General features: G+C 41.0%; 2 protein-coding genes and 4 long non-coding RNA genes across 15 annotated transcripts in view; 3 read left to right on the top strand and 3 right to left on the bottom strand.

Annotated features, from left to right (window-relative positions):
* Positions 1–9,811: 9,811 nt before the first annotated feature.
* Positions 9,812–14,847, top strand: LOC102153130. 4 transcript variants are annotated; one of them, XR_005364537.1, is made up of 5 exons: positions 9,812–10,005; positions 11,905–12,020; positions 12,432–12,519; positions 13,826–13,904; positions 14,358–14,847. It is a non-coding gene; the product is annotated as an uncharacterized LOC102153130 (long non-coding RNA). The 4 variants fall into 4 exon arrangements; XR_005364535.1 differs by having other exon boundaries at positions 12,432–12,514; positions 13,826–14,847; XR_005364536.1 differs by lacking the exon at positions 13,826–13,904 and having other exon boundaries at positions 14,500–14,847.
* Positions 14,848–19,243: 4,396 nt separating this feature from the next.
* LOC119873297 lies at positions 19,244–28,005 on the top strand. 6 transcript variants are annotated; one of them, XR_005364540.1, is made up of 6 exons: positions 19,244–19,550; positions 20,612–20,736; positions 20,925–21,024; positions 21,480–21,525; positions 21,634–22,342; positions 24,373–25,683. It is a non-coding gene; the product is annotated as an uncharacterized LOC119873297 (long non-coding RNA). The 6 variants fall into 6 exon arrangements; XR_005364542.1 differs by having other exon boundaries at positions 19,245–19,550; positions 20,623–20,736; XR_005364539.1 differs by lacking the exon at positions 20,612–20,736 and adding an exon at positions 27,513–28,005 and having other exon boundaries at positions 19,247–19,550; positions 24,373–24,580.
* On the bottom strand, positions 21,026–45,730 carry LOC119873296 (phosphatidylcholine transfer protein-like). The gene is made up of 6 exons (XM_038547802.1): positions 45,537–45,730; positions 29,853–29,970; positions 26,889–26,968; positions 24,336–24,507; positions 23,387–23,454; positions 21,026–22,268 (listed from the first exon to the last, which is right to left on the bottom strand). Exons 1-6 carry the CDS (start codon positions 45,675–45,677, stop codon positions 22,203–22,205), a joined length of 645 nt encoding a protein of 214 aa, XP_038403730.1. The 5' UTR covers positions 45,678–45,730; the 3' UTR covers positions 21,026–22,202.
* On the bottom strand, positions 41,867–45,453 carry LOC119873300. The gene is made up of 3 exons (XR_005364549.1): positions 45,276–45,453; positions 42,078–42,159; positions 41,867–41,916 (listed from the first exon to the last, which is right to left on the bottom strand). It is a non-coding gene; the product is annotated as an uncharacterized LOC119873300 (long non-coding RNA).
* A 3,520-nt stretch (positions 45,731–49,250) lies between the features above and the next one.
* On the bottom strand, positions 49,251–50,068 carry LOC119876648. Its single transcript, XR_005364546.1, has 3 exons — positions 50,027–50,068; positions 49,734–49,916; positions 49,251–49,372 (listed from the first exon to the last, which is right to left on the bottom strand). It is a non-coding gene; the product is annotated as an uncharacterized LOC119876648 (long non-coding RNA).
* A 19,177-nt stretch (positions 50,069–69,245) lies between these two features.
* The window catches only part of TMEM100 (transmembrane protein 100), a 5,706-nt gene continuing 5,294 nt past the window's right edge, over positions 69,246–69,657 (top strand). Inside the window, exon 1 of one of the 2 annotated variants that reach the window (XM_038547799.1) lies at positions 69,246–69,362. The gene's annotated coding sequence lies outside the window, so the exon portion shown is untranslated. Of the gene's footprint in view, positions 69,363–69,582; positions 69,601–69,657 lie in introns of those variants that run through there. The other variant, XM_038547801.1, reaches the window with a different exon arrangement.

The following is a 69,657-nucleotide window of genomic DNA, read 5'->3' as shown; positions in this document are numbered from 1 at the left end:
ACATCTATCATGCTAATGGACATCTAAAGAAAGCTGGAATAGCCATACTTATATCAGACAAACTAGATTTTAAAACAAAGACTGTAACAAGAGATGAAGAAAGGCATTATATCATAATTAAGGGGTCTATCCATCAAGAAGATCTAACAATTGTAAATATTTATGCACCCAATTTGGGAGCACTCAAATATGTAAATCAACTAATAAACATAAGGAAACTCACTGATAATAATACAGTAGTAGTAGAGGACTTTATCACACCACTTTGACAATGGACAGATCAGCTAAGCAGAAAATCAATAAGGAATGGCTTTGAATGACACATTGGATCAGATGAACTTAATAGACATATTCAGAGCATTTCATCCTAAAGCAGCAGAATACACATTCTTTTCAAGCACACATGGAATACTATCCAGAATAGATCACATACTGGGTACAATTCAGGCCTCACCCAGTACAAAAAGATTGAGATCCTACCATTCATATTTTCAGATCACAATGCTATGAAACTTTAAGTCAAGCACTAGAAAAAATTTGGAAAAACCACAAATACATGGAGGTTAAAGAATATCCCACTAAATAATGAATGGATTAACCAGGAAATTAAAAAAGAAATTTTAAAAATACATGGAAGCAAATGGAAATGAAAATTTGACTGTCTAAAACCTTTGTAATGCAGTAAAGGCAGTCATAAGAGCAATACAGGCCTACCTCAAAAGCAAGAAAAGTCTCAAATACACAACCTAACCTTATACCTAAAGGGACTAGAAAAGGAACACCAAATAAAACCTAAAGCCAGCAAAAGGGAAACAATAAAGATTAAGGTAGAAATAAATGATACAGAAACAAAAAACCCCACTAGAATGGATTAATCAAACTAAGAGCTGATTCTTTGAAAAAATTAATAAAACCAATAAACTCCTAGCCAGACTTATCAAAAACAAAAGAAAAATGCCCTAAATAGATAAAACCATAAAGAGCATAGATCACAACCAACACAACAGAAATACAACTATAAGAAAATACTATGAAAAATTATGTGCCAACAAATTTGGCAATCTGGAAGAAATGGATGCATTCCTAGAGACATATAAACTACCAAAACTAAAAGAGGAAGAAAGAGAAAATTGGAACAGATCTATAACCACCAAAGAAATTGAATCAGTAATCAAAAATCTCCTAACAAACCAAAGTCCAGGATTGGATGGATTCCCAGGAGAACTCTACCAGACATTCAAAGAGTTAATTATTCTATTCGCCTCAAACTGTTCCAAAAAATAGAAATGCAAGGAAAACTTCTGAACTTATTCTACAAAGCCAGCATTAACTTGATTCCAAAACCAAAGACCCCTCTAAAAAGAAGAATTACAGGCCAATATCCCTGATGAACATGGACACAAAACTTCTCAATAAAATGCTAGCCAATTGAATTAAACAGTACAATAAAATAATTATTCACCACAGTCAAGTGTAATTTATTCCTGGGCTGCAGCAGTGGTTCAACATTCACAAATCAATCAACATGATATACCACATTAATAAAAGGAGGGATAAGAACCATAATGACAGGAGGGGGAAGGGCCAAGATGGCAGAAAAGTAGGATACCTCTTGCTATCTGATCCCTTGAATTTAGCTAGATAACTATCAAATCATTTGAATGCTCTTTAATTCAACCTGAGGTGTAAGAAAAGAATTGCTGGAACTCTTCAAGTTAGAAAAGCAACCACGCACATTCTGCAAGGTAGGAGGTGCGGTGAAGTGAATCTAAAGTGATACATTAGAAGATAAACAGTAAAGGGGAGGGAGCCTCCAAAAGCTGGCACCAGAAAGTGATATAGCCCCAGAGTGCAAAATCATAACCCATAGAAATCTGTGCCAGTGAAAGGCATTCTTGCCTGAAAGATGCTCAGGTGGTAAATCGGGGCAATATGAGTTAGGGTAAATATACCTAATATATAGGATTTTATATATTATATTCCTATATGGATAAAATTACCCTATATAATCGGGTAAGTATGAGTTAGGACAGTGTGGTCTCAGGATCCCTGGAGTCACAGAAAGAATGTGGTTGCCTGAGCTGTTAAGAGTTCCCAAGCATTGGAGCAGGGAAACTGGTTAGTTTCAGCAAGCCCAGGAGTGGGTTCTCAGCTTGGTTCACCATAAACCTTAGGCCATGGCCTAATTGGGTGACCGTTCTCCAGGTGGGGACCCTCCACCTTCCCCTGGGAGGGGCAGAGCAGGTGTGTGCACAATCCAGCGACCACTCTCCTGCTGGGGCCCTGCAAAGTGCAGAAACAGGGGACCCTCTGCTTTCCCCCAGGGAAGATCAGTGCAGGCACGCACTGCAAAAGTCTACAGAGTTTGGCACACACAAAAGTGAAGACTGCTTATCCCTGAGGGTTTACTGAAGAGAGGGGATCACAGTACTTCAGCTCTGGGGCTGGAGATCAGGTGCAGCCTTTTTTATTTTGACTCTCTAAAGAGGTGTAAAAAGCCTTCAGGGAATAAAAGCCACACAGAGCAACCAAAAACAGCTTACTCTGAGCCTGGCCCATGGCAAGGGGTGGTGCAACTCTGCCCAGGCAAAAACTCCTGAGAATCTGAGCAGCAGACGCCTCCCCCAGAAGACAAACAGGAAGAACAGTTGAACAGCAAGTTTACAGACCACACAGAACTGTAAAACTCCAGTGCTAGGGGAAAATAGTATATAGTATTTGAGGGTTTTTTTTACTCACATTTTATCTTTCAGTTTAAAATTTTCCATTTTTTTTCTTTTTTCATTTTTCAACTAGTTTCTTACTTTATCAACTCTTTAAGTCTTTTTTAAAAATTTTCATTTTTTACATTTACATTTTATAGATATATTCTACATTTTTGGCTTCCTTTCACTCTATTCAATTTTATTTTTGCATATATATAAATTTGCTTTCTCTACAATTTTGAGATTTAGTGTCTTCTAACACAGAGACCAAAATACACTCAGGATCAAGTGGATCGCACTGTTTTGTCCATCCTATGAGATTATATTCTCTCTTCCTCCCCACTCTTTTTCCTCTTTCCCCATTTTGTTTTCTTCTTTTTCATTCTCTCTCTCTCTCTCTCTCTCTCTCTCTCTCTCTCTTTCCTGGTTTCTGACCTCTTCGGATTTGTCTATTTTGCTTGGGTTGTGGGTGATACTTTTGATAGTGCTTACTGGCTCATTCATTCTTCTCTGGGCAAAATAACTAGAAGGAAGAATTTACAACAAAGAAGAACCAGAAGTAATACTTTCGGTCACAGATACAATCAATATGGATATAAGTAAAATGTTAGAGATGGCATTCAGGATAACAATTATAAAGTTACTAGTTAGGCTTGAAAAAAGCATAAAAGACACCAGAGAATCTCTTTAGTGCAGAAATGAGATCTAATCAGGCCGAAATTAAAAATGCTCTGAGATACAGGCTAAATCGTATGCTCTAACAGTTAGGGTAAATGAGGCAGAAGAGTGAGTAACTGACATAAAAGACAAGTTGATGGAAAGGAAGGAAGCTGAGGAAAAGAGAGAAAACCAACTAATGGACCATGACGGGAAGTTTTGAGAAATCAGTGATGCCATAAAACACAACAATATCAAAATTATTGGAGTACTTGAGGGAAAAGAAAGGGGGGGGGTCAGAAGGTATATTTGAGCAAATCATAACTAAGAATTTCCCTAATCTGGGGAAGGAAACAGGTATTCATGTACAAGAGATAGAACCCCTCCCAAGATCAAAAAATAGATTAACACCCAGACATATAATAGTGAAGTTTGCAAATTTCAGAGAGAAAGAAAAAATCATGAAACAGCTAGAGACAAGAGATTTCTAATATACAGGGGTAGGAACATTAGACTGGCATCAGACCTACCCATAGAGACTTGGCAAGCCAGAAAGGGCTGTCATGATATACACAGGGTACTAAATGAGAATAACAAGCAGGCAAGAATACTTTATCCAGCAGGGGTGTCATTCAGAATGGAAGGAGAGATAAAGAACTTCCAGGACAGAAAGAAACTGAAAGAATATGTGACCACCAAGCCAGCCCTGCAAGAAATATTAAAGGCAATCCTGTAAGCAAAGAGAGAACCCAAGAGCAACATAAACCAGAAAGAAACAGCGACTTTACAGATATACAATGGCACTAAGTTCATATTGTTTAGTACTTACTATGAATGTAAATGAGCTAAAATGCTCTGATCAAAAGACACAGGGTATCAGATTGGATAAAAAAGCAAGACCCATCCATATGTTGTCTACAAGAGACTCATTTTAGACCCAAAGATATCTCTAGACTGAAAGTGAGAGAGTGGAAAACCATTTATCATGCTAATTGACCTCAAAAGAAAGCTAGCATAGTAATATTCATATCAGACAAATTGATTTTAGACCATAGACTGTAGTAAGAGATGAAGAGGAAAAAAAAAAAAGAGAGAGAGAGATGAAGAGGGATATCTTATTTAAAGGGGCTATCCGGGATCCCTGGGTGGTGCAGCGGTTTGGCGCCTGCCTTTGGCCCAGGGTGCGATCCTGGAGACCCGGGATCGAATCCCACGTCGGGCTCCCGGTGCATGGAGCCTGCTTCTCCCTCTGCCTGTGTCTCTGCCTCTCTCTCTCTCACTGAGTGCCTATCATAAATAAATTTAAAAAAATTTAAAAAAATAAAAATAAAATAAAATAAATAAAGGGGCTATCCAACAAGAAGATATAACAACTATAAATATTTATTCCCCTATCTTTGGAGCAGGCAATTATATCAATCAAGTACTAACCAAATTAAGGAAACACATTGATAATAATATAATAATAAGGGACTTTAACACCCCCACTCACTGCAATGGACAAATCATCTAAGCAGAAGATCAACAAGGAAACAGGGCTTTGAATGATATATTGGACCAGATGGACTTCACAGATATATACAGAGCATTCCATCTTAAAGCAACAGAATATGCATTCTTCTCAAGCACACATGGAACATTCTTCAGAATAAATCACATGCTGGGTCACAAATCAGGTCTCAACCAGTACCATAAGGTTGGGATCACTCCCTGCATATTTTCTACCACAGTGCTTTGAAACAGGACCTCAATCACAAGAGGAAATTTAGAAAGAACTCAAATACCTGGAGGTTAAAGAAAATCCTACTAAAGAATGAATGGGTCAACCACGAAATCAAAGAATAAATTTGAATATTCATGGAAATTAATGAAAATGAAAACACAAGTATTCAAAACCTTTGTGAGAAGGCAAAGGTGGTCCTAAGGGGGGAGTGCATTGCATAACAGCCCTCTTTCAAAAACTTAGAAAAATTTCAAATACACAAGCTAACCCTACACCTAAAGGATCTGGAGAAAAAACAGCAGATAAAACCTAAACCAAGCAGGAGAAGAGAAATAATAAAGACTAGAGCAGAAATCAATGTAATAGAAACCAGAAGAACAGTAGAACAGATCAACAAAACTAGAAGCTGCTTCTTCAAAAGAATTAGAAAGATGGATAAATCCCTAGTCAGACTTATCAAAAATAAAAGAGAAAGGCCCGAATTGATAAAATCATGAATAAAAGAGGAGAGACCACAACCAACACCAAGGAAATTTGAACAATTTTAAGAACATATTATGAGCAACTATATGCCAAGAAATTAGGCAATCCGGAAAAAGATGGGTGCATTCCTAGAAACTTATAAACTACCAAACTAAAACAAGAAATAAAAAATCTGAACATACCCACAACTAACAAGGAAATTAAATCAGTAATAAAAAAACTTCCCAAAAAATAAGAGTCCAGGGCCAGATGGCTTCCCAGGGGAATTCTACCAAACATTTAAAGAATGAATACCTATTCTTCCGAAGCTTTTTCAAAAAATGGAAGGAAAACTTCCAAACCCTATGAGGTCAGCATTACCTTGATACTAAAACCAAAGTCCCATCAAAAGGGAAAATTATAGACCAATATCCCTGATGAACATAGATGCAAAAATCAGCACGACACATTACATTAATAAAAGAAAGGACAAGAACCATATGATCCTTTCAATTGAGGTAGAGAAAGCATTTGACAAAATATTGCATCCTTTCTTGATTAAAACTCTTCATGGTGTAGTGATAGAGGGAACATACCTCAATGTCATAAAAGCTATATATGAAAAGCCCACAATGAATATCATTCTCAATGGGGAAAACTGACGGATTTTCTCCTAAGATCAGGAACACGACAGGGATGTCCACTCTCACCACTGCTATTCAACATAGTATTAGAAGTCCTAGACTCAGCAATCAGGCAACAACAACAACAAAAAATAAAATAAAAGGCATTCAAATTGGCAAAGTCAAACTCTCCCTCTTTGCAGATGACATGATACTGTACATAGAAAACCCAAAGCCTCCATCCCAAGATTGCTAGAACTCATACAGCAATTCGGCAGTGTGGCAGGATACAAAATCAATGGACAGAAATCAGTTGCATTTCTTTACACTAACAATGAGCCTGAAGATAGAGAAATTAGGGATCAATCCCATTTACAATTGTACCAAAACCATAAGATACCTAGGAAAAAACTTAATAATCAAAGAGATAAAGGATCTAAATAATAATCCAATCTAAAAACTACAGAATATTTATGAAGGAAATTGAAGACACAAAGAAATGGAAAGCTATTCCATGCTCATGGATTGGAAGAACAAATACTGTTAAAATGTCTATGCTACCTAAAGCAATCTACACATTCAATCCAATCAAAATACCATCAACATTTTTTGCAGAGCCGAAACAAATAATCCTAAAAATTTTATGGAACCAGAAAAGACCTCAAATAGCCAGAGAAATATTGAAAAAGAAAACCAAAGCTGGTAGCATCACAAAGCCAGACTTCAAGCTATATTACAAAGCTGTAATCCTCAAGACAGTATGGTACTGGCACAAAAACAGACACATAGATCAATGGAACAGAATGGAGAACCCAGAAATGGGCCCTCAGCTCTATGGTAAACTCTTTGACAAAAAAGGAAAGGATATCCAATGGAAAAAAGACGATCTCTTCAATAAATGGTGCTGGTAAAATGGGACAGCCATGTGTAGAAGAATGAAACTGGACCATGTTCTTACACCATATACAAAAATAAATTCAAAATGAATGAAAAACCTTGATGTGAGACAGAAATCCATCAAAATCCTAGAAGATAACACCTTGGCCACAGCAATTTCTTGTTAGACATGTCTCCAAAGGCAAGGGAAACAAAAGCAAAAATCTTGGGACTTTATCAAGATAAAAAGCTTCTGAACAGCAAAGGAAACAGTCAACAAAACTAAAAGGCAACCTAAAAATGAGAGAAGATATTTGCAAATAACACATCAGATAAAGGGACAGTATCCAAAATCTATAAAGAACTTATCAAACTCAACACCCAAAGATCAAAGAATCCAGCCAAGAAATAGGCAGTGTCTTCTGACATGAACAGACATTTCTCTAAAAAGGACATACACACGGCCAACAGACACATGAAAAAGTGCTCCACAGCACTTGTCATCAGGAAAATACAAATCAAAACCACAATGAGACACCACCTTACACCAGTCAGAATGGCTAAAATTAACAAAACAGGAAACAACAAATGTTGGCAAGGATGCAGAGAAAGGTGAATCCTCTTACACTGTTGGTGGGAATGCAAACTGGTGCAGCCACTCTGGAAAACAGTTGGAGGTTCCTCAAGATGTTAAAAATAGAACTACCCTATAATCCAGCAATTGCACTACTAGGTATTTACTCCAAAGATATAAATGTATTGATCTAAAGAGGCACCTGCACCCCAATGTTTATAGCAGCAATGTCCACAATAGCCAAAGTGTGGAAAGCGCTGAGATGTCCATTGACAGATGAATGGATAAAGATATGGTACACACACACACACACACACACACACACACACACACGTCTTTGACAAACACTAAGGAATATCCAATGGAAAAAATACAGTCTCTTCAACAAATGGTGTTGGGAAAACTAGACAGCAACATGCAGAAGAATAAAACTAGACCACTCTGTTATACCATACACAAAAATAAATTCAAAATGAATGAAAGACCTAAATGTAAAACAGGAAACCATCAAAATCATAGAGGAGGACAGGCAGAAACCTCTTTGTCCTTGGCCTTAGCAACTTCTTATTAGATACATTCAGAGACAAGGGAAACAAAAGCAAAAATGAACTATTGGGATTTCATCAAGATAAAAAGCTTCTGCACAGTAAAGGAAACAATCAACGAAACTAAAAGGCAGCCTATGGAATGTGCAAAGACATCTGCAAATGACATATTTGAAAAAGGGTTAGTATTCAAAATCTGTAAAGAACTTATCAAACTCAACTGCCCTGCCACCCTCCTCCCCCGCCAAAAAAAGAATACAGTTAAGAAATGGCAGAAAACGTGAGTCGACAGTTTTCCAAAGAAGACATACAAATGACTTACATACACACGAAAAGACGTTCAATATCACTAATCACCCGGGAAATAGAAGCCAAAACCACAATGTGATACCACCTATCACTTGTAACAATGGCTAATATTAACAACACAAGAAACGACAGGTGTTGACAAGGATGTGGATAAAGAGGAACCTTCTTGCACTGTTGGTGGGAATGCAAACTGCTGCAGCCACTCTGGAGAACAGTTTGGAGGTTCCTCAAAAAGCTAAAAATACACCCTAAGATCCAGCAATTGCACTACCAGGTATTCACTCAAAGAATACAAAAATGCAAATTTGAAGGAGTACCTGCACTGCAATGTCTATAGCAGCATTATCAACAATAGCCAAACTATGCTGAAAGCCCAAATTACCACTGACTGATGAATGGATAAAAAAAGATGTTGGATATATACAGAATGGAATATTATCAGCCATCAAAAAGAATGAAATCATGCCATTTGTAATGCCATGGATGGAGATAGAGTGTATTATGCTAAGTGAAACAAGTCAGTCAGAGAAAGATAAATACCATATGGCCTCACTCATATGTGGAACTTAAGAAAACAGATAAACATATGGGAAGGAGGTTAAAGAAAAAAAGGGGAGAGGGAAACAAGTCATAAGGGACTCTTAATGATAGAGAAAAAACTGAGGGTTGAAGGAGGGAGGTGGGTAGAGGATGGGCTAGATGGGTGGTGGGTATTAAAAAGGGCATTTGTGATGAGCACTGATGTTGTATGTAAGTGATGAATGACTGAATTATACTCCAAAAACCAGTACATTAAATAACTAAAATTTAAGTTCAAAAACATGAACAGGGACTACTATGTTCATAACTTACTTCATAGATACAGAATAAAAAATTATTCTACATCAAGTAATGTGATAAGCTCTAGGGATACAACAGTGAACAAGATAGATGGTATTTCCTTCCACATGAAATGTAGTTAAGAAATTACACAAATAATCAGACAATCGCCAAACAGTGTGACAAGTGTTGTAATAGGCGATTCAAGAAACGCTTACTGCGGGAAGTAGTACTGTCCACTGAGATGTGGAGGATGAATAAGCTTAGCAGTCGAGAGCATGGAAAGGATTTGAAGAGTGTGTCCAGTAGAGAGAGCAGAGAAGTAAGAACATGAACTATGTCCAGTGTGCTGCATTTAAAGGGTGAGGAAAGAGGATACATTGGAGTGGTGGTTTCCCGAATACCTAACATGCCTCCTTGTCTTTCCTGAGTGCTACTCAGAATACTCAGGCTTTGTGGGGGCACAAAGGCCAATAGGTGCATTATTACTCTAGAATAATCAGAAGGGGGTCACTATATCTTAGAATTTAGAACTTCTATATCTTCCAAGCAACTAACTCAGCAGCTGCTAGAGGATAAAAGACCTGAGACTTGAAGAAACACTATTATCTTAGTATTTACATTGAAACCCAGCAGACTCCTTGAGGAAATATGAGTCTACTCAACCTTATTCAGAGCTACATCACAGGACTGAAGGAATAGTCTAAACTGGGTAATCTGGGAGATGCAGGGGATAGTAGGGTGAAAGTGATGGGGAGATGCATATTTGTTTATTTGGGGTGGCAGATAATCAGGGACTGGTTAGATATATCAATTCAGCATACCCTTGGTGCAATTAAGGGTAGCGTCATAGAGAGGGGATGTATAAGACTCCAAATCCTAGGTGCTTAAAAATTAAGAAGCTTCTGACTATACAGAAAGCACTGGCATTAAGACAAATACCTGAAATAAAAAAGTATACCGTATGAAGACAAAGAATCATAGGATCTCAGGGCTCAAACAGGCTTCTGAAGTGACCTGGCTATCTCTTTTGTTTCATAGAAATAAACAGAGACCAAGGGATGATGAATTCTAGTCATCATCCATGTAGGCACCCATGAATGATCTCTCATAAGCGCCTAAAGAGTGCACCCAGTCTTACAGGCAGGGAACTGAAAGATGGAAGAGCTGTGTTTCTCTGGCTACATAACCATTAATAGTAAGCTCTTTAAGATAGTTTGAGAAATGACATGATACAGTAGAAACATCAAGAGTAAAGGACACAGTACTGAACTTGTTCTTAAAGGAAGTATAGGGTTTTCACAGGTTTGAATGGGAAGATACTGCAGACAGAGCAATCAGGACACACAGACAGTAACATAAACATACTAAGTCAAGACAGGAATTGACAACAAAGCATTTACAAAATAGCAGCAATTTCAGGCCACCTGGTCAGGATATGAATGGCAGGCACTTCCTTAACATCAATCCCACACCTGAACAAGAAGGAAAGTGAAGGTGATGGATACATTCAAATCTTCTGATCCCATATTTGCTAACCCAAAGCATCCAGTACTGCATTATGGATTTGAGTTATGAGAAATTTTATTTTCCAAAGGGCAAAGGAATAAAAAAGCATAGATGGGTATTAACTACTTAATTCAGATTTGTAAGGAAGGAAATAATGGTATGTGCAAGGTAGATAAGTGAAAGACGTGGTAGAAATGGGGCAGGATGCATCTTAAATATGCTGAGTGTTTATGGACATAATTTTAGTTCGTTTTCACAACAGCAAGGGGTGTGAACATGATTAACTCCATTTTAGGGATGAGAAAAATCAAGGCTCAGAGACATTAAGAGACTTGCTGGGGGCACAAAGCCAATAGGTGCTGCATTCGGTTTGAGTCCTACCTAGTCCGTCACCAATGCAAGTGTTCTTTCTATTACATGATAACTTCTCCCAAGAGCCCTGGGGGGAAAGGCTGTGGTGTCCTGAATTATGTAAAAAGTAAAGCAATGTAAAGAATTTTAACAAGGGCTGTGTACAATCCCATGGCTGAAGATAATAAAAGAAATAGAGCTTGTGAAGGATAGGCAAGTTTTCCTTCAACAATTTATCATGAAAATTTTCGAACATACAGAAAAGTTCTAAGTGAACACTCATCAAACCACCACCTAGATTCCTGCAAATAACACTACGTCATTTTTGCTTTATCAAGATTCAATTTTGTAAAGAAGTCAAAGTCTGAGTATATAATCACTGGCAATTATAATAAGTCTACAAATGATTATAAAACCATGGTCAAGAACCATGTTTCTTCATTTAACTCAGAATAACGAAGCTTGGCTCTTGGCACAGAGTCGGCCCTTGATAAATCTTTACTGAATAAAGGGATATCATAATCCCAGTGAGTAAAAACGGGCTTCAGTTAAAGAAGCTAGTTTATTTTTTTTATTTTTTAAGAAGCTAATTTAGAATGCTCTCAGATAAATGAATAATGGAGGAGAAAATGTTCTATAGATGGAAGGAGTCACTATTCACTGGGCTTCAATATATCAAAGGAGATCATTTGGTAGAGGCAAGAATAAGTTGAAGCTAGTTTTCTGTGTCTCCCAACACACACTGCAACAGGATGTGGAGCTTAAAACTAACATGGTAAAACTCATGAGAGAGAAGTGTGAAGCCTTTCATTTTGGCGGAGGATCAATTACACAAGTAAAGGCTGGGGCAACTGCTGCTTGACACAGGTGATATATTACAATTTGAAAGGAGGGTGGAAAGGGAACTGATTATTATGAGCCAATAGTGTAAATATATGATACAAGAAAAAAAGGTCTCCCAGACTTAGACGGCATGGGAGGAAGCACAGAATATAAAAAGTAATAGTTTCACTTTACTCTGAATATTCTACTCAACACTGGGAGCCACAGGAGTGCATTCAGTCAACAGGTCTATAGGAATAGAGGCGGTGGTTTTGGTGAGAAGGGGGTCAGAAAATTATTATAGAATCATTAAAGGAATCAGGGATATAAAGTACAGCATGATATCCATAGTTAACACCGCTGTATGTCATATAGCGGGTTGTTAAAGGAGTGGATCCTGGGAGTTCCCATCCCAAGGACAAATGCTTTTCTTTTCTCTTTATTGTGCCTACATAGATGATGGATGTTGGCTGAGCCTGTCATGGTGGTCATTTGGAAGCCTATGTAAATCGAGCCATCACACTGTATACCTTAAACTTGTATGGTGATGTATATCCATTGTTTCCCCAAAAGCTGAGGGAAAAAAAAAAAAAACTTGGGATGTTTAGACTAAGGAGGACAGAATAAGGGAGAATGTGATCATGATTTTCAAGCAGAGCCAACAGAAAAGTAGAGCTAATGGTCTCAGATGGCAGCTAAGCTGACTGACTACATATATTCACACATTTATGGATATAAAATATAGTCATAGTTTATATTTTTATTTTATTTTATTTAAGATTTCACCCATTTATTCACGAGAGACACACACAGAGAGAGAGAGAGAGAGAGGCAGAGACACAGACAGAGGGAGAAGCAGGCTCCATGCAGGGAGCCAGATGTGGGACTCGATCTCGGGACTCCAGGATCATACCCTGGACCAAAGGCAGGTGCTAAACCGCTGAGCCACCCAGGGATCCCCTATCTTTTTAAATACATAAAATATACATGCAGAAATACAAACATCAGAATTAAACCATAAGGATTCAAACATAAGGATTATTATGTGTTATGGTCCAGAAACAAAGAGAAAACAGAAGAGATAAAATGCAAAGAAAGCTGGAGATCAGGACTCATAGGAAGAAAGGACTTGTCAAGGATAGGGACACAACAGGATATCCCACATTCAGAGGTAATCCTACCTCTGATATTTCTCAAGACAGCAGGAGAGCAGTCAGGCGGATTAACCACCATCTACCCGCCCACCCTGTATACATACACACCCTAGAAACGGAGGAATCTGCCTCAAGATTCAATGATGGGACCTTGAGACAGACACACAATGTAGCTCCCAGGTACTGCTGCTGCAGGAGACCATGTGATGTCACCACAAGTCTTGCCATTCCCATTGGAAATTGGGTAGAGAGAGGGCCAATAGATATGGATCACACACTGCCTCTCCAGCAAGCCAAAAGCTGAACTTGCAATCTCAACTACAAAGAGGAACATAAAATAAACACTAAATATCCACGAAAAGTTTAGAGCATAAAAGGAGACAATAAATTCATAAAATAAAACTTATACCTGATGGGACGGCTGGGTCGCTCAGTGGTTGAGAGTCAACCTTCGGCTCAAGGCGTGATCCTGGGTCTGGGGATCGACTCCCACATCCAGCTCCCTGAGAGGAGTCTGCCTCTTCCTCTGTCTATGTCTCTGCCTCTCTCTGTGTGTCTCTCATGAATAAATAAATAAAATCTTAAAAAAATAAAAATAAAATGAAAAATAAAACTTACACCTCAAGAAACAGAGTTAATGGGGCAATTAGAACTGGCTTATGGAGAAAGACTAGATAAGCTCCTCATTATTTCCAGGATGAAAGCTAAGGCCAGTAGATGAAACTACCAGGAAGTTGGACTTCAGCAGAGTGTGAAATAAGAACTTCTCAAAAAAGTATGTTAATCCAACAATGAACTTCAATAAAGCACACACTGCTCTCATCTTGACTCCGTCATATATTGCATGTTTTTCACATGCTTAAAAGCATAGAAAAATGCCTTATGAAAACAGAGCAACTTAGCTTAAAAAAAAGGTTAGCCAACAGACTAAAATTAACTGGCCCTGATTCCAGAGAATAGGAATAACCTATAATCACTGGGACTGGCAAATAGTCACCTACAATAAATATTTGTTGAATAAATGTAAGCACTATCAAGACAAATACATGTCCATCTTCTTCAAACAGGAACAAGAGGGGTATTGTCTGAATTTTCATTCTACCAGAAAAGTCAACAAATAAATACATAATATAAATGTTAAGTGGTCATAACTTCCATGAATAAATATACAAATGCATGAGGGGACAAAGAATTAAGTGTGATTAATATTGTTTCACTTGTTTTGCAGCTGAGAGACTACTTTGAGAGGAGACACTTGAGCAGAGGCCTACATAAAGTGAAGCAGTGTATTAGAGTTATCAGTTGCGTGTAACAAATTACCCCAGAACTAACTGCCTTAAAATGAAACCTTTGCTATCTCGATGTTTCAGATGCCTGCACCGGTGCATGGGTTCAGCTGGTTCCAGTGTCCCTGGCTCAGCATCTCCTGCCAGGCTGCAAACAGGATGTCCTCTGGGACTGCAGTCATTGCAAAGCCCAACAGGGAAGGATCGACTTCCAGTCTCACTCAGATGGTTGTTGGCAGGATTCAGTGGCTCCTCGGTTGTTGGAATGACTGTCTCAGTTCAGACTGGCTGTTGGCCAAGAGTCCACCTTCAGGGATCCCTGGGTGGCGCAGCGGTTTGGCGCCTGCCTTTGACCCAGGGCGTGATCCTGGAGACCCGGGATCGAATGCCACGTCGGGATCCCAGTGCATGGAGCCTGCTTCTCCCTCTGCCTGTGTTTCTGCCTCTCTCTCTCTCTCTCTCTCTCTCTCTCTCTGTGACTATCATAAATAAATAAAAATTAAAAAAAATTAAAAAAAAAAAAGAGTCCCCCTTCAGTTCTTTGTCACACCAGTCTCACCATAGGCCAGCTCACACATGGCAACTTGCTTCATTGGAACAAGTACGCCAGGAGAGCCAGAGAGAATTAAGCAAGGATGAGGTCACAGTCTTTTATAACCTAATGTCGATATGACATCCCATCACTGCTGTTACTCTTCAGAGAAAGCCTCTTCTATTCTAGTCCATTCTTTAGAAGCTAGTCATTAGGTCCAGCTCACATATGGGGAGGGGGGAGGACTACATAAAAGTGTTACTATCAGGAGTTGGGGGCCACTGAGAGCCATGTCAGAAAGCTGCCTACCGTTGGCAGAGCACTGTATACAAATCTGGGGCGGGATGTACAGCATTCCAGATGTTGGGAATAGCAAAGACCATAGCAATTTTGAGGTACAGAAACGAGGCTGGGGAGAAATCAGGAAAAGGAAGTGGAGCTTGAAAAGTAGGCAGGGGCCCGATCCTGTGTCACATGGAACTGTTCAGGTCCTGGTAGGTTTCTTTTTTTTTTTTTTTTTTAAGATTTATTCATTTATTTATGATAGACATAGAGAGAGAGAGAGAGAGAGAGAGAGGCAGAGACACAGGAGGAGGGAGAAGCAGGCTCCATGCAGGGAGCCTGACGTGGGACTTGATCCTGGGACTCCAGGATCGCGCCCTGAGCCAAAGGCAGGTGCCAAACCCCTGGGCAACCCAGGGATCCCCAGGTCCTGGTAGTTTGGATTTGATTAGGAGCAGTGAAGACAATTCCTTGGAAGGATTTGAGCAGAAGAGGTTAAACTAACCTTTCTTTTATAAAACTGGAGTGATAGTAAATGGCACAGTCTATTCATTTACTTGGTTTCATCTACTTTTAATGACCTTCCTAAGGGGAAGCTGGCGATTAAATCCATGTCAGTTATTCTCTATATTAAAAAGTTTTATTGGTTCCTACCACCCTGAATCTGACAAGCTAGTGATCTAAGAAGTGATGCAAAATGATAGATTTGTTAGCATGTGGGTCCCCTATGTTGCATTTGTGGAAGAAGGCCCACTAATTTATTATTATCATTATCATTTATTATGATTTTGTCATCATTCACTGCAATCAAATGAGCTTGTCTCATCACAACCTCAAGCAAAAGTCCGGAAACCACAGGGATTTGGACGGAAGTGAAGGTGACCCTGAATGTGTATGTGGAGCCACCAGCGAAGTTCATCCATAGCCCAGGGATGTGCAGGGAATGGAGGGGCTACTTCCTCCCAGAGAACCAACACACTTAAATTGCTAAATCCTTCTCCCTAGGCATCTGGGTCAGTTAATCCCAGCCCAGGGCCACCAGCTGAGCTCTTCCCTGGCCAAGCTGCCCTGCTTTGAAATTCTCCCCCAGGCCACCTCACCCAATGATGTCAGCAGGGGTGAGCGCCCTGCCGGCCCTCCCCTCTCACAAGATGATGTGCAAGGGGAAACGGACTCTGTCTGTGCTCAGGAAACATCTGGTCGATCCGCTAGTCCTCAAGCGGGTCTCTGGCTGTTCTGTAAATTAGGGGAACAGAATAGGATGGGAAGACATGGAGCTTCAGTGATTAGCCAACCTCGACAGCAAGTTACAAGCTGAAAGGAGATGTGAGGAAACGGCCTCCCTGGCAGGCCCTCTCCAGGGACCCGGCACCACTGCCACACGGTCACATTTCCCAGCTTGTAATGGAAAACAAAGGCTGTTTACAAGAGCTTAAAGTAGCTGGAATGGGAACAGGAGCCAAGCGGTATAGTGGAGGCTGAGCTTCTACTTGGAAGCTTTCAGCAGTCCAGTAATTATTCAGTACCAGGCCTGAAGGGCAGGCTCCTGGTGAGGACTATTACTCTCTCTCCCGTGGAAAATGAAACACCACATTCACTGGTAAGCAGAATCCATGACCACGTAAAAACAGATCCAGCCCCTCGTTAAGTGTTTGACATAAAACAAAACTTGCTGTATGTCCTCCCTGAGCTCTAAGTACCCTTTTTGTCCTGCTTGGTATCCACTGGCTTTTTCTCGGTTTATGAACCACTAGAGACAAATCAGGTAAGATAGATAGGAGAAAATGGACTTGGTGTGCTGCCCTCTCCCCCACCCACCTCCCTACCTGTCCCTGGGGGAATACAGGTTTTCTGAACCGTCAGGATTCTGGCCTGCAAATGAAAAGCTCTTCTCTTCTCCTTCTGCTTTGCCTGCTGCCTCTCTCCCCTCCTCCAGTTAAATCAATAAGACCTTTCCCGTCTGGGTTTTCAGATAGTCGGTGTAAGTCTTCAAGAGAGTCGACTCAAAATATATAGCAAAAGAATTTTTTTTTTAATTCTAAGTACAAAGGAAAAAACAAAAAATCCTGAAAGAAAATAATTCTAGCTTTAAAACATTTCTAAAACTTCATTTGTTCTCAAAGTCCACTCTTTGGTGAGAATTAGGTGGAACACAGGATCGAGCGTACCCTTTTTTGGTGCCCATCTTTCTGACATAGCGCTCAAACTGAGGTCATGGGGCTTTAGGATTGTAGCTCTACCATGGAGTCATCCATTCCTTCAGCAGATGGTTTTAATAGTTTTTGTGTTCTATATATGGAGAATATAGTTAGGAGCAAGACAAGGTTCCATGCTCTCTCAGTCTTCATACATGAACAACGAGGAAATGACCTGATGTGTGCAAAGTGCTAAGCTTGTGCCGACATTTCATAAGTGGCCGATAAATGCTGGCTATTCTTGGTTATTACCCCCAATTGCCCCTATCTGTCTGTTTCTCTCTCCAGCATGTGCTTTGCCTCAGAATATCCCATCTGTCTGTGAAGACAATCCTTCTTAATTTCTGTCCAAATTCAAGATTTATCATAAGAAACTGGCTCACAGGATTATATGGGCTGAGATGTCCCAAGAACATTTGAGAGACTACTTTAAAGTAGACCTATCATAAAATACAGTTATTGAGGAAAAGCTCATTTATAAACTTTTGTCTTACATAAATCTACTTAATTTACTTGGCCATAACAATTATATTTAGATTACTCAGAAAACTTCTAGAGACATTAAATAGCTGGCCATCTAAAATTGCCTTCTGACAAATTCTGTCACAGAATTTTATGTGAACGTAACATAAGCTTATTTGACTTTTAGTAAACTGAGGAAGAATAAAAGTATTATACTTAATACTGGGAACTCTCAAGATCTCCCTGTTTCAATTAAACCAATAAACCTAAATTAGCTTTTATTTACTGAGGACTATCCTAGATCATGTGAACTTGCCAAATATTTGGGTTAGTTTCTGTATTTATCAGAGTATATTTATATAATGCTTATTTGTCTTTTAGCCAGTATATAGAACACTTCATCGATTAACTTGACAGGTTAAAAATACAACCTTCCTACAGTCCAGCAATTACACTACTAGGTAATTACCCAAAGGGATACATGCACCCTGATGTTTGTAGCACCGTTATCTACAATCGCCAAATTATGGAAATAGCCCAAGTGTCCCCGACTGATGAATGGATAAAGAAGATGTGATGTATATATTTTAAATGGAATATTACTCAGCCATAAAAAATGAAATTTTCCCATTTGAAATGACATGGATAGGGCTACAGTTTATCATGCTATGCAAAATAAGTCAGAGAAAGATAAATACTGTATTTCACTCATATGTGGAATTTAAGAAACAAATTGAGCAGAGGGGAGAAAAAGAGAGGCAAGCTAAAAAACAGACTCAACTATGGAGAACAAACTAATGGTTATCAGATGAGGAGGGATGTGAGGTGTGGGGGAACTAGGTGATGGGGATGGAAGAGCACACTGGTTGTGATGAGCACTGGGTGTCCTGTGGAAGTGTTGGATCACTGTACTGTATACCTGAAACTAATATTACACTGCATGTTAATAGGAATTTATTAAAAGTTTTAAAAAACTAAATTTGGCAATACCAATCAAAGGTAGGGGAAAAAAAACCCAATGTATCTAGAGCATACATATATTACTATACCTAAATATACGAACAGTTTGAACAGATCTCACAGCTTTCATTTAAAATTTTTAGTCATGAGGGGTGGTGTAAGTGGTTCCGATGGTTATGCTCTCTGCCCAGTTCCTGAACCTGGAGTCCCAGGATCCAATGTGCTTACTGGTAGATGGAATAAATTTACCTACTCAGATACCTTTTAAGGTTTGTGAAAGATACTTTAGAGATTTTTCATAGACCTATTGTGTAAAAAATCCTTTTCTTTTTTCCTTTCGTTGTCAGAATTACCTTGGTTCCTGGGAAAGGCTACCTAAAATACTTACATCACAATAGGCACAGAGACAAATCCAAGTTCCATGGAGAAGAACTCCTGTTCCCTCAGTCCAGATCTTATACACTCTCTGCAAGCCTTCCAGATGAAAGGAGGTTTGGGGACTGGTAAGCCACATAAATAGACTGAATTGTTTTCAGAAGCACATTTCTGTTCTTTTAAACATTCAATTTATAAGATATGCACAACTGCTTCTAATTCCTCAAAGAATTGAGCTGCAACCCCAAAAGATATGGAGACCACTCCTCCCATCCAACTACCTTATCCTCAGCTTGCATCTTCATAGCAGGGAAAGGACCTTCACTAAGGTGAGAGTCAAAAGATTCCTGTGTTCCAGATTCAGAGCTGTGTGTCTTTGGAATGTTTTAGTGAATCCTTATACAAAAGTCCAGAATGTTTGTCTCTCTTTTTTGGGTCCACAGTATCATTTAGCTTAGGAAGAAAGCCTAGGACAAATTTCCTGTCAGGCGCTGAATATCAGCTTCCACTTTGGCCAAGGTCTGACCATAGAACTTCTTAAGAAAGAAGATAAGTAAAAAAGAAATCCTTTTGAGTATCTTGTCAAGTTTCAGCCTCAGGACAGGCAGTAAATATTCCCAGCAGTAATGAGCAACCCCATAGGGACAAGGGGCAAAGATACTACCCCACTCCCCAAGATCCACTCCCAAAAGAAAGACATTTGCAACTTCCCTGACGTTGGAAACAGTCGCTAGGATGCCAGGCAGAAACGGAGAACCACCTACGTTTCTGCACAGCGATATTGTGGGAGCCAACCCGGCCGTTGCCAAGCCATGTTCTCAGGACACAGAATGAGACAACCAAGAAGGCCAAAGATATCCCTGGGAGGGGAAGGGACTGACCACCCAGGAGCACCCAAGAGCACCTTCACCAGTCACAATTCAAAGACCCTATCCTTACAAACATTTTCTTTGCCTACTCATCTGAATCTAGAAAAGTGGGGTAACATGAAATCCTGCCCTTTTCTCTCAACAAGGCACCACACACACAGACGAAAATGGGAGCCCTACCTTTGGTAAGAATGTTAGCTCCAGAGGCTTGTGCTAGTTCTCGCAGGATGCCATCCGCAGGCTCTGGGGTGAGTGGGGTGTCCCAGCGGGTCTCCTGCTGGCTACCAGGAATCTTACATGGAGGAAAAGTCGTTTCCCTCCACCCCTTATGGTGAGTGCTTGGCTCCAGGACTCTATACTTAAATTTTAACTTGATCCTCTATTACACGACACATTTAGATTTCATTTATCTAAAATTAATTGCCAGCTACATTACCATTATAATATAATGCCAGCTACATTATCGTTAAAATATAATATTTTAATGGTAAATTTATGAGGTATTCACTTATTTGCCTAAGTCTATCCATAGGACCACAATGACTGAGGAAGGGACCGATACATCGTTGAGAGAAAAGTCATAGGATGGTGTGGGATCTATTGGAAAGAAATGCTTTCTTCTTTGACTCAGCATGAGTCTGGAAAGGTACAGGTCTACCTTTTGCTGTCAGAAGTAATCCCGTCACCAGACACAGCCCAGCATCAAAGATAACCTGAAAAAGAATATACTCAAATTCTAATGTCAGTTTGAGCACCTGTATCAACCCTAACGTGAGGCCACTCTATACCTGGTCTTGCATATAAATGCACCTAAAATCCTTTTTTACACTCCAGGTCATTAGTCAGGTTGGATGTGCCTTGCAAATGTTGACACCTAACTGATTCAACCTCACAAAAGGAACATGGTAGGAAGAAAGCTGCAAACAAGACAAATGTAAGTCACTCGGTATTTATTGGTATCAATCTATTTTCCCAGAGAGCAAACATACAGTCTGAGATCTCCCATTTTAATAAATCCTCTGCTTCTGTTTTCACATCCTGAATTTCTATGACCTCTAATCAAGGTTCAGTACCATAACACTGTGGTTAAAATGTTTCCCTGAGATCATGAAGGCTGTGCCTTTAGCCACAGATCATCCTGGCTTACCAAAATTCAGGAGAAAACAAGAAATTGGAAGTCTTTTGGTGGTCGAAGAGGCAGGCAACTTAGGTTGTATTCCTGAGGAAAAGGTGGAGAGTCGATCAGTCCACTAATTAATATTTCCTTGGCTGTGAACTATATCTGTTCAATATCTCTAAACATTCTAGAAGGTAATTCATTTTATTGCATAGAAGGACACTTTATCACAGTGCTGTGTGCAGAGCATCTTGCCTTTTGCTAACTTCCAGAGCCATCGTGATGCCTCAGTTTCCAATAAAATGCAGAATAAGCAAGGTATGTGCAGCCTCTCCCCTGGGGCATGTGGGAAACAGAAATCTAGACATGGATGATGAGAAAAAAGTGGTTATCACATTAAGTGCTTAGGACTGTACTGTTTTTCAGAATGGTTTGAAATCAAAACAGGTCATGATCTTCCACAAGTAGGAACGGGAGAGAGACTTACTGCATTATCACCTCACCCTGCAGCCAAATCAATACACCAAAGCATAAGGTAAATGGACTTCAGTCCATATCATCCAGTCTTGTTGCCCTGAGACTCCACTCTGAAGGGGATGGGGCTCGCAGCAGCCCCTCCTGAGCTGCAAGAAGTCACATTCTGGGAAGGAGCCAGCGCGCGGGATCCCCGGAATGCATTGTTGTCGTTCCTCCACCCACCCATCCCGCTGAAATGGCACAATGGAAGGACTGTGTTCTCTACTGAGGACTTCCCTTTTTAAAAATAAACAAGCAAGAGTTTCCCTATTTTGACCTATATTCAACAGTGGAAGAAGGCAGCCAGTCCTGGGGTGGGGAGACTGGGAAAGGAAGCCCGGTGTCAGGCAAACACACTCAGGGATGATGTGCAGGAGAGCATGCAGCTCTCTGAAGATGGCAGAGTGAAAGGAAAGCTGAGCATCGGTGGCCTGTGGCATTCCCAGAGAAACCATTCCATTGACACACAATTGACTTCCTTAGGTTTTCTTGAGGTAGTTTTGACAGGCTTTCCCCATATCTTTCAGGAAGTTAGGAACACCACTCTGCAAAGCAAAGGAGAACTGTCACTTCTGTGTCCTCATTAACATTACTCTTGATTCCTTGGGATAGGACAGAGGTAAGCAAAATGGTTTTTGTGATACCCATGATATCCAGGCCCCTGTCCAATTTCTACAGAAATGGCCACAGACAATGTCAAAAGGTCGAAGGCACAGGTGAGACTAGATAGCAGCGGATCTGTTGTATATCTTGGCTTTGCTAGTAAAAACCAAAGATTCTTCTGAGACACTATTTTTTGAAAAGAAAAAACACAGGAAATGGGATTGGGTTGGGTTGTGGGATTCTAACCCAGGAATCAGAGAAAGGACTTCTTTACACAATTAGGACACAGTGAAGATGTGGAGCAAAGGACAGACTATGTTATTCCTTAGTGCTGAGCACTGTGCAAGGCTTTCCCCAGACACCGCATTATTTACCACTACTCCTCAGGGTCAGTAATACTCATTTTGAGAAGGGAAGAAATCAACAGCTTCCCTTAAAATATACAGACAGAAGCAGGGCCAGGATTCAAAGTCATATGTATTTGACTCCAAACCTGTGTGCTCTGCACTCTCCCAGGGAATGTGCCGAGACCTCCCACCAGTATACAGGACTCCTACAAAGCACTGAATGGTTCTCATAGAGCCATTCAGAGCCATAGAGAGGTTCTTTGGCAGGACAGTCTCTAACGATCAGGCCACCACTGTGGTTCTCTCTCCTTACAGAGAAACAACAGTGACAAAACTGGAGACTTCAGGCTTGGACATGTCTGGTGGTCTCTCGAGCCAGGCTGGCCCGTCCTACTCTATAAGCAGATGCAGGGCTCAAAGGCACCATTTTTCCTACAAGGATCAGGCTATTGTCTGGAGGATCCAGAGACTGATCCTGTCAGGGTCTTACTACCAAGCAGTGTCTGACATTCCAGCTAAGGATTCTTCTTTTGTCCCAGCCCCCACATCCTGGGTGTTGGCAACCTCAGTCCTAACTGTAGTCACTCAACCAAGCTGCTTCATAAAAGAGCCTCATTAGGCCTGAGACATGGCATCTCCTCAGCCTGACAGCCCTGTGGGCTAAGTCAACATTTGTCAAACACACTCCCCCCATCTGCCTCCTGGGATCTCACCTTGGCGACCCAGTTAATGAGCCAGGACGGAATTTGGCCACCCGGGTTATCGAAGTAATACATGAAAACTAGAGGGGAAAGAAAGGACAATTCAAGAGAAGGAAAAATGTTAGAAAGACACTACAAACTCTGCAAACGTCCTCGCCTCCTTCTTTCTTCAGGTCCAGAAAGCAAGGAGGGAGGAAATACAGGATTCTGGAGTACTTCCATCCTCTGCCTTGCCTCCCAGAATATATATGTATGAACACTTATGAAAACATAGTCACAGGCATATTTTGCTGCTACTAACTAAATGCCTGGCAAGTGTTAGATACTTGGATATAGTCTCTCACTTAATTATTTTTCATTAATTATCTTAACAGTCCAAAGGAATTGGTAAAATTAAACGCCCACTTATAAATGACAACATGGAGACTCAGAGCAGTTAGGTGGCATGTCCAAGGTGACAGATCTGAAAAGCATCAGAATTATGGTTCAGATTTTGCCTCACATGCAAGTCAAGGCCACACTGATTCCAGTACAGCAAGTGGCTGTGTGCCACCGCTCTGTTCACAGCTTTTCTCTGTGCGGGCTGGAACTCAAGGCAGGCAGGAGCTTCATCCTCAGAGTCAGTCCTGCCAGCCCTCTTGCCCACCGCTATGCCCAAGGCCCTATGTATGTATCTCAAGTACTAGCCTGTACTGGATTACAAAACCTTCTGGTTTGATTTCCTCTGGACAATGCAAGAGCCAAGAATGGGTTGAGTCAGATTTCAATACCCATCATGCATTCAAGTAAGGTTTGGGGGTTAATTGAGTCTCTCCCCAGGTTTTGCTCTCTTGTTTGTTTTATACCCATGCCCATTATCTGACCTCAGGTAATAAGCATCATGTATTTTACAAGCCACACAATCAGCATGGCCTTCATAGAGTGGCCCTGCCCAGTATGTCATCATGGACCCCGCCTTTACCTTTGCTCCCCTTCTTGCCATCACTCTCGATTGCCAGGCTCTGCTTGTACTGATTCACCCGGACCACACCAGACCTCTCAGCAATCTGAGGTACAGAGGTGCTCTGAGCCAGGATCACGTGGATCTTCCTCCCGTCCAAGTCCAGGTCTCGTCGCTGCCGGATGTAGATGTACTATACTGCCAGTCAAGGCATGATATCAATGCCAGCATTTCAGATGGGTGGAATGAAATCCCGCAAGCCAGAAGTAATGTGAGATAATTCTACTCCTCCCCCCTGGCATTTGCCCCCTTATACTGTTCCTTCACTTCCCTGTCCTGTCTCCCTGGGTGCATACCAAGATTGTGCCCCGTACTACTTGATATGCTCATCTGACAGCACGCATTACCTACATATGAATGATTCCTTGACGTTTTCAATTATACAACGAAAGGACTCTTCCCTTCTCTGAGAAGGCACTATCAGATAGAGGATGGATCGCTCATCAGCGGTGTGATTCTGCATTAGTTACTCAACCTTTCTGAAGCTAGGTTTCCCTCTGTAGGAAAAGGGAATCAAGTTGCCCAGCAGGCAGGTTTGCTCAGAGCACTGGAGAAAGACTGGGGCAGAATAAGTACTCCATAAGCACTGGGGTCATTCCACTCTGTCCTGTCCTCCCCAATGTGCTAGTTAGTGACGCCTATGCATGTAGGATCTTCAAGCAATGTTACTTATACCTAGTGGTCAGAGGAAGAGTAATGAATACCTGAATATTTAGTACCCAGATGTCCTCACTCTGGGTTAACACTAGTTAACCGCCAAGAATAACAAAGCCGTTTCATCTCTGTAAACACTCACAGAACACTCACTATGTCTAAGGTACTATTCTAGGGAAGATAATGTAATCCTAATAAACAGTGAAAGCTACCAATTTTTAAGCCCTTCCCATGAGCCTTACATATAGCATCACGTTTGATCCTGAAAAGGTCCCTGTGAGTTTGGAGCCATTATCCCCATCCTACAGATGACAATTTTGAGACTCAGAAGTAAAGGAACTTGCCAAAGATCCCATAGCTCAACTGGAACCTGACTGCAAACTCAGATCTGTCTCCAAAACCTAATTAGACTTTCACAGCTGCTCAGGCATCAACAGAATTTTAGGTTTCACACTGAAGTAATTCAAAGCCTAAACAAACAAAAAAATCTCTAAGTATAAGGTAATATACTCATTGTAACAGCAACAACCATAGCCCCATGCCACCTCAGAGTTTCTACAGCACCCACAAGGGTCCCAGCCATCATTCAGGCACTCTGCAGGATGGGCTATTGTCCCCATGCTTTATGGACTGACAAGTAAAGTTCTTAAATGTTTTGGTGTGGAGAAATTGTGTTGCTTTGGCTCTGGCTTTCCTCCCCCAAGCCTTTTACTTTTTCCTCACAGCAGAAATTGTCCCACTGTCTCCTAAAGCTTGCTCATCTCATGTGATAGATATCACCTGACATTCCATTGAGGAAAAATCAACCTGATACGTTAATTAAAACTTGGCAGAGGTCTTCAAAGGGTTGGAAGGTCCAGTGTGCCATAGAGCCTATGGTCAGAGAACCACTAGTTCACTGAGGCCCAGAGAAGTGAAGGGACTTTTCCAAAGATACACAATAAATGAGAGTATGAGCTCACATTCAATCTCGGATCTCTGGCTCCAAATGAATGGTCTTTTCCACTACACTATTCTCTGTTCTCAAAAATTTAACCCCTAGTGGAGAGACATATATAGAATCAATCATTATGTGCTTGCGTGGTATTGGAAAACCAATTAAATAGAACTTCAAGTACCTCAAGTGTCTACTCCTAGGACGTACCCCACAATGTCACCATGAGGTCAGAGAGATGGGATCATGCCCTGGTCTAGGTCAACTTCTCTGGAATAGAAGGACCTGGGTCCTGAACCTGCCCCTATCAGCCACTCTTGTGTGAACCAGAACAAAATTCTGGACTCCTCTTTGCCTCAGTTTCCTTGACTGTGAAATAAGGATGATGGTACTTACGTTGCACAGCTGCTGGAAGGGTCAGGAAAAGCCATATAAAATCTAAGCGATTATGTAATCCACAATATGTTGAAGCACATACCATATGTGTACAAACTACCTAGCAGTATGTGAGCAAGAAATAAACCCTTATGGAATTTATAATCTATTTCAGGCCATAGAAAGCACATAGACTTAGACACAAAAACACACACAAACAACATACATAAAACTCAGTGACATGTCCTTCTCTTTCTAGAAAATAATTATTTAGGAACATACAGATTTATATAATATTAAAGATAGAAAGACCCTGGTGAGCATTCAATTCAGTGGGTTCCAAATAGTTTTTGTTTGTTTGTTTTTTTACATTGACAAGACCATTTTTTGACAGGATCTTCTATGGAAATTTAGTGCATAACACACTCAGGTGCTGTGATTGAAGAGGAGAGTGAAGGAGTGGAAGTCTCACCTGTTAGTCATCCTGCCCCCACCCTGCCTGTCCTTCAAATTTCTAACCCCTTCCTAGGAAAGCAAAGTAGAAAGGATACGTCTCGGTTGGACATGGGAAAAGGGTACTTCACTTGCCAGTAGACCACGGTTTCTCCATTGCATTCCTTTTCATAGAGTTCTATGGAGAACAAAAGAAGTTAATGTATCTGGAAGCTTCCTGGCCACCAACTGACAAGAAGTCTCAGTCTGATGACCTCTAAGGACATGATAAACCACTAGCTCATAAGGCACAGTCCAAAAACAAACAAACAAAAATCAGACAGATTTATTAACGTTGAAAGCTTGTTCCCAAGGACACACTCTAGTAGACATAAAAACATGGTGAAATATAAACTAACTCAACAAAACATGTGTATTGTGTAGCACAAGCAAGATTCTCAAGTAGAACACAATGAAACAAAATCAGGTTCCAAAAATAAATGTTCAGGTTTTTAAATCAGGGCAACCACCAGATGTCACTAGAGTACCAAATGTTTTGAGACCTCTCTGCATTTCTTGACCTATTACAGCTTGCCTGGGACTCAACCACCCAGTCTAGTGTGTTCAGCTGGGAAATGAATGTTCCAGTGAGGGCAGTGTCCTGCCTAAACAGCTAGGAAGTGGCATAACTGTGGCTATCCTTAATGGTCTTGCTTATCTCGTTTCCCTACATCCTACCACAGCTACAATGACCAGAATTCCTTAATATTCCATCATTTTATTGTGTGCAAAGAGCAACTGAGTCTGGCTGGATAAAGCAAAGGAATTCAATGACATGCACACCTTGTGACACTGAGCTGCGCAGTACCCTCCGTACTAACCATTTAGAGAAGGAGCTACGCCAAGGCTGCTGATGTAACCACGAGAGCCCCTTGAGGAGATGCTTAATGTATTATTTAATGTATGTAATGTAAGGGAAAATGTATTATTTAATTCAGCTTTAGAAACAAAATCTATTAAAAGCAGACTATGGATTAAAGAGCTTGCCAACACATGGTGCCATGAGAGGCTAAAGATAGCCCTTGAGAGTAAGGGAAGAAGTGGACATGTTACCTTTCCATGCTCAACATCACCTCCCCCTTCCTGGACCAACAATCTCAATTCTCCTTCAGGGTATCATCCTTCCCCTGCTCCTTGACTATGTGGTTTAAGCACGACTGACTCAGCACTGATTTCAGAGCGGGCAAAAATGAGCAAGACGTGGCCTCAGTAATTTGTTCAGGGATGGTGCATCTGGACAAGGTCTCTAACACATTCAGGCCAAAAATGGTGGAGAGTAAAGACTCTCAGGTATATCAGATACATCACAGAATATCTAGAAGGACCAGGGCACCTGTGTAGCTCATTTGGGCGTCTGACTCTTGATTTCATCTTGATCTTGGAGTCGTGGGACTAAGCCCCTTGTTAGGATCCACACTCAGTGCAGAACCTGCTTGAGATTCTCTCCCCTTCCTTTTCCCTCCCTCCCTAATCCTCTCTCAATCATGCACTCTCTCGCTCTCTCCCTAAAATTAAATTAAAATCCTAAAAAAAAAAAAAAAAGAGTATCTAAAAGCACCAGAGTTAGACTTAGAACCTCAGAATTGTTCCAAAGAAGCCAAACTACTGGAAGCTGCCACAGAGAAGCTGCTACTGGACTAGACACTATAGTGTGAATGGCTGATGCCACGTACCAAACATCAGAGGTTCTGCAACTGTCTCTCCCATAGTCAGATACCTTAGCCCTATCATCACCAGAAAACTGATTGTGCATGCTGCCTGCTTGCTCATGGTGTTCTCTCTCAAACTGAAGCTGTACGTTGTCTTACTGGCGACGTCTATATTGCATCACTGAACTATGGCTGCTAAAGAGACTGAGGCAGAGAACCTTCTCCCTTGCATGGGTGAGCATCACAATTCACCCTAGATAGAAAGGGCATTTAGAAACACTGAGAGACCAAACCATGACAAACATCCATAAGGTGCCATGACAGCAAACTGTGGGACTCCTGCTGCCATGACTAGGAAAGTAGAATGCTCATTCCTGTTCCTGTGGGGTTATTTACATGGCTAGACTAGAAGCCTGGATCTTCTGGTGGCCGCCCCCCCCCCCATGACATAAGATTCTGCCTCATAATTAGGTCAACTCAGAAGAAAACTGAGTCAAGATGGAGAAAGTAAGCATTAGATGCAGCTGTCCTGGAAGTCAGAAACCCCTGGACTGTTTCAATGCCATGAACCAATGAACTCTTTTTCCTTTTCTTCACACTGGCGTTTGTTAACTTCTTACTGTATGCAGCCAAGAGTCCTGACTCTAGCAAAAGTCTTTCAGAGTTTACATGCGCCTTGGCTAGCTCTGCAGTTCTAGTGCACTGTGACTGAGTGGCAGAGGCCACTCCCAGTTCTAAGTGACAGGAGGATCACCTATTTCATGCCTTTCATAGCTGTCCACTGTTTTTAGGGTAAAATCTAAGCACTGTAGCCTGGTGGCTAGGCTGGGCTGTAGGGATCTGGACATACCCCCCTCCCTAGCTCTAGAGTCTGCTACACTGACAAGCCAATAAAACGAAATCGCTCAGTTTTTGAACATGCCATGCTATTTCATGCCTTCCTTGCTCTATTCATGCTGTTTTCTGGGCTCAGATGGCCTCAAACAACTCACCCCCTCACCCTCCCACCTTCTCACCCATATGCATTCTTATGTTTTTTTGTGTCTTCCATTCTTAATGTTTGTAAAACTTGATTCAACTTCCAAAACGCAACTTGGACACCATGTGCTCCAGGAAACCCTCTGTGATAGATATATGGGATAATGACAAACTTACCTTGAGAATAAAGTGGCCCCTGGAGCAAATTGGAGAGTGGAATCTAAAAGCATGCAGAGAACCACAAGGGCATGTTTCAGCCCAGCACTTATGACTTCCACACAAAATTAAAAATAAAACATAATATAGTAGAGATTAAACCTGATGCTTTCTATTGGCTAGAATGACAGTAGATTCTACTTTCCTCATGATTTTTAAAAAATAATAGATGTTACTCACCTTTAACATATTGGTCCCACTGTTTTCTGTAGTCTAAGTCCATATAGACATCTGCAAGTACATCCGGCAGACAATTGTCCAGAACACCAAAGACCTTATACTCATAAAGTCCAGTTTGCTATAAAAACAGAACAGGCAGAAACAATGTATTGATTGTCAAAATTGAGGGACAGCTGGATCACACAGCATATGAAAAACAGCTATTCATGTAAAACCATTATAGACTACCTCCTCTGTGGTTTTGGTGATACAATGATGAAAAAGCAGATGAGGCCCTGCGCTCATGGGTCTTATATTCACTTACAGACATTGGTGGTAGTGGCTATAAATGCTATCTACGTAATCTGACTTAGATATATAAGGCAAATTTTGTAATTAGTGATGCCTGGTTCGAAGGCGAAAGGTTCCTATATAATCAGGAAGGCCTGTATGAGGGATAACCTTTATCATAACATCTTATTCTTAATATTAGAAGGAGCCAGCCATGGAAATTAAGGAAAACTCATTCCTGGTAGGAGTAAGGTTCTCAGATTGATGAACTTGCATGCTTGAAGAACAGAAAGTCATGGGGTCCAGAGACTTGTTCATGGGGGGAGAGTAGTAGTTGCTGAGGTCAGAGAAATAGTGGGAGCTAGACTCGAAAGGGCTTTGTAACCCAGGGTAAAGGATAAGGATTTTGTTATAACTACTAAGGAAACCCAATGAGTGACTTTAAAAGAGAGAATAATAAATAAAAAGATGATTCTTGCTCCTTTTAGAAAACAGATCATAAAGGAACAAGGAGATGGACCTGAAGACCAATGCAGTGGTCCAGCTAAGAGATGATGAGGATTTGAACAAGGAAGTGACAGTAGTGATGGAGAGAAGTTCAGTGATTTAGGGATATATTTAGCAGTAATGTCAGCAGGAAATGCTGACTGATTGCCTATGGGTAAAGAGAAAGCAAAGAATTACATCTTAGAACCTCTGCTTGAAGAACTAGGTAATTGGGAGCTCCAAGAGAGTGAAACATTGGAAGAGGTGATGTGGGTGCTGTGGGGATATCAAGAGTTCTACTTTTGATTTGAGATGCTTATTAAACATCTCAGTGGTAGTGTCATATAGGCAGCTAGAATTTGGGGGACAGGTTACTATTTTAGATATCCATGGGGCATAAGGAAAACCAACAGATTGCATCAATTCCAAGACAGAATTTTACAGCAACTTCTTTTTTAAGGACTTTGTGTATAAAGGAAGGAACTGCAGCTTCAAATCACATTAGTCCCCTTTACTCAGAAAAAAGACCATTTCTAGATTCAAAAGTATAAGAGAGTTCCAGTTTTTTCATGTGAGGCCATATCCTCCTCTGTGAGGGTTCTGGGCTGGAGTTGGCCATGCTACACATTTCACTTTCTGTATAATGGTAACTAGCAATTCCTGATTTTCTCCTTGCATAAACTCTCTCTTATTAAGATTTTTTAATTTTCTTCTCTCTTATTAAGATTAAACCAAAGGCTGTTAACTTAATTTCCATGCGAAAGCAAAACAAACAAAAATGATGCTTTTAGAAGGACACATTCATCATGTGCTAAAGCAATGTTACTGGCTAATCGAACATGAAATAAAGTTATCCTTTTAAACCCCATGCCAAGGACTTATGTGAAGTCAAGAAGTAAACATGGTGATACTTTCTAGAGACCTTGAGGCTGCAAGGGATTCCTTGCTCACAGAGCATAACCCAGAGAAAAACACATCTTAGTTTAAGAATCTCATATGTATGTTAAAGCACCTGGTAAGAAATGGAAGATGAAACTGAAACTGAATTCATAAAGTTCTTCCAGGGCTAAAAAGTATGTGACTTTATACCAAGGGTTTCCAACCAGCAAATGACAAACTAGTAGATCTGAACCCGTCTCGAGCTGTGCCGTGGATACCCCAAAGGAAGGGCAGACTGTCAGGAGAAACATCTACCTTGTATCCCCTCCCCTCACACATATGGGAAGATAGTGAGGGTTTATACATACCCATTCATTTACTAATCAACTGTGGAAGAGAGACTCTTAGTTCCTTGTTCAAACATATTGGGGCCCCATTTTCTGTAAACACTGACTGAGCAAGAGGGATAATTATGCATTGAGATAATGATTCAGCTTACATGATGTAACTTTGGTTATCTGGATAAATTAAGACAAACTGTTTCCTTAAACTGGTTCCCTTTCCCTTCTGAATTTAGTTACTGCCCTTAGTGACCTCAGGCCTATACATATCACAGAAAAGAAAAACAGAAAGCCCCCTTAGGAAGAGAAAAATAGAATGATGTGATTTACGTGAATACAGAAGAATGAACTATTGTTACAACTTCCTTCAAACACTCCCTTCATGGCAGAACTGAAAAATGCCAAGACTCCAGAGGAACAAAATGCTTGGTAACACATCCATCGTCTATCAATAAAATGTTCAAGTCATCAACAGCCTGCCCAAATTCTGGGATCAAGGCACTTTTATACCCATTAGTTTTTACTAAAAAGGATCTCCACAAACATACATTTTTGTCTTTTAAAAAAAAAAAAAAGTGAATTTTTATAATTGTAGAAATAATATTCATAAGAATTGGAACGTGCCAAAGAGAGAATAAGGAAAGTAAAAATGGCACATTAACTCCATAATCCATAAGAACTTATTTTAATATTTGACATATTTAAATACATAAATACTTCTACATGTGACTAAATAAGAATAATATGGTTTAAACAACTTGTATTCTTATTTTTAACAAGCTATATAGAGATCACACCTAATTTCATTCTCCTCATAAGTCACACATTTCCATTATTTTTAAAATATAAATATTGCTGGAAAAATCTATTATTTCATATGGACCAAGTTCTATAATTCTCATTTTTCATTAGGAAAGCTTCCTTAGGGCCAGCCCAAGTGGCGCAGCAGTTTGGTGCCGCCAGCAGCCCGGGGTGTGATCCTGGAGACCTGGGATCGAGTTGCACGTCAGGCTTCTGAATGGAGCCTGCTTCTCCCTCTGCCTGTGTCTCTGCCTCTCTCTCTCTCTCTCTCTCTCTGTCTCTGAAAAAAAAAATAAATAAATCTTTATAAAAAAAAAAAAGGAAAGCTTCCTTAAAAGAGATAAATTTTAGGGTAGAGGGTATTACCATTTTAAGGTTCTATATGCTTCTTTATATGAGCCTTTAAGAAGTTGGTACCAATTTATACACTTGCCAGTAACACAGGAGCATCACATCAAGATTGGGTACCATGTTTCTACAAACTATTTGATAGGAAAAAGAACGAAATTTAGCTTGATTTGGGAGAAGTTTTTATTACTGATGTATGAGATCACCTTAAAATCAGAAATATAAACTCTCTGTATATATGTTTCTAAAATTACTAGTACTTCAATAGATGATTCTAAATAGGTGGTGATTGGCTCAAGAGGGGATTGGCTTCCCTAAAGCTCCTCCAGAAAACTATTTCTAACAATGTCTCCATTTCTTTATATGCTGTAAAACATGGTGTGTACTTTTCTAAAGCTCCACTTGAAAATAAAGTAAAAAATTATCAGTAGTAGAGAATGAGTAAATATCTTGTATAGAATACAATGACCAGGAGAAACAAAGATTTGGTATAGCATACAGTACCTTCTTTCTTGCTAAGAGAACCTCTGTAGCAATGTACACAGTGAACTTTGCTGGTCTCCTAGGCAGTTTGAATATGGATGTTTGGAGCTGCAGCAGCTATTTTATGACAAACATGAGGAGAAAGAGTAAAAAGACCCAAGCCTTTTACCGGCATCATTCATTAATCTGCTATACCTCTGCCAGCAACTACTGACCTCTGCCCTACTTGTTAAGTGAGAAAAATAAACTTGTCTTTGAGTCACTGTTAGTACAGTTTCCTATTACTTGTCCCTAAAAGCAATCTTAATTGATACTTAATCATTCCCAAGTTAGTACAGTTTCCTATTACTTGTCCCTAAAAGCAATCTTAATTGATACTTAATCATTCCCAACAGTGATTTTACTTGAGTCCTATGAGCTGGGAAAACAGTGAAAATTCAAAAACTCCCTTCTCCTTTGTGCTCTAGAAAAGAGATTCTTGCAAAGAACCACCATTCCCCATGTGACTTAGAGTTAAGACTCACAAATGCTGCCCTTGTTTACCTGTGACAAAGACACAGACCCTCCGAATTTCCCTTTCAGTGCCTCATAAATGATCAGCTGCATGACTTGTCCCACAGATCAACTGCAACAAAATGCTTGTAAACCAAACTGATTGAGCTTCTCTCCTACTTTCAGGCCCCTAAACGTTGGCCCACCATTGGCCTGAGCCACCATCCAGCCCCTCCTGAAAACACACTGGCCTCAGGGTAAAATATTCTCTGACCTACTATCCAGTCATGCCACCTTTCATCTCAATTGCCCATACTGTCTCTCGCCTTGTTTACTTGTCTCTAAAAAAGAAAAACTCTTTTTTGCCTAATTCCTGAGACACTCACAGATCTTATGGTCCAAGTGTTCCCCTTATCACAATCATCTCCCCCCTCACTCTGCAATATTCCTTTTGAATAAAAGTCTCTCCTTACTAAGTCCAGACTTGTTTTTATTTGGCACTCTTACTCAAAAGTAGAATAGCAGACTGCCAGAAGAGTGCCGGTAAGACTTAGGAGCAAGTAAATGCATTAAACCAGTAGAGAAGTGCAGAAGCATTGCTAAAATGCACTGTCAGGGAAGAGAGGTAAGAGATAATAGCCATTAAATAGAAGTATATTTAATTTTGCATATTTACAACTCCATGTATTCTGTTACAGAAAGTGCTACCTCCTTCCCCAAGTCAGAAAAAATTATAATTACCAAAAATCATCATAAATTGTATTACAAAAACTTATAAACTTGCTAGGACCCACTGTATCCTTGGCCTCCAGAAGAAATCAGATGTAGACCTATTCTTGACTTTTCAGCTTAAAACAGGCTTCCCTTGGTGATCTGGTGGTGGTCACTGCAACAGATGTATATTCGGTACTCGAAATTTTCCAATCACTTTGACCTGCTATAAATTACTTTACTAATACTAGTAATTGTTCAGCTTCCAGTTTTATGTTCAATATCTCACGTAATCTTGTTAACACAGCCCTGTGATAGAGATGGGGATGTTAGTGTTACCTCCATTTTTATGGGAAGAAATGATGCTCACACAGGCTAAATTACTTGCCTGAGTCCCGTAGGCAATGAATCGGATTTGTTTATTCCTACAAATGCTGAGTGTGTGCTGAATTTTCTTAGCCTCTCACAGAAGAGCTCATTCCTATTTCTCAGGGGGGAGAGGAAGCCTCCTGAATCTATGACTAGAGAATCTGACCAACTCCAGCAACTCTGTGGCAAGTGACAGACTCCAATGGTATGAAGTGTAAGCATCTTTCACCCAAGAGCATCAATTGTAATGACAGGAATCAAAGCTACAGCTGCCACTGGGAAGGGTGGTACCAAGATGGTATGAGAAAAGGCAGTTCAAAATCTAATCTAATATTTAGATCACTCACAGAAAACCTGGCAGGTTTAATGCCTAATGATTACAGATAGCTAGATAAAATAATGATGATAGTTAATACTTGCTGAGTGCTTACTGAATACCAGACACTGGGGTGATATTGGCTTACTCCTACACATAATCCACGCAATGGTAATATGATGTATAGAGCACTGGTGAACCCATCTTTCAGACAAGGAAACAGCCTTAAAGTAGTTCTGAGGAATCTCTGGAAAAGGCAAGTCTGCAAAGACAGGAAGCAGATTTGTGGATGTCTGGGACTGGGAATGTGAACAGGGGATGTCTCTAAATGGCCAAGAAGTTTCTTTTGGGTGTATCACCGATGTTTCAAAACTAGACTGCATGAAGTTGCACAGCTCCATAAATTTACTAAAATTCATTTAACAATACACCTATGATGAGCAAATTTTATGCTATGCGAATGCTACGTCAATAAAGCAGTTAAAATAAAAAAATAGGTTGTGAAACTCACCTAAAGTCACCCAGCTCATAATCACAGAACCTGGCCTTGAAGCCAGTAATCTGTGGCCTGCCTCCAAAATGTCGCTGACCTCTCCAAACATATCATTGGATAAATGATAACCTGTTGAAGTGCATATAGTTATGGTGGGGTAAGTATATAATTTATCATTCCAGCCAGAATACTTTTGAGAGTGAAAGGGATGTGATAAGAATTTTCACCAGGACAACAGGTAGAAACCAGGCCCCTCGTGGGTATACTGGATGGGATATATATACTCTACTATGGCTCACAACAAAAACCATTTTCTTTACTGAGTGCTTCAAAATGTATCCTCTCATTGGATCCTCATGCAAATTTGTCAGGACAGGAATTATCTCCAGTTTGTAGATGAGGAAACAGAAAACCCAGCTAGGGTCTCCGGCTCAAAAGTCCTAAAATCACAGAGCAGCTAGGCATCAAAAAGATACTTTAGACTGGGAGTCGCCAAATTTGTCATGCTGGTTATCTTTGAACAGTCCATAGGCTAAGGATTGTTTTTACTTTTCTAAGTGGTTCTATAAGCACCACATAGTATCTTCCATTTTGAAACTTGGCCCACAAAGAGTCAAATATTTACTAGTTGGCCCTTTAGAGAAACAGTCTGGTGATTCCCGCTTGAGACCACTGCCACCACCACTTCCAAAACATACCACTTAGGGCAATTCTGAATTGCTACAGAAAGTTATTGCAATGACACATGAGAGAGGAAGCTTTGTGTCATGGGATTCATATTTATATCCCTTCTTCAGTCACGTAGTGTTTACCATATAGGCTCAGACCACCCTTCATTTTGTTTTTAAAGATTTTATTTATTTATTTATGAAAGACACAGAGAGAGAGAAGCAGAAACATAGGCAAAGGGAGAAGCAGGTTCCCTGCAGGAAGCCTGATACGGGACTTGATCCCAAAGCCCTGGGATCACGACCTGAGCCAAAGACAGACACTCAATCACTAAGCCATCCAGGGGCCCTTCAGACCACCCTTCAAAGTAAGTCTGCCAATCTGAAGCACACCATACCAGATAAATACCAAAAGCCTTAAATGTATCCTATTCAAACTCAGAAAAGAAAAAGAGACAATCGACCTCTAGAGTAACATATGTGGATTACACCAGGCATCTCATTAGAAACAATTCATAAGAAGAGAGAGTGGAGTAAAATATATAATATGTTGGAAAAAAAAGCCACCAACCAGGAATTCCATATCCAGTGAAACTATCCTTCAAAAGGGAAGGAGAAATAATAGTTTTTCAGGCAAATAAAAACTGAAGAAATTCATCAGCAGAGACCTAAGCTCTGGAAGAAATGTTAAAAGATGTTCAAACAGAGAAAAAAATGATATAGGCCAGGAAGATCTACATAACATAAAAAGGGCTGTTTTATTGTCTTAAAGCTTCTCAAAGGTATGAACCCTGTCTTATTCATTAGGTATCACCAGGGCTTACATAGTGACAGGCACACGATAAGTCCTACAGACTGCGTGAATGAGTACATGAACAAATATTTTGCAGTTTTCTTTCCATTAACCCAAAGGTAGCTATAGAAAGGTGTCTTTCCTAAAGTAAATGGCAAGATGAGGTTGTTAGGTCTATCTCTAAGCTTTTCTGGGTCTTAAACGCACATTAAAAGGACCAAGCTAACATTCAAAGATTCATAGTTGCACAGATTCTCCTTTTCTTACAAGAATATATTCATTTGAAGGATGAAACAGCCTCACAAAAATAATGTCAGGGGACAGTGAGTTTGGGAAGTAACACACTATTCCCATTGGAGGGTCCACTAGAATTCTCTTTCCACACAGAGGTGGTAGGCACTGATGCCAACAGCAGGTTGGAAGACCACGCAGGACCCATATTCCATTCAGCATTGTTCCAAGTGCAGCCCCTGGTTCACCCTGGTACTGTTATGGTATTGTATCCAAGAATCTCAAATGCCCAATCCTTGCTGACAAGTCATTTATCCTCTCAAAGGGCCCCCTAGCCCAATGAAAACTGGGGTTTTGCTTTATTAATAGTCACCTCCCATGATCCCCATGTAGGAACTCAGTAGAGACAGAGTGAGGGCATGAAGCATGGCTTATACCTAGAGACAGAAGTGGAGACTCCTACTCACCCCTCTCTCCTCATTCCCCCCAACTTAATTCTTGGAACCAACATTCCATCCAGCCTCACAACACATGCATATCCTGAGAGAGAAGAGAGGAGGAGAAGACCTGAGGCTCTAATGTATCCATCCAGTTGTGTGCTCAGGAAGATGGAAAAGGAGCAACAGAGAGCATGAGCTAGACAGCATAAGAGCTGGCCTCTGTCTGTAGTAGGTAGAAGGGTGCCATACATGGGTGCTCAGGATTCAGATGTAGTGGCCCTGACCACTAGTAAAACATGGCTTGATAAGTGCCCCAGGTTCAATAATTGTTCTATCACTCATGTTGGTAACTACCCCTCCCTCAGCAGAGAGGCAGAAGGATGAGAGAAGGGGGCAGAACAGTCCTGTATCTGGATATGATGGCATTCATGATGAAATTGGATTATGATCTCACCTGTGGGGGTGGTACTGGAAACTTTTCATGCATTGAGGTACATCTATTCTTGTGGGAGTTAAATTTGTGGTTCCCTCCTAAAGGCCAAACTTTCTCTTAGCCCAGCCTGGCTAAAAAGAATTTTCCTAAGAATGCCAGGCTTTTTATAGTTCAGTAGGTGCACAGCACTGAAAAGAACAGTCCCTGGAAAAGAACTGTCTGCTCCTCACCAAACTCTTTGATTGGAAGACCCTATTAAAGGTCAAAAGGCACAAAACAGGCAGTTCCTTCACCCTGTGCCAGACATTCAGATTTAAATATGTTAAGAAGTCTATCCATTAACCAGATCATCTGAGACTACGATTTACTTGGTCTAAATTGAGGATGGGAAGCTCTGCAGGCTGGTTTCATAATGTCTATTGGCATGCCACAGGGTCTATTGGCATAGTAACACAGCCCAGAGCTCCAACAAGACCTGACTGTAGATCACTTGAAATGCTTTTGTAAGGGACCCGTGGCCCTTCTCTACCAGGGGCGTTTTAGTGCAGCTCAGATTATTACTCACTCCCAAGTGGCCACTAAGTTAAAAATCCGTAGGAGTCTTCAAGTGGTCATTTCTTTTGTCTTACAATATTCTTTTTTTCTCACTCTTACCTTCAGTTTCTACTGCTTCTCTAGGGTACTCCTCTCCTCTCAACGTCAAAACCCCTGCCCTTCCTTCATCCCCTAGCACCATGCTGGATGCTCCCCAAACATTGGTGATATTCACAGTCCCTGGACTGGTAACCTCAGTATCACATGGTAACCGGTTAGAAATAAAATGCAAACTAAAGAAGAAAAAAAGAAATATAAGGCAAACTTTCTTGCCCCACACCAATCCACTGAATCAGAAACTGAAAGTGGGGTCTTGATTCTGAATTTTAATAGGCCCTGTGGGTGACTCTGATGCATACTTAAGTTTGAGTACCACACTGCCATATATCATTTCATTTGATGATTGTTGAGAGGTCAATATCATCCTGAAAGGTAATTATCATCCTTCGAAAAAATGAGTGGGAAATACCAGAAAGGGAGACAGAACATGGAAGACTCCTAACTCTGGGAAACAAACTAGGGGTGGTGTAAGGGGAGGTGGGCAGGGGGTGGGGATGACTGGGTGACGGGCACTGAGGTGGGCACTTGACGGGATGAGCATTGGGTGTTTTTCTATATGTTGGCAAATTGAACACCAATAAAAAATAAATGTATAAAAAAATTACTGTCCTTCAAAAGAAGCTGAGATTTCATTAAAAAAAAAAAGTAACTGTACCACCCTGCTAATGAGTGGGGCCTGGCCCCTGGCTACTCTCCAACCCTAGCTTTACCCCAATCCTGTATGCTGGCTCTTCCTGGAAATAAGGCAAGCTCAGCCTGGCTCAGGGACTTAGCAATCAGTCTTCTGTCTACTGCCATGATTTAAAACCCAGCATGTCCCTTTGAATCTCATGGGAAACTTTACCATTAAAAACAAAAAGGCCAACAACAAATCATTTTATTATGAAGCATTTCAAACATACACAAAAGTAGAGAAAACAGATCAACCCCTAAATGAAGGAGGATTTTTCAAAAGGACTACCCAAACACATCTCCAGATTGATTAAAATTGGGATTCTGGGTAGGGCCTGGTCATATCTTGTCCTGTCTTTACAGATCCCCAGGTGATTCTAACGTGCATGAGCTTTGAAAATCCTCTCTGGTACATTCCTCCTCCAGAAACTTGCATGATGCCACCTCGCACTTCATTTCTATCTCCGCTCAAATGTTATCTCTGCAGCTTCCCGTATCTAAAACATACCACATCACCCCTGGCCACCACTGCCATACCCTTTCTCTATCCCTTCATCCCACTTTACTTTCTTCAGAGCATTTTTCACCCAACATCTCATTATATACTATGGATTTATTCTCATCAGGGAATGTCATTCATTCTTCAAGAACTCATTCACTTTTGAAACAGTAGGTGCATCTTCCTGTTCACGGCTTATCCCAAGTGCCTGTGAGGGTGACAGCACATGGGAGGCATTTGATGAATATTCCCTGGATGAAAAAATGAATGACAGTGGACAGAATGGAGATTTTAATCCAGGACTACGTGCCTCCAAAATCCAAGTTCTCGCCATACCAGTGGCAGCTCTGGGCTAGTTTTCCTTACTCTCCAGAAAGAGAAAGTAGTTCTTGCCTTGAAGCAAGCTGTATATTTGGTGCTGAGCTTATCAAAGCTGGTTCATGTCTAGTTACTACTTATGAGGTTTTGTGTGGCTCACTTCACAAGTCTGGGTCATAGTTCCATCTGAAAAATAGGAAAATAATCTTGTCCCTACCCATCTTCCATACTAGTTTTCAGGCATAAAAGAAACTGATATTGGACAGCATTTTGTAAGTTAAATCACCATGTAAAGGTAAGTTATTAACATTACTACCTTCAAAGGAAAAGAGAGAATGGAAACAGAGCAGGCAAAGGGAATAGAAAGAAGAAGTGAACAGAAAAGATAATGGTATTGGCCAGGATGGTTTCAGAAAAACTTTCAAAGTCCAAAAATTCTGTGATTTAATAGGAAAAAGGAAATGAAAAAGTATCAAAATACTGTGGCAATCTGTCCAAGAACATGATTCAGGATTATTTATCTACTAAAAAAAAAGTTGAAAATATTTTTCAAATTTAAAATATAATTTGTTACAGTAGAGAACTCCAATGCCTCTATACTTACTTCAATCTTTTCAAAACATGTAATAATAGATCATCATCAGAGCTCGTGATGGACCAACATAAATCACTGTATACAATCCAGATCTTGGACTGGCTTTATCATGATAGGGATATTCACCTAGAAAATATGCTCCTTACCCAAGTCATGGTAAAGACTCTGATAGAGGATACCTTTCTGGATGCCTGGGTGGCTCAGTGGCTGAGCATCTGCCTTTGGCTCAGGTCATGATCCCAGGGTCCTGAGATTGAGTCCTCATTGGGCTCCCCGCAGGGAGCCTCCTTCTCCTTCTGTCTATGTCTCTACCTCTCTGTGTCATGAATAAATAAATAAAATCTTTCCAAAAAAAAAAAAAAAAAAGAGGGTCCCTTTCATAGGGGCACTACATGTAAACTTACTGCTGCAAAGTTCAAGCAATCCAAGAAGACTTACCAAATAACCTGTCCCAGTTTCCCTTGTGGGTCTTACAGATGCTAAGAAAAATCAGACAGAGGTGGGGACTCATCTCAATAGAGAGGAAATCTTTACATGGTATTAAGAAATAGGATGAATGAAGCAGATGTTGATAGGCTTAAGGCAAAAGCCTTAATGCAGCACCTTTGAAAGTTACGTGGAGGGATCCCTGGGTTGCGCAGCAGTTTAGTGCCTGCCTTTGGCCCAGGGAGTGATCCTGGAGACCCGGGATCAAGTCCCACGTCGGGCTCCCGGTGCATGGAGCCTGCTTCTCCCTCTGCCTGTGTCTCTGCCTCTCTCTCTCTCTGTGTGACTATCATAAAAAAAAAAAAAAAAAAAAAAAAAAGTTACGTGGATCAATGGGACCTCCCAGTGGCCCTTCAACAGGAAAGGGTCCACTCTGATTATACCAGTTGTTGGAGTTTCAAAAGCCAGAAAGCAAAGACTGCAAAAAGACACCTCACCTAGACTCACCTGCAGCAATGGTCAGGTAGATTATCAAGATGAACAATTTCAGAGGGGCCATTGTCTTCTGGTCTGACCCTCAGTTGGGGACCTGGGGACCCAAGGCCATATGCACTCGTGGGTAAAGGGTTTGGGAGCGTGGAAGAAAAGATACATAACGGTCACATGCAGGGTGAATTGAACACCACTGGCCCACAAAACAGATCAAGGGCTTTGGGGCAGATAGGTGTAGGTCTACTCAGAGAGTGGGACAAGGTGAGTTCACTTTTGATAAGGTGTGGTAGTTACATGAAAAGATTTACTAACTAGAAATTCGAGGGACCTCCCTTCCAGGAGGAAGGTAAAACATGGGAGTCAACCTGGAAAGAAAATGAGGCTTCAACAAATAATGCTGGAAATAAAGCTGGAAAAAGCTAGAACCCAATAAGAGTTCTAAGAAAGGGTTCATACCCTGACCCAATAGGGCCTCTTGACATTTTAATACAGATGAACGTCAAAGGGGCTATGGGTGGTCCTGCATCCTAGCTGCTGAGGCTCAAGGGTACACCTACTGGAATCCCATGGCCCTTTAAACTTAGAGAGGTTATCTGGGAGCACCTGTAATTTACATCAGTGTACCAGGACTGCCTTCCTCCCTACGACAGGTTGAAATAAGACAATAGTGTGGTTAGTACGGATGGAAACTCTTCTGAAGACCACTCATGTCCTCCCCAGCAGAGGGAAATGGGCCTGCTACATAACACTACACGATGGAAACAATACTCAGTACAAAGCCAGTCACTGTCTCAGCTCACAGGCACAGAGCACAAAAGCACAGGCCCACTGGAGAGGTACAGGGTAGAGTGGTCCGGCTTGGCTAGAGGACAGGACAGGGGGTACGCAGAGGAGTCGTGGGAGATAAAGCTAGAAATGGAAGTTGGGACCAAACCAGTTCAGCACACAGGGTAAACAACTTATGACAATACAACTTATAATTTTTCAATCTTACAAAGGCACAAAATCAACAGGCATTCAGTAGAAACTGTACTTTGAATTTTGATCTTTCCTGGGCTAGTGATACATGGCACAGTACGTTCCCCTGATGCTGGGCAGGGCAGGGAGCCACAGGGCAAATAACTGATACACTTATTACTATTCTGCACCCAAATGATCATTCTCTTTTTCATTTTTAGTAAACCACCCAATAAATTACATGATGTTCAACATGTTAGTATTAAACGCACTTAGTGTTAGATGATTTTGCCCAACTGTCAGCTGATGAAACCATTCTGAGCGCAGTGAAGATCAGGGAGGCTAAGCTATGACGTTCAGTAGGTGAGGTGTATTAAAGGCATTTGTGACTTATGATATTTTCAACTTATAATGGGGTTATCAGGATATAAACCAACCATAAGTTGGGAAACATCTGTAGCCTGCCCAGCAGCATCTGCCTTCCTTCAGAGAGGGAATGCAGGAGCCTACTGCTGGCACAGGTCTGGAAGAGCACAGGGGAGCTCTGAACCCAATTCAAACCTTCAGCAATCAACTTAACCTTTCCCCATACTCACTTTCGTATAGGTAAAAAGATGATAATTACAGTATCTTATGTTAAGACTGACATGAGACTACTAGATATTTACCCGAAGGATAAAAAAGTGCTGACTGGAAGGGGCACATGCAGCCCCATATTCCTAGCAGCATAATCCACAATAGCCAAAATATGGAAAGAGTCCAAATGTCCACTGACTGATGAATGGACAAAAAAGATGTGGTGTGTGTGTGCACACCACAGACTATTAATCAGGCATCAAAAAGAATGAAATCTTGCCATTTGCAATAATGTGGATGGAACTAGAGGGTATTATGCTAAGCAAAATAAGTCAGAGAAAGACCTATATCATGATTTCACTCATGTAGAATTTAAGACACAAGACAGATGAACAAAGGGGAAGGAAGGAAAAATAAGATAAAAACAGAGGGAGGCAAACCATAAGAGATGCTATAACTGAGAGAACAAACTGAAGTTTGCTAAAGGGGAAGTGGGTGGGGAGATGGGGTTAATGACTGACTGGTATTAAGGAGGGCACTTGGGAAGTGCACTGGGTGCTGTATGAGTGATGAAGCACTACTCCTGAAACCAATACTACACTATGTGTTGCCAACTTGAATTTATTTATTTATTTATTTAGTTCTTTGTTTGTTTATTTTTGAATTTAAATAAAATAAAAATATAAAAAACAAGACTGGCATAAGGGCATAAGGGTTGAGTAAATCACTGCCTGGGAAGCACTTGAACAGTGCCTGGCATATAAGGCATGCAATGTGTGTGCCCTGACACTAGTTATTCTTAGCATTAATCTGCAACCGACAGTGCCACTGAAAGGAGAGGGATAAGACCAAAGCCTCCCGTTCAGGTGTTTGATCAGACTGTAACATGTAGAAAGGAAGGGCTCAGAGAGGTGGAAGGCCAGGAGGCCAGTTAAAGAGGTCACTGCAATTCTAGGTGAGAGGTGGCACCCAAAGTAACAACCAACTGACAAAACTTGGCAAACGCCTGGATGTGGCTGGTAAGGAAAAATGGAACAGTCAGAAGAATAAAGGATTTTGTCTGAAATAATGTCCATTCTTGCACAGAGACAACATTTGAAACCTCACTCAGAAATTATTTCTGCCTCTTCTGGGCTGTGAGCTTCCTGTTCATCTTGTCACACCCAGGGGCCCTGCCACACACAGGTTGTGAGTGCCTCCCTACTCTACAGTGTAATACTCTGGTCCTCTGCCAGGAAACCCTGATTTCACTTACTGTGACCTTTCAACCTGTGTGCCATGCAGCTGCTATCACACAGTATAGATGATGACAGACCTCAGGGGCAACGCAATCCGTCCACTTGGGTAGCTACCTGGTTCCAGAAGCACCTGGAGACTTGCTAATAACTTAGAGGACGGGGGGGGGGGGGGGGGGGGGGGGGGGGTTTGGAATGGAGTTGGTTATCTTTCTGCCTAAAGCTCTGGACTAAATTAGTAAGTGCACCTTACAAAGGGGGCAGCCTGGAAAAGAAGCCCGAGCCTGAGATGATAGTAGCTCCCTTCTCGGGCACACCACTCCACACTCACGCTATCATCCTGCACCCCCAGTCTCTGAAAAGTCCAGTCTCCTTTCCACCTGTATGCAAACCCTGAGGTCCTCCCCACGCCGCCAACACACACACACACTCAAGTGGCACCCACCGGGAGGGGGATGCACGTCCCTTGCAGGCAAGGGCATAGGGCCAAGTTTTAACCCTATCCCTAACTGCCAACAAACCACTGCCACCGGGGGCTCAGAGCTGAAGCTGAATCCCAGGAGCTCCCAACGGCAGGGGGTAAGGTCGGTAGGAGGCTCTGCCCCGCGCTCGCTCCTCCCAGCTCCGCGTGACCCGCTCAGGCCCCGACTTCCGCGGTCGCAGCCCCGCACCTCCCGGGGCCCGGTCCTGGCGGGCCAGCCGCTACCTGGTCCAGCAGCCCGTAGATGCTGATGCCCAGGGCCTCCAGCAGCAGCTCCCAGCTGGCCCCGGGCAGCGCCGGCCGCCGGAGCTCCGCGCAGGCCTCCCGGAACTGGTCCTCGGAGAAGCCGCCGCCCGCAGGCTCCATCCTCGCACAGCCCGGCCGCGCCAGCCCCGCGGGCGCTGGGGGCGGGCCTAGAGGCTGCCCGGCGTGATTGGCAGGGAACCAGGGCGGCGGGGCACCGAGCTAACTGCTGCGGCCCGGGAAGGCTGGGGGCGGGGCCGGGGCGGGGCCGGGGCGGGGCCGGGGCGGGGCCTCGGGCCGGGGCGGGCTCAGAGACCTGGGCGGGGCGGAGCCGGGGCAGGCCGGGATGGAGAAAAGTAAAATCAGAAAAAAATTGGACTTGATCTGGGGGAAGATGGAGCGACTGGGAAAGTGAGGAGGCTTCAATACACAGAAGGAAAATGGAATAAACCAATGTCATCTCAGAAACCTCTCCGTAGCCCATCTCATACTCCTCCCCACCCCCATATCCTCCGATCCTGCTTGGGTGCCCCTCCTTTACCTTCCCTACAGAATGCTGGAGAAAACTCTGAGGCCAGGGGTCCTCTGGGGAGGAGAGATGGACCGCACAGGTATGCTTGATAATCTCAGGGCTCAGATGCTAGACCTTAAAACCATTCCAGTGTCATTTCTATTCCTTCTCTTATGCGTTTAAAAACGTTATCCTAGGGCAGCCCGGGGGGCGCAGCGGTTTGGCGCCTGCCTTTGGCCCAGGGCGCGATCCTGGAGACCCGGGATCGAATCCCACGTCGGGCTCCCGGTGCATGGAGCCTGCTTCTCCCTCTGCCTGTGTCTGCCTCTCTGTCTCTCTCTCATAAATAAATAAGTAAAATATATATTTAAAAATTATCCAAGAAGGGGTCCGTGGCGCAAACAGGATTAAGTAATCCAATCTATACTGGATTAGGTAATTTGCCACCCTGGACGGTGAAAGATCCATCTAAAACGGTTCATGGTTTCCACCCAGGATTTCCGCATTTTGCATAATTTAGATCTCTGAGCAACTCAAAGATCTTCTGTTCCCTCAGGTCCTTTGGGTATTACTTTCTGTCCTATCAGCACACTTTATTTGGCTTTGAATAAAGTAGGTAGTTTAAACGATGCGACACCACATGGAGGCCAATGAACTCTGAAATCCCATATTTCCTAATCTGTAAAATGGGATAAACATTGTGCAACCAGTGAGAATTGAGGAGGTGACTACGTAAAATAAACACAGAACATGTTTGCACATGTTTGGGCAATGCCTATCAAAGTAAATAAATGTTCAATGAAAAATTTCTACTTATTTTACATTACTATATTGAAATGTTTCTCTTTAAAGACTTGAAATGGATGGCAAACTCTAGGTTCATGCCAATTTCCAAGAAGAGAAATAAAATCAAATGTGGCAGCACAGATATGTTACTGTTTAACTCCATTCAGTGCTGGTTCTGTTCTGTTTTATGAGGATGGGAAGAGGGATGTGGTATTCTCCTAGACTAAATGCACAAGAGATCAGAGACATACTTTACTACTGTTTTTATAATGCCCTTTAAGTCCTCTCTTCTTTTTTATTTTTTTTAATTTTTTATTTTTTTAAATAAATTTATTTTTTATTGCTTTTCAATTTGCCAACATATAGAATAACACCCAGTGCTCATCCTGTCATGTACTCACCTCAGTGCCCGTCACCCATTCACCCCCACCCCCTGCCCAGCTCCCCTTCCACCACCCCAGTTCGTCTCCCAGAGTTAGGAGTCTTTCATGTTCTGTCTCCCTTTCTAATATTTTTCCACTCATTTTTTCTCCTTTCCCCTTTATTCCCTTTCATTATTTTTTATATTCCCCAAATGAATGAGAACATATAATGTTTGTCCTTCTCCGATTGACTTACTTCACTCAGCATAATACCCTCCAGTTCCATCCACGTCGAAGCAAATGGTGGGTATTTGTCGTTTCTAATGGCTGAGGAATATTCCATTGTATACATAGACCACATCTTCTTTATCCATTCATCTTTCGATGGACACCGAGGCTCCTTCCACAGTCTGGCTATTGTGGACATTGCTGCTATAAACATCGGGGTGCTGGTGTCCTGGCGTTTCACTGCATCTGAATCTTTGGGGTAAATCCCCAACAGTGTAATTGCTGGGTCGTAGGGCAGGTCTATTTTTAACTCTTTGAGGAACTTCCACACAGTTTTCCAGAGTGGCTGCACCAGTTCACGTTCCCACCAACAGTGCAGGAGGGTTCCCCTTTCTCCGCATCCTCTCCAACATTTGTGGTTTCCTGCCTTGTTAATTTGCCCCATTCTCACTGGTGTGAGGTGGTATCTCATTGTGGTTTTGATTTGTATTTCAATGATGGCAAGTGATGCAGAGCATTTTCTCATGTGCATGTTGGCCATGTCTATGTCTTCCTCTGTGAGATTTCTGTTCATGTCTTTTGCCCATTTCCTGATTGGATTGTTTGTTTCTTTGCTGTTGAGTTTAATAAGTTCTTTATAGATCTTGGAAACTAGCCCTTTATCTGATACGTCATTTGCAAATATCTTCTCCCATTCTGTAGGTTGTCTTTGAGTTTTGTTGACGGTATCTTTTGCTTTGCAAAAGCTTCTTATCTTGACGAAGTCCCAATAGTTCATTTTTGCTTTTGTTTCACTTGCCTTCATGGATGAATCTTGCAAGAAGTTACTGTGGCCGAGTTCAAAAAGGGTGTTGCCTGTGTTCTTCTCTAGGATTTTGATGGAATCTTGTCTCACATTAAGATCTTTCATCCATTTTGAGTTTATCTTTATATATATGCAAGAGAGTGGTCTAGTTTCATTCTTCTGCATGTGGATGTCCAGTTTTCCCAGCACCATTTATTGAAGAGACTGTCTTTTTTCCAATGGATAGTCTTTCCTCCTTTGTCGAATATTAGTTGGCCATAAAATTGAGGGTCCACTTCTGGATTCTCTATTTTGTTCCATTGATCTATGTGTCTGTTTTTGTGCCAGTACCACACTGTCTTGATGACCACAGCTTTGTAGTCTCTTCTTTATACAAACTGTATTATGTTTCAAATTCAATTGCTTGGGGGCAGCCTGGGTGGCTCAGTGGTATAGCGCCACCTTCAGCCCAGGGCCTGATCCTGGAGACCTGGCATCTAGAGAGTCCCATGTCAGGCTCCCTGCATGGAGCCTGCTGCTCCCTCTGCCTGTGTCTCTGCCTCTGTGTGTGTGTGTGTGTGTGTGTGTGTGTGTGTGTCATGAATAAATAAATAAAATCTTTAAAAAAATAAATAAAATTCAATTTCTTTAAAAAAGCAATTTTACCAGTTAAGAACTAGTTTCAAATAGCTTCAAGGAATCCCATTATAAAGGTGTGCTTTGATGAAGCTGAACCTGTATCACTACGTAACAATAGATTAATGAAAACAACAGGAGAGTGTAAATGACACTGTGCAATATATGAGATATAGGCCAGAAATTCAAATTGCACATGCAATATATATGTTTGTAAGTGTGTTTACCTACTAAATTCAGAAAGTCAATACACATATATTTGGGTATGTTGAGATCTATACCCATGTTTACTTTATTATAGTTAATGAAGGAAAGAATGCTGCCAGCAAATAGCTTTTATTTTGTGCAACCTCAGAGACTAGAAAAGACTCGGAGAGAGGGCTAGATCGGCCTGTTCTCCTTTAGCACTTGTCTATTTTAATAGACCATCCCACTGCCTTTGTGAAAATGCTCTCTAGAGGAACTTCAACAAACATGACAGCTGATGCTCCTGGCCTCAAACATGGAAAGCCTGGGCAAAATATACCAAAAATAGTCTTAAATATATAGTTCAGCTGAAAATAAAGAGTAGATACCAGATTTCAGAAAGGAAAGAGAGAATGAAAGCCAGAGACCCAAGCACACTGGATATCTTTAGAAGGGATTGAATACCCCCCACCTGCCTCCCTGAAGCCTTGTTTCTCATGGGGAAACTTCCTTCCTTTAGACTAATACTCTTGGCCTCAATCATGGACTCCCTCCTTCTCATGAGAAGAGGGGTGATTTAAATGGTTGATGAGTTTAAGAAAAGGAACTACTAGGCATGTCTGGATCAACCCCTTCTGGCCTCTCCGTTCTAGCACCTCTCTATTGTAGAAAATGTGCATTCTCACCTGCCCTAGGTTATATTGTACTGCAGAGTGAAGGCTGTGCTCCTAGAAATGAGACTTTCCCATGCTGTCTGTGTCTGGAGAGCAAGTTTGGTTACAGGCAGAGTGTTTTAATTCTTCTGTTGCCACTGCTTCATTGCAATAAAGGTGAAATGCTCATTTCTGTGGTCAGACTTCCACATCTGTCTAAATGGATTCAGAACATAGGTGGGGAAGAGAGGAATAAGAATTTGGAGCTTCCTAAGTTCCAAACAGACAGAGGCTCCAGCGGCAGGATCTGGGGTTCTGATACTCACACAGGGACTGAAGATGTGGCACTCGGCCACAGGTGGTAGGAGATTGGGTGGGGGGACTGTCATAAAGCATGGATCCCCTTGGGGTGGCTGAGCAGCTCGATCGGTTAAGTGTCCAACTCTTTGTTTCTGTTCAGGTCATGATGTCAGGGTCCTGAGATCAGGCCCTGAGTCAGGCTCCACAGGCTCAGGGTGTGGAGTCTCCTTGAGATTTTCTCACTCCCTCACCTTCTGTCTCTCTCCTCCTCCCTCGCTTCCTCTAAAGAAAATGAAAAATAGAGCTTGTATCCCTCAAGATCTGCTCCTTCCATTCCCAGGAAACCAGAAAGTCCCTGCCTGTACACCACAGAGCCCTCAAGGAAGCTCACGCTCCCTGAAGTCTTAAATAAAAAGAAATAAAAAGACAACTGTGAGAAACTAAATCCCAAGCATATGCCAGAGATGGGACCTAAATTCGTGTTATCTGTACTGTGTGGGAGCCACAAAGAGATCAATTAACGCCAAATCTGATTCAGGACCATTGAAAACTCTGAGATCCTGCTGGTATCAGAGTTAGGGACACTTTCACAACTAGGACACATGGAATTACCTAGGAGATAACACCCACAGAAGATGCATATACAATAAGTGAGTTACAAAGATCTGAGTAAACATCCCTCCACATGAGAGAGTTAGCAGATGTGCAAACAGGACTATCAGAACCAAGGAACTACAGTTAACAACAGGCCAATATGAGTAATTTTCAATATGCATTTCTGACATTTAATGAAAGCAAAGAATGTCTAGAGATGGAACACTAAGAAAAAAACGAATTTTAAAAAGAACCTTCTGCAAGTGAAAAATACAATAGTCACTAACATTAGACTATTAAAAGAGAGGTAAAATTGTACAAGAGAAATAAAAGGATAAGAAGGCGGCTATGACAGAATGCTCTAGAAAGCAACATGGAGGTAGAAACAAAATGGAAAACATGGGGGCACCTGGCTGGCTCAGTCCGAGTAGCATATGACTCCTGTCCTCTGGTTTCTGAGTTCGATCCCCAAGTTGGATATAGAGATTACTTAAATTAAAACTTTAAATAAATTAATTAATTTAATTAAATCACAATGAGGTGGGCAGCCCCGGTAGCACAGCGGTTTAGCGTCGCCTGCAGCCCCGGGCGTGATCCTGGAGACCTGGGATCGAGTCCCACGTCAGGCTCCCTGCATGGAGCCTGCTTCTCCCTCTGCCTGTGTCTCTGCCTCTCTCTCTGTGTGTCTCTCATGAATAAATAAATAAAATCTTTAAAAAAAAAATCCTCTCTCCCCCTCTCCCTCTGCCCCAAAGATTTCTTAAAAACATAAAATAGCACAAATGATGAAAGAAAAGATGAACTGATCTATAGCAGAAAGCAAAAACTACTGCTCAACTATATACTATAAATAAATCAAAACCCAACACAGATTGGTAGAAGACATTTGTTACACAGATAACAATGGATCAATATTGATTATATACATGGAATTCCTATAAATCATTAAGTAAAACCCACATAATGCAATTGAAAATATGAACAGGGAAAAAAATCCAAATGGCACATAAACACATGTAAAATTGTTTAACATCCATAGTAACTGGGGAGAAGCAAAATAAATCATACCATTTCATTTCTATTAAATTGTCAAAAACTTAAATATTAGATGTTGGTAAATATACAAGGAAATGAAAGCTCACACATAAAATGCTCTAGTTAAAATAAATGGTAGTTTGAAAAACACTTGAAAAGACCTATGAAAATTGAGTATCCACATACTACCTGGTCTAGCTGTTCCACATTGGTGAGTGTATACCTGAGAGAACCACTAGTATTATGTAAAGATACACATTATTCTGGTGGCAAACAATTGGAAACAACAGAAAATATTCACCAAACACAGAATAAATAAATTGTGGTATATTCATCATATAACTTTTGAAGTAAAAAAATAACTTATTTGTATATCATGGATAAAACTTGAAAACACTCTTGAATGAGGAAAGTAAGTTGCAGAAGAATGTACAGAATAAGATACTTTATAGTGTTTAGTCTGAAAACCTCCCAATGTGAATGGGAAAGATTCAGGTTAACTTCAAAAGTAGCTGTATCATCTTAATTCTTTAAAAAATTATGATGCAAATAAGGCACAATATTAACATATATACGAGGTCATGAGTGTTTTATTATTCTCTACACCTTTCTATATATTTGAAATTTGTATAATGTAAAAAAATTAAAGAAATAATTCTAATAGGGATCCCTGGGTGGCGCAGCGGTTTAGCGCCTGCCTTTGGCCCAGGGCGCGATCCTGGAGACCCGGGATCGAATCCCACATCGGGCTCCCGGTGCATGGAGCCTGCTCCTCCCTCTGCCTGTGTCTCTGCCTCTCTCTCTCTCTGTGTGACTATCATAAATAAATAAAAATTAAAAAAAAAAGAAATAATTCTAATAAAGATATAATACTACTTAAAAATAGCAGAAGAAACAGAAAAACACTATTCTGGAATACCATGTAAAATGAATGAATGAATAATCAATGTTCACAAATGCCTAACTTTGCACAGAGAAGAAATATGGATAACTTGCTATGATTGATCAGTATTGGTGTGTGTGTGTGTGTGTGTGTGTGTGTGTGTGTGTGTGTGTGTGTTTAACTGGGGGACTAAAGTATATCTATCTTTATTTACTAGGAAAAGCTGCCAGGTACCAAGAAACTGAGAAGCGAATGAACTGTATGGTATCATGGATAAAACAAATGGGTAAAGATCACTTCTCACTTTCCACAGTGATGTTTTTCACCGTATAGAACTAATTTGGTCTGTGGATCCCCCAGACAGAGTCGTGGTCACAAAAACTAGCTTTGCAATCAAAAGATCGGGGTCCCAGGCACTTAGAGAACCAGGCAGATCACTTTAATTTTTTAAACTTATTTACCTAACAGTGATATAAAAATACCTATCTCAGAGATTTGCTGACAGGATTACACAAATAATACAAACAAAGGCACTCTGTAATGTGAAAGTGGACCCTTACGGAATGTATTTTCTCAATAGTTATTGCTAAATTCTATAGCTGAGTTGAATTTAATCTGTCTCAGTGGTGGTCCAAATCAGTTTACTTCTTTTCTATTTGACTTCTACTGTTGAATGTTTGCTCCCACTAAAATGCTCAAGAGTTTTGCCTTTCTAGGGCAGTGGAGAAGCAGAGGATGATGACGCTGTTACTGGGCTCCAAAGCTTATAAAATAACAACCTGTAAGTCGCTTAATAATAGCTTAAGCCTGCTGAGTACTCATTATGAGCCAGGAACTATGCTAAGTGTTTTCATTTAATCCTCGCGATACCACTCTGAAATCAGTTCCATTATGATCTCCAGATTTTACATGAAGAAACTAAAGGTTAGATAAATAAAGTAACTTGGCCAAGGACACATGGGTAGGTCAAAGGAAGAGAGTTGATGCTGGTAGCTGGTTCTATTGGGTTCTAGAGCCTACTTTCTCATACCTGCATCACCTACTATCAACATAGTATCTATAGACATGAACAGTGAAAGTAGCTGCGAACTCAATTATATCTGTAAGAGTTTTCACTCTTAAAAGACTTTTTATGAACCATTCTAGCCATAAAACTATATAATTTAATAGAAGAAACGGATTTAAATATTGCCTTTAATTTGTTCTCATTTATGTATTCACATACTCACTTCTTCGATAAATACTGATCATCAGTAAATATTTCTCCAACAAATTAGTACATTAATAGATTAAAGAACAAAATAAAGGCAATATCTGAATCCTCTTAAGTATGAGCTTTTATGCTTCTATGGCCATAACAGCAATTGTAAGGTACAAAATGTGAGATGCAAATTCTCATCCTTAGCTTGCCATCCTCATGAACACACGAACAATTAATTTGAGAAATTATTTTATGTACGTGTGATACATTATCTAGCCCACCACTTTTACTTTATGGAACCAGTACCATACTGTCTTGGTGACTAGAGCTTTATGATATGGCTTGAAGTCTGGAACTGTGATGCCTCCAGCTTTGTTTTTCTCTTTTCAAGATTGCTTGGCTATTCAGGGTCTTCTGTGGCACCCCTTTTATTTTATAAGAGAGAATTAGAACAAGAGAATGAAGGCACAAAGAGACAATACCTTGGATAACCCCCTGGTTATTCAGTTAGCCAAACCATGTTTCCCAGGTCCATATAGACTAAAAGTTCCTAGTCCATTTAGCTTGCTAATATAAGGAAAATAAGACATATATACAGGTGTTAAGAAAGATGAGTTTATAGTTTTGCTTATTGGGACATATACTGTAAGTGAGCTTTTAACTGATAGTTCAGAGATGCCTGGGTGGCTCAATGATTGAGCACCTGACTTTGGCTCAGGGCGTGATCCCGGAGTCCCTCATCCGGCTCCCTACATGGAGCCTGCTTCTTCCTCTGCCTCTGTCTCTGCCTCTCTCTCTGTGTGTGTGTCTCTCATGAATAAATAAATAAAATATTTTTTAAAAAAAACTGACAGTTCAGAAAACCAGTTGTCTGAATTCTGGAAGAGATCAGAGAATAAAGTCATCAACCACCTTGCCTCCAGTAAAGGGATTCCAGAGATGAGCTGGAAGTATTGTATTTCTAAATCCCTTCCGCTGCCCTGACTAATCACTGCAGGGGATCCGAGTTCAGCGCTAGGGCATTTCAGACAAAAGTTTAGGGTTTCACTTGGGCTGTGGTCCCCAGACTGCACTCTGACACTCATCGGCATATACACACTTGCTGCCCTTTTCTTTCTGTACACCTGGAGTCCTCTCTCAGAGGGCAGGACTCCAGTCTGGATCAGAAGCTTAGCTGTCTTCTCCGGGAATATAGACCAAGTCCTCCGTGCATTCTGCTGACTTAGGTTAGGCCAGTTCCATCTGGGCAAAGGACTCATTCGGGTCGCCTCTCCTTGCTGCCATCTCCCTACAGTTGTGTGCCCATCACCTCTGTATGGAGGTCTGAAAATTTACACATATTCTGCTCTCTTTCCTTCAAATCCTGTGTACAATTAGTCAACAGTTTTGCTATTTATACTTTGCACATGACTTAGGTTTGTTCCCTTCTTTCTGTCTGCACTGCCTACTGTCACCGAAGCCACCATCGCTGTTCCCCTGCCTGCCCAGTGCACCTTTCAATCAGTCGGTACGAAGTCCACTCCCCCCATGGAGAGACAGCGCTGTATTACAATTCTGTGTCCACTGCTCCTGTCACTCCTTTCCTGACAACCGGCCACTGGCTTCACTTTGTGCAAAACAACATTGAGAGCTCTCACCCTAGCTTACAACATCCTGTAGCATCTCACTGGCCCTTTCTGTGTGCCCTGTCCCCATTGTCCCCATTCTCCCCTCACTGCCCTCCAGCTGGCCATCCCCTAGTGTTTGGGGTCAGGCCACCTGTTCCCCTGGCTTCTGTCTCAGCTGCCCTCCCCACACTCCTCCCTCATTCCCACCTTTCAGGTATCAGTCAGAACCTTTTTTCCATAGACTCTTCTTCTCCAGCTTCTTTCATGTGCTATCTCAGCCTTTGCTTTTTGTTTTTTCTCCTGTACAAAATTGCTTTCCAGGGGCACCTGGGTGGCTTACTCAGTTGATTTCGGCTCAGGTCATGAGATAGATGGAGCCCCATGTTGGGCTCCCTGCTGGGCATGGAGCCTGCTTAAGATTCTCTCTCTTCCTCTCATTCTGCCCCTCCTTCTTCCCTCTTAAAAAAAAAAAAATATTTCCACTTGTGATTGGACCTGCATCCCAGGGGGAGCAGGAGGAAAACAAAAGGTAAACAAATAAATACTAATTCCTTTCTAGCACCGATCTTGATCTGTAATTAGCTGAGTACCTGTCTCCTCCATCAGAGCGCATAAGCTCAACATCTAGACCTGTCCATCCCTCTCACAACCGTGTCCCCAGTTATTAGCCCACACCTGGTATATAAACATCTGTTGAGTGTTAATAGAATGTTGATGTGCATTCTGATATTCATTATTATATAATATACATATATTCAATTATCATATATGTTCATATATTCAATATCAGAATATATACACACATATATATGAATTGTATGTGTACGTATTTTGTTGATTTTCCTATATATGTGTACATATATATGAATGTATATGTATAACCCAACCACCATACTAAATGCTTTTGTTAGTTCCATTAGTTTTTAAGTTGTTCTCAGTTTTCTATATTAACAATCATATTGCCGAGGAAAAAAGGATAAATTCACCATACCTTTTCCAATAGCTATACCAATAATTTTCCATTCTCATGTTATTAAATGGACTGGAACAGTGGTTTCCAGATGCCCAAGGAGACACCTCTGGCTCTATCATGGGAAGGAAGGCAAACTAGCAGCTTAGAGTTCAAGTCCTCCAACCCTGTTTCACAAACAAGAGCTGAGCTTTTGTTGGTTTTCTTTTTTGGAGCTCTGGAAACAAGTTTATGGGGGGAAATTTTAAACTACACCTTTACTGTTCTTGAGCTCTTAATTTTGATTAATCCTCAAAGTTCTGAGGGCACCTAGGTGGCTCAGTTGGTTAAGCATCTGCATTTGGCTCAGGTCATGATCCCAGGATCCTGGAATAGAGCCCCACATGGGGCTTCCTGCTCTGCAGGGAGCTTGTGTCTCCCTGCCTCTGCCTCCACCTCCTACTCTCTCTCTCTCTCTCTCTCTCTCTCTCTCATAAATAAATAAATAAATAAATAAATAAATAAATAAATAAAATCTTAAAAAAAATCCTCAAAGTCCTGTAAATTTTGAAGATTGGCACTTAGTATTAGGGAGAATTCCTTGACTTATATTTCTCTCTGCAATACATATTGTATTTCTCCATTCTTATGGGAAGTTTGATTTGTCTTTTATGTTCAAGAGCTTTGCCTGGTTATGCCTAGGCATATGTTCCATTCAACTTTCAGTGAACCATTCTTACACTTCAAACTTAAATGTTTATTTAGGTGAAACATTTCTTCTTCTGTTGCTTTTATTTTTCTTGTGTTCTCGTGATTCCAATTCCTGTTATGGAATTCCTACTTCACACAAACTACATCTTCCAGACTCCTTAATTTCCTATCTTTTTCTCTCATTATTTTCAATTATTTATTATTTCTTGAGAAATAGTCTTAAGAAAACTCTCAAGTTTATCTTCAGTTTCACTAATCAACTCTTCTCGGTATGAGAGGACATTCATTCCTTTACTGGGAGTTGATCATAGCAAATATATTTCTAATTTTCACCTGGTCTTTCCAGACTTCTGATTTTTTTCTTGTTCATGCTGTCAACTCCTATTTTGGAGATGAAATATCTTCTTAAATTTTATTGAGAAAAAGACTTAAAACCTTTTTAAAATGTTCACTTTATGATAAATATATTTTATATGATAAATTTATTGCTTATGATAAATATATATCTTAATACGATTTAGTAGAAAAGCAGAAGCAGTGCAGGAAATGGAAACAGGCAGTAGAAATATTTGACAATACAGTATATTGAGATCTTGGGCACTGGTATATCATTTCTAGCCCCTAATATTAATTATGAAGCATTATCAATTTTTGCTTTAGCTTCTAACACATCTTCATGGAGAACATGGGGCGTAAGAGTAAAATTTTTAAAAACCCAGCAATCGAAACAGCTGAAATCAGACTGACTGTTTACTTTATAAATACGTAAAGGTATTATGGGACATCTTCCCAATGGAACACTATGTAGCCACTTCATGGGCCATTTTATCGACATGGAAAGAATGTTTGTCATAAACAGTGCTAAAAGCAAGTGTGTAAAAATCACATACAGCATAATCCTATCGTTGTAAGAAAAATAACACACATCTTATGTAGAGAAAATAGAATAAAGATACAGCAAAATGTTGACAGCTCTGTTGAAGGTAGAGTTAACATTTAATTTTTATTTTCTATTTATACTTATCCCTATTTAACTTTTACATCATGAGTAAGTTTTCCTGGTGTTATTAAAAAGGAAATAAGAAGACATCATGATTCTTTAAAATGGTAATTTCTGCATAAGGACTTTCAGTCGCGGGCTAAGGCACATTGTGATCCTTTTGTTCAAGTTAAATTTGCTAATGCAATACAGACCTGCAGTCGGCAGAGGGCGCAGAGGAGTAAGAGAAGGAAGTGAGGTGAAAGCTGGTGTGTATGTAGCTGGTTTTATGGTTTCATAACCTAAAGGTTATTTTGATATTCTTTTCACTCATGTATCCAAGAAAATTCCAAAGGATCATAGACACATAATTGCACTTTGGCAACCCACTTATATTGCGAAATGTCTGGCATTTATGTTATCTGGAGAGTCAAACATGTACTCTGAGTGGGTAAAGGGAATTAAAAATAATGAGTGTCTATTTTATGCCAGGCACTGACGCATACTTTGTATGCTGTAGTCTCCTATGCAAAATGTATTTTGATAAATTTCATCAGACATTGTAGATGGATTAACACAAACCCTTGATAAGGTTTTAATTTTTTCAAAAGTTCACAAAGTCTGGAGATACAAAATCTCACAGCTACAGACCACTTTAAAGCTTATTAAACACTTGCAGCTTTATATTTCATTTTATGCAATATCCTGTGAAATAGATCATGTTTTTAAAGACGAAGAAATGAACAGGTTAAGTGGTTTATGGAATGTGGTGGCAAAGTTAGAGGTTCTCCCCATCGGGTCTGTGAGTCTGGGCATTCTGATTTGACTGTGCTGTTTCTCTAATAATCTAGATATCCTCAGACATAATTAGCACCTTAGCCCCACTGAAGAACCAAATGATATGAGTAATTGTTAATAACAATACAAATCAAAGAATTTTAGTCTCCCCCCCCCCTTTTTTTTAACAGGATTTGACATTATAATACCTATCTCTGGTTCTTGAATTAATTAATTTAGGTTTGGTGGGTTTCAACATACTAATTTAGAGACAGGCATTCAAAATGTGAAAAATAAAATAAATGTGGTGAGATTATGTCCTGTTTTTGTTGTTGTTGTTTTGTTTTTGAGCAACAGTGCTCTTTCTTTTAAGAAAAAATCATGGCTATGGATGATGGTGTTCTTTTTTTTTTCTCCTGTACTAGTTTAGCAAAACCAAAGTTTGAAATCCTATGTCAGTCTCTCTCCACCCACTGGACTGGTTTACTCATCTGAGTCCCCAAGGAAGCACCATTGTTGATCAGCAATGAGCAATCCTAGACTCTCAGGCTGCATCAGGCTGCCAAGTTTCTTAATTAATAAAGCCATTCATGAGCTCTTCAGGTAAACGAATAGACAGGTGCGTTTGTATTGCAAGTTTTCCAAAATTCTTGAATAGAAACATTTTAGTGGCTAATGAGCACTGCACATTTTCTCAACAGCTGGCTTCTTACAAACAAATCCTGGTAATCTGCCCAAGAAGTTTTTAAAGAAAGTTGTAAGAAAGAAAATGGAGGAATAGGATAGAGCTATTTTCAATTTGCATGGAAAAAACTGTCCCTTGGGGGTGAAAAAAATAAACCCCTGTTCACCCCTCTAAACCATGTGCTACTGTAGACATAGATGCACAGAGCTCACTACTTTAAAAACATCTGTCCCTCTTTCAGATGAGACATCCCCAAACCCCGTATTGAAAGGAAATTCATATTTTAAGCCTAAAGAGAGGTTCATGAAGTATAGGAAAAGACAGAAAATAAATATTAGTTGGGATGCATTAAGAAAGCAACAGAATGATTCATATTGACTTTTTGAGATAGTAAGAAACTGCAAAGAAAATAGTAATGAGTGAGTCCCTTAATCTGTTCAGGTTTCACTGTTCCCAAGTTGAAAATGAAAGAGCTAGACTAGATGATTTTCACGCCCCTCCCCCCCACTTGCAGCCTAAAAGATACGAGTCTGGCACTTTCTGACTCATTTGAGTAGATTTTTACAATCTGTCAGTGCTTTTGTAGCCTCCATGTTCAGGGCATGAAATGGTTAATGGAAAGCCCTGGCCAGCTGCTGCTGGAGGGGAGTTGATGGTGGCAGAGTCCACATTTCCCTGCAATGGGGGTCCTTGTCAGCTGAATTCAATCTGGAAACTAATTCCTTCTGCTAAAAGGAGGGAGCGAGATATATAAACCAGCCACAATGCTGGGAGAACACAGAAGCCACAGTGATGGAATGCCCAGAATGTAAAAGGAAGTCATAAAGTAGGTAAACAGAGAGAGAGAGGCCATTCTTGAAGAAAATGAGATAACCAGAGAGGCGTTTCATAGGATGTATTGGAGGGGAAAAAGTCATCCTTCAGAGTGGATGAGTCTCCCTACTAACACTGTGAATTCTGAGCAGTTGCAGATGCGAAACCTGTTTAATTTCCTATCTCCGAAAGGTCAACATACCAGGAAGCAGCCATCCCAGCACAAAGCAGAAAAGAGCCAGAACCAAATGAGGGAAACCAGAGTACGGAGATGCTACCTGATTTGTCCACAGTCACAACATTTTAGGCAATAGAGCTGACCCAGATAAGCTAAAATGTAGGTCTTCTAACACCTAGTACCTCAAAGCTTTTCTATGGAAGAAATATGTTTTAACGCCTACTGTGTGCATCAGGTCCTATGCTTTGGCACAGGGGTCAGGATGATAAATTTTGTATAGCCCCTGCACTTGAACTCTCAGACTCCTGGAGGAGATAGACAAGCAAAACAGCGACTTCCCACATAATTTGGTGAGGGCTATATGTAAGTAGAGCAGTGTTTTCAATCAGGAACAATTTGGCCCCCAGGGGACACTTGGCAATGTCCAAAGACATGTTTGGTTTGCCCCTTGGGGGTTGCTACTGGCGTCTAGTGGGTAGAGGCGAGGGAGGCTGCTACACATCTTAAAATGAGCAGGTCAGCTCCTCCACAAAAAAAAAGAAAGAAAAAAAAAATCATCCAGCCCCAAAAGTCAAACATGCCCAGCCTAAGAGACCCTGGCTTTGAGCAGGATGGGGACACCATAGAAGGGAACTGAAGCCTACCTAATCTGAAGATGGAGGAGGACTTACCAGTGAAGGGGATACTTGAGGTGGTCAGGAAAGATGAGTACACATCATATTGAGTCTCTAAGAGTAGGAATCAGCAAGTCATGAGGAACATGAAAAAAAAAATGTATTGTAGTTGTAATGTATAATATGATCCAAGCTGGAGCTGAGGCTGGAGAGGAAGGAGCCAGCTCATGGTGGGGGGCTTTGTGTGTCACAGTGAGGTTCCAAACTTTCAATGAAGAGAAACCATTGATGGGCTTTATCCAGAGGAGCAGCATGGTTAGGCTCAAATACTCAATGGCTTGTTATATTGGTGTCAAGCAGAGGATCTCAAACTTCATTTGGGACACGTATTTAAAAATGCAGATTCCTGGACCTTTCAAAGACACATACATTCACATACACACACATGCATACCAAATATCCTGAGGCTGTAATGCAATAGGTCTGGGCAGGAACCCAGAAACCTGTATTTTTGACAAGTACCCTGTGCAGTTTTGGTGCCGGAAGTCCAAATCCTTGCTGGTGCACAGAATATACTTGACGGTGATAAGCCTGTGATCCCAGCACAAAGAAAATAAAAAAGGAATGTTAGAAAGAGAGGGATATATAAGGCTATCCTTTTCTCTGGTCTAATCCATAAACGTGAGAATGTGAACTAGGAGCATTAGGAAATCCACTGGGTCAAGGCAAGTCTCCACACTGAAAGGCACAGCTGCTCTTTCTGGATCCTGGGGCGGGAGGTAGAGCTGGGGGTGGGGGAGCAGGGTGGAGAAGCACAAAGGAATTATGCTCTCCGTGTGACACCCTTTTGGCAGCTTCTGGAGAGACCGGTTGCTTCTACAAAACCTGTCAAAATTCTCTGTCCCAGAGCCTGATTGGTAGAGCGGCCCCTGCTTCCTGTTCCCAGAAAGACTCACCCTTAGGCTTTCCTACGCGTCCAGCAGCTCCTGTGTCTTGTCACATAAAACCGTGAACCCAGGTCTCCGGCTCCAGTCATAGTATGTCAGTGACAGCAGAGTAAGTCTCCCCAAATGGGAAATTCTGACCCCTGCTGCTTGACTTCCAAATTCAATGTACTATTTATCTTGTTATTGATCTCCTTGGACACCCCACACTCCCTACTGCACTGGCTTTGGGTCAGCAAGAGTGGAAATTAGTGTGTGATTGCAGCAACCTAGAATTAATTTCTGATTGGAACTGAAGAAAACCTTTGCACTGCGGTCAGCCTCTGAGCCAGATGTCTGTGACTCTCGTCACTGGGAAATAGATGAATATATCCACAGTAAGAGGTCAGTGGCTTTGCTGACAGATGCTGAACCAGGCACTATTATTATTTTTTTTTTTTTTTAAGAAGCTTCCTACAGCTGTTCTGGTAGCTTGGATAGTCATGTTAGCTGTTTCTCCAAGCTGTCTTGTCTAAGTTCTCAGATATTATAAGCCCAAATAGGATTTTTAAAAATAGGATAAAGGGAAAGAATAGTAAAAGATCTACAGACGGGACCCTGAGCTCCAACAGATGGGACTCTGAAAAAGAGGAAAGAAGATTCAAATCCAAATTTCCTGCTCATGGCTGTTTTCATTGCACAACCAGAGCGGAGAGTCAGAGATGTTAATTTTGCTGTGGAAGCCATCCAAAACCTTACCCTGTGACCCCAGGAAAAAAGATCAAGTCAAACTGGAGCTATAAAGAAAGTTTTCCAAACTAAGTTTAATTTAGAAAATAAATACCAAGAAATAAGGGGAGAGAGGTTCTTCTGAGACTTCTGGGCCCATCAAATTGGAAGTCATCCAAAGTTATCAATGGCAGATTTACCAACCAAGTACAAGTGGCCAGTTGTAGTTGAAAGTGAACTTGGGTGCCCCTCAGTATACCAATAGAAGAAACATTGTGTTCTTGTTCTTGGGCCTTGCACTGTCTTGGGCTCATTAGTTTTACCAAGCTTTACAATTGCTTTTACAAAGACAATGATGCCTGTTTCCTGTATAGTTTATTTAAGTAAACAAAAAGGAGACAGCAAGGTACTATCTCCTCTCTGAAGCAAAGCTTTAAAATTTTTATCTAAAGAAAGAAAGCAAGAGATCTGTTCTCTGCATTGTTCCATAAGATAAGCTTATAAGATAAATAGTTCTATTTTGAACGAAGTCCAGCTAGGCAAATGGTTCCCTTTCCCACTACCCACCCACGTTGTGGATATCAGATTGTAAGTGGATAAAAATGTTTTCAAACAGTTTCTTGAGCTGGCCCTACTCTCAATCAGTGGGCCACTATGTAGTTTCTATGGGAAGGTGATTGCGTGTTTCTTCTGGCAAAATAATCATTTCAAAACCCAAGAGTTTATTTTGGACTAAGTATAAACTCCTTGTGAGTAACAGAAAGTGTGCACATCAACTGAACACAGAGACAATATTGCTTGGGATTAAAAGGTAAAATCTGGAGTCAAACAGGCCTTGATTCTAACCCTGGACTCTACCATTTTCCAAATGGTGACTTCCCAAGGCGAGTCTCTTAATCTCTTCTTTTGTATGATGGGACTATTTCTAGCATCTACCTCCTGGATTATTTGTGAGTATTAAATGAAATAATAAATCCATAAAAGGTATATAGTATAAAGTAAGTGTTCAGTAAATACTTATGTTTATTATTAGGTGAAGTCTGTGGCTGGATCAACATGGTACCTACCATCCAAAGAATATTGAAAAAAATTCCAGTAGTACTTGAATAATTAAAGTGCTTAACACTAAATATCTGATCAATTTGAAATAATCCATTTGAATAATGTTCTGAGTTTGTAAGTCTATATCTGATTTCACTGTACCATCATTTATTTATTTGTTCATTTATTTGGCAAAGATTTTTGAGCACACACAATTGCTGATACTATCCTTGAGGATGTAGGAGACTTTCCAGTCAACATGATCCTGGTAAACCCCAATATGAAAGCTTGCTTACATTGCATGAGGACCAAACATGACATTTCTAAAGAAATCTACAGGGGAGGGAAGCCTGGGTGGCTCAGAGGTTTAGCACAGCCTTCAGCCCAGGGCGTGATCTCAGAGTCCCAGGATCTAGTCCCACGTTGGGCTCCCTGCATGGAGCCTGCTTCCCCCTCTGCCTGTGTCTCTGCCTCTCTCTCTGTGTGTTTCTCATGAGTAAATAAATAAAATCTTAAAAAAAAAAAAAAAAAGGAAAAGGAAAAGAAAAGAAATCCACAGGGGACTTGGACTACTTTTTTTTTTTTTTTTTAAGCATTGGCTCAGGGGGAACATAAAATTAGTTCTTGGAAAGACAAAGGCTGTTCTCCACCTGTGATATGGGAATATTGGAACTTACTTATATACTCTTCTATATGAGTAGTCTCTTGCTTGGAGTAACGATCAATGCAGGAGAAAACACTTTCATTCCCGGAAGACATCTATGGGGTGCTTTTCTATGTTGCACATTTGTTTATGGCCTTGTTTTCACAAAGTTTAAAATTGAACTTTAAAATTGAATCAATATATTCTTTACATACAGTCAGTATAACCAAAAGCTCGATTGAAATTCTTAAAATATTGACTCTCTTGTTCTATGAAAAAAGTTAGCAATGTCAAGTCATCTGTGTATATGGTATACATGTCAACAATTGTGTGTATATGTATGGAATGAAGTAAATTACAAATTCTCTCATAATTTTAGAGGAGAATTTACCTGTTAGCTCATAAGGACCTTATTTGGCAAATCAGACAATAGTTCATGAATTAGTAGGCCAGCAATAATGCCACTTTCTCCAGCATTTGCCTCTCCACTGGAGGAGTGGCCAGCTATGCTAACAAAATTAAGCATACATTCTCTACCCTATACCTGTTCCGTTCCTTATCCTGGCCTTCTATTTCTTTTTTTTTTTAAGATTTTATTTATTTATTTAAGAGAGAGAGAGAGATCACATGAGAGAGTGGCAGAGGGAGAGGGAGACACAGGCTCCCAACTGAGCAGGGAGCTTGACACAGAACTCGATCCCATGACCCTGGGATCATTACCTGAGCTAAAGGCAGACTCTTAGCCAACTGAGCCACCCAGGCTCCCTTTGGCCTTCTATTTCTGATGACAGTATTGCCAAGCAATTTATTACGTAGGCCTTAAAACCTTACAATTCCCTCTCCCTTGACAATCTCCCCTACAGAAAATTCATTGTCAAGTTCTGCTGACTCTGCCAATTATAGTGTCTTCAGACCTGCACACATTTCCTAATATCAGGCCCCTAGCACTTTCACCTGGACAGTCACAGGGGTTTCCTAACTAGTGTCCCAGTCATCTTCTCTGGCTTCCTGGTTTTTATTTTCCACATTGCATCTCACACTCTCATGCCAGGCTACTTGTGATCATGCAGAGAGCTAACCATGCCATTCTTCTCAAAAAAACACATTGTTCTCAGGATACAGTCCCAACTTGACATTGAGGCAATAATCCCACCATAAACCCTCTCCAGTCTTATTTGGAATGCTCTCTGTCTGTCCCACACATTCTACAAATCATCCACACAGGCTACTCAGAGCTCTCTGTAGAAGATTCATACTTTTCTGAACTATGTTCATATGCATCCTTCCACCTAGAATCACCTTGTCTCCTTCCCCACTTATAATACTCTCAGTGTCTGCCTACCATCAAGCTTTCCCTCTCACCTACACCAGACTGACTTAATTTTCCCTGGACTCCCCATAGCAGGTTGTTATTCCCTCTAGTAAGATGATTACTCACGTAGGTTGTCCTGTGGCTTTCCTGTCCTGGACTATGAGTTCCCTGAGAGCAGACACCATACTTTGTATTCTGGTTTGTGTCTTCTCAACTAGAGCATTAAGCAAATCCCTGGCACCTGAAAAGAACATAGTGGAACTTAAATGTTCATGAAAGCATGGTGGCCTGGGTGACTTCTGAAATGTCCCTACTGCCATGGCATCTGGCACAAACTCCACTGGTACCAGGCCTATGTCTCAAACCTTCCCAAACCTGCTTAGTAACATAGCTCGATTTCAAAACCCAGATGCATATGAGGCAACACACATGGTTTCATCATCCTAGAAGCAATAGGTGCCCCTTCTCAAAATCCTTTCCCAAAACTAAATCTGGTGAGACTATGTCTTCCCAAACCCAAGAAAATGGGACTTCCTCTAATTTTAGGAAGAAGGACTCCTGGGTGGCTCAGCAGTTGAGCGTCTGCCTTCAGCTCAGGGTGTGATCCCAGGATCTGGGATCAAGTCCACATCAGGCTCCCTGCGGGGGGTGGGGGGGGGCTGCTCCTCCCTCTGCCTGTGTCTCTGCCTCTCTCTTTCTCTGTGTCTCTCATGAATAAATAAATACATCTTTTTAAAAATAAAAAAGTTAAAAAAATAAATAAATAAAAAAGTTAGGAATAGACATGCAACCTAATAAATAATACCAAGCAACAGAGTTCTCATAGCACAACATGGGAGAAAGCAGCACTTGGGCTTGAATCCTGGCTTTGCCTCTCTCCCTAGTAGTAGATCCTGGGCAAGTACTTAACCTTTCTGAGTTTCAGTTTCTACATCAATGAAATGAAAATATGAATACCTGAGATTGGGTCTGTGTTCTGGGTGGTGCACACTAGACACTGTTAACATGCTCCTCCCCTCTTCACTGAGAGTGTTGTATGGGGCAGCTCAGAATGAAGGTGTCCAGGCTCTGGCCTTAAACCTGGGAACAGTGATTCCTGAACCTCTGCTTCTATCTCCATTTTTCCTTTCTATACTCACATGGATTTAATGAGTTGTTGGTAGCTGGAAATGGACAAAAACTACTCATGAGAATCTACCTGATGTCCCTCTTGGCCATATCTAGGGAACTTAAAATCTATGGTTTCAACTGCAGCTTTCATTATCTGGGAGAGGGCCAGCCTTGATGCTGGGTCATTCTAAGACCATCACAGCAGAACTGAGAGATGGCTAATCAGGTTGGAAGGTGTATCTTGCTCTATGAATATGGAACAAAAGAAGCTAACTGACCCTCACAGGATATCGTAGAGTCATCATTTTTAGAAAATTCTACCTGCTGCAGGGTGGTTTCAAATTCCCAACACTAGACTGATGTTGAAACTTAGAAAATATGCATGATCAGGAACGGATTGGGTCACACATTGTGCACCCCAATTATTTAATGGACAAGACAAGCGACATTTGTCACCAGAGACTAGGGGGAGACTGTTTCTATAAAAGCAATTCTGTAAAAAGGTGTAGTAAGACACCATACTATCAAATTTCAAAAGGAGTGGCAAAGAAATGAGCTCCTTCTTGTCCCTTTCCTTTCCTCCCCTGAGTAAAGGACAAGTATGGTGGGTTTTCTACAAGCCCCTGAATACACGACCCACAGTCTGCTAGGGAAGGCTGACCTGAGTGGTATGTACCTGCTTGGGAAAATGTCAGCTCAATTTGCTATAACTCTTTACCTTTGAGATTCCTCATCTTAGGGCTCCAAAGAATGATATAAATAAATATAAAGGATTATGCAAGATATATAGGGATCTATCAGGAGCACAGCAGTTTCAACATATATTCGGGTTTTGAAACAAGAAAATCAATTCTCATCTGAGGCTGGAGTACCCATTAGCTCTTGTTGAAGTGAGAGATGATTTACTCAGCCCTCCCTAAGGTTCCACTGTGTCATTTGATTTTAGCAACTCTGTTTTTTTTATGTTAATTTGATCTTTCATAGTAACTCAGAACAAAATGGGTAAGAGAAAAATGACCAGGACGTGTATCTAAAAGATGTATGCTTTCCTTTCTATACTCACATGGACTTAACGAGTTTCTGGTAGCTGGAAATTGATCAGCAAATAACAAAATATATATTTATATCTAAGACATACCCATTGCTCTCCTTGGTGCTATCAGATCTCTCTAATGTCCTAGACCTCAAAGAAAAGTGCCTAGGGTTGGGGAGTGGTGTGGGGAAAGCAGTAAAAACATGACGTGTTATCCAAAATGAACACACCAGCACAGATCACTTTCCAAAATGTTAGTGATTTCAGAAGATAAATGCAGACACACCCTTAAAAGAAGCATTGGAAAAGAGAAAAACTGGCCAGTTTCCCGAATCTCACTGAATCCAATTGGACTGGGTGATGACCCAGATCAAAGGCATGCAGTGATTGGACAGAGTGCCGGAAGGAACTGGCATCTTCACAGCTGCTGGAAATTAGCCAACTCAACCACACCAAGCAAAAGCAAACTGAAAGTAAATATGGGCGAGTAATTGAATACACATGGAGGTGCTCTCTCTTCACAAAATGCGAAGTTTGTGCGTTCCCAAAGGAGAAATACCCAGGTCTTCAGCAGCATAAAGTCAATGGCAAAATCAAAATGCCTCCCCCCTTTTTCCAGACCAGAGACTGAACCTTGGCTTGTATCGAAGAGAAAGGGGCAAAATGTCCTCTTGGTTATCACCATCTTCCCTGCCCTCCTCTACTTCTGCATCCCCTGCACCTAAATCACTTTGTTTCCAATCTAATTTCTGAATGAAGTAAGATTTTTCAAATTTGGGGAAATTCTCCCCAGAAGAACAAGCTCTGCTATTTATGATGCCTTTGGTGGAAATATTATATGTTGCAGGGTGGTTTCAATTTCCCAGCATCAGACTGATGTTGAAGCCTGGAAATTATATGCTGATTAGGAGTTCAGTTCCTCAGAGATGTGATTTTCCAGAATACCGTTGTTTCCATGGTGCTTTGCCATCCTCTGATGAAAAGTGCTGATAAGATCACCACTGGGACTTCAGGGAAATGGTCCACATAAGGAATCACAAGCCATTTTCACCATGAATCCTCCTCTTCAATTGCTCCTCTTTTTACTTGCATGTTAGGACAAAAGAGATTAATTTACACCCCACTACCCATGCCCACATACCTCCCAAAAACCTGCCTGGAAGTACAGAACAAGGATGACAAATTCTTTTCTGTAGGTTCACAGTAGGAACAGAGGACTACCAGGATGAGGGCTTGGGTAGGGAAAATCTTGAAAATGGAAGCCTGAATGAGGCTATAAAGAGAGTAAAACAAAGTAGGACATTCTTTTCAAACTTGATTCCCTTTTTAAAAATACAGATTACATTCTCATAGAGGGAAACAGAACAAAATGCAGCAGCGCTTAAAGGATTTCCTCTCTCCAAGTTTTTCTCCGGTCCCTTAATTGTGTTCAAGCCTTGTTGAGTACTTTGTTTACGGTCCCTAGTGTGGTGATTTGCATCCCCCCTCTTTGGGTTGCTGTTGGCCGAGCTGGCAGCTGTCTCAGTCCGATTCTGTCTGGGAAAGGTAAGAATCTTTGCCTTGCTTTGTGAAAGATCTGGGAGAGAAATGTTGAATGCCTACAGAGGGGTAGTGTGGGGTGGGGGTGGGGGTGGGGGCACCGATTTAATTCACTCACTGGAAGCTTTCTGAAAAGTTTTCCAAACTTAAAAGAATCCTCTGGAGCCATGTGTTTAAAAAAGAACCAGAAAGACTTCTTCTCCCTTCTGAAAGGCTTGCAGAAAGAAGACTGGTTGCACTGTGGGTAAGATTTTGCATTTGGGGGCAGGTGTCCCTTAAGGAATTCCCAAGGGAGTTTAAT

The sequence above is a fragment of the Canis lupus genome, chromosome 9 (assembly GCF_011100685.1).
Source record: "Canis lupus familiaris isolate Mischka breed German Shepherd chromosome 9, alternate assembly UU_Cfam_GSD_1.0, whole genome shotgun sequence".
Lineage (NCBI taxonomy): Eukaryota > Metazoa > Chordata > Mammalia > Carnivora > Canidae > Canis > Canis lupus.
The sequence above is the reverse complement of the archived record's forward strand: the minus strand, read 5'-3'. Positions and strand labels throughout refer to the sequence as shown.

Coding starts and splice junctions, on each gene's coding strand:
- LOC119873296 (XM_038547802.1), bottom strand. CDS start 45,677: ATGGAGCCTGCGGGCGGCGGCTTCTCCGAGGACCAGTTCCGGGAGGCC. Junction 29,971..45,536: donor TCTACGGGCTGCTGGACCAG/GTAGCGGCTGGC, acceptor CTGTTTTTATAG/CAAACTGGACTTTATGAGTA. Junction 22,269..23,386: donor TCATTAACTGGGTCGCCAAG/GTGAGATCCCAG, acceptor TTTGCTTTGCAG/AGTGGTGTTCCTAACTTCCT.